Source organism: Carassius carassius, chromosome 19 (assembly GCF_963082965.1).
Source record: "Carassius carassius chromosome 19, fCarCar2.1, whole genome shotgun sequence".
Classification (NCBI taxonomy): domain Eukaryota; kingdom Metazoa; phylum Chordata; class Actinopteri; order Cypriniformes; family Cyprinidae; genus Carassius; species Carassius carassius.
The window spans coordinates 3,475,558-3,547,646 of NC_081773.1; the positions used below are offsets into that span (position 1 = coordinate 3,475,558).

At 40.1% G+C, this 72,089-nt stretch overlaps 2 protein-coding genes and 1 pseudogene across 3 annotated transcripts; all 3 read right to left on the reverse strand.

The window, feature by feature from the left end:
• Window positions 1-7,787: 7,787 nt before the first annotated feature.
• On the reverse strand, window positions 7,788-43,558 carry LOC132094887 (serine/threonine-protein kinase pim-3-like). Of its 2 annotated transcripts, XM_059499536.1 has the most exons (7): window positions 43,325-43,558; window positions 10,762-11,040; window positions 10,521-10,603; window positions 10,356-10,403; window positions 9,909-10,281; window positions 9,577-9,786; window positions 7,789-8,010 (listed from the first exon to the last, which is right to left on the reverse strand). In XM_059499536.1, the coding sequence occupies exons 1-7, from the start codon at window positions 43,347-43,349 to the stop codon at window positions 7,847-7,849; spliced, it is 1,182 nt and encodes a 393-aa protein (XP_059355519.1). In that variant the 5' UTR covers window positions 43,350-43,558; the 3' UTR covers window positions 7,789-7,846. The 2 variants fall into 2 exon arrangements, with proteins under 2 accessions (XP_059355520.1, XP_059355519.1); XM_059499537.1 differs by lacking the exon at window positions 9,577-9,786 and having other exon boundaries at window positions 7,788-8,010.
• On the reverse strand, window positions 39,060-40,061 carry LOC132094642 (serine/threonine-protein kinase pim-3-like). Its single transcript, XM_059499313.1, has 2 exons — window positions 39,691-40,061; window positions 39,060-39,568 (listed from the first exon to the last, which is right to left on the reverse strand). The coding sequence occupies exons 1-2, from the start codon at window positions 40,025-40,027 to the stop codon at window positions 39,219-39,221; spliced, it is 687 nt and encodes a 228-aa protein (XP_059355296.1). The 5' UTR covers window positions 40,028-40,061; the 3' UTR covers window positions 39,060-39,218.
• An 18,563-nt stretch (window positions 43,559-62,121) lies between the features above and the next one.
• On the reverse strand, window positions 62,122-69,323 carry LOC132094888 (serine/threonine-protein kinase pim-3-like; annotated as a pseudogene).
• Between the last annotated feature and the right edge of the window lie 2,766 nt (window positions 69,324-72,089).

Below are 72,089 nucleotides of genomic sequence, written 5' to 3' on the forward strand. Positions count from 1 at the left end.
AGCTAGTATCTTTTGTGTAACTGTTATAAAGTAAGACTTCTGGTCAGGTAATGTTGTTGACTGCTTTATTCTGAGCTTACACCGTTCACAGCAACCCTTGTTTTACTCAAACACTGAGCGTATTTTCCAGATTGAAACGTATAACTCTGCCTTCTCTCTTAATTATTTTAAAATAGTAATAACACACTGTCAGTAACATTTTTTTATCGTCAGTAATGGTAACGGCGTTGCAAAGATGGAAAGAGGAATTTGTTAGAATCCGAAGTGAACATGTTCTTCAAACATTCCAGAAACAAAGAGGAAAGTTCAAACTTAGTTTGTTCAGAGATGAAGAAGAAGACTTTCCAGTCTCCACACACTTTAGTTAAGAGAACCCAGATGTAAGTGTGGTGGTTACAAAAGTACATAAGTAATTGTAAATAAATAAGTAGATAAATAGTAGTAAATAAATATATGATATGTAAGATGTGCAAGAGAATGTATTTCTTAAATGTTTTAGTGGTTATTTCGTTGACGATTAATGTTCCCTGCTCCATCGTTCGATTATTTGATTGCTTTTACCTTTTGGGAGTGTTCGCCTGCTTGAGGACGGGATGCGCGCGCGCTGCTCAAACAAACAGACTCTGATGATAGAAGCAGCAACACAACAGCTCCGTGTCCTGTACTAATATATAAATATATCTCCCCTCATCAGGCATGAATTACATAAAAGCAATAAGAGTATGTGTTTTGACATGTAAGAGGTTAAGAAATGTTAATTAAATCGTTTAAAGGGTTAAAGTTTACTGTTATCACGGACATGTAAAAGTTCGCTTCTATTCACGTATGTGTGCTGCGTCACGCGTGTTAGTTATACATTTCATGCTAATGATGGAAACCATGCGGTCTCAAAGAGAAGGTGCAATGTTAGAGTAAGTCCACAAATGAGATGTTTTTTTTTTAAATAATGCAATGAGTAAGTTGTAAGTGCCAAATGACTTTGAAAATGAGTGTCTGTACTAAAAATGTATCAGAAAGAATAATTCTGGCAAATATGAACACATTTTTAGGATTTATTCACGTGTAAAATGCTATCTATGTTATCAGTGAATATTTCATAGTACATCTGCTTAATCTGTGGACACAGTAGTAAAGGAAAAATACTGTATGTAATTCTGTATATTGTGATTAGCCTACTCTTGAAGTGATGCACTGTCATTTATTGACATAAGAGTGATTGAACTTTTTTACATTGTATGAAAAAAACCCAATACAGACTCTGATGATTGAAGCAGCAACAGCTCTGTGTCTTGTATTAATATATAAATATATCTCCCCTCATCAGGCGGTGAGGGTACTACATAACCACAAAGGTTCACTATATCACAACACAAATCCAAGAAAGTCAGCACCTATCATATGTAATATTCATATTCTGGTTTGCTGATGTTGTGTATTCCTCTCATTTGCTTTTTTGTCAATAGTTCAAAATGAGGAAAAAAGGGACATTGTGTCCGATTTCTGCCCCCAAAAGAAAGATGACAAGGCAAATGTTGAGACAGAGCCAGACAGAGATGCAGAGATGTGTGAGGAGGCTGAGAGAGCTACAGAAAGAGAGCCAGTGAACTTTGGAGAGATTAGCAGGAAGGCCACAGAGCAGGAACAAGAGCAAGATGAAGATCCTAATAGTGAAGACGAGCCTGAGGGAGACATACAAGTAGAGTTTGAGACCCAGACAGATGATCCATGTGCATCAACAAGCACTGCACCATCAGGTTTGTGATGTGGAAAAAGAAAAGCATTTGCATAAAGTGTGTGAGAGAGAGAGATAAAATGATCAATTACATAATTTAATTTTATGTTTAAATCATCTGTTATATGCACATTTCTTTCCCATAATTTTCTTATTTTCTGATTGATTTACTTGCTTTATTTGTAATTTGTACATTTCCTGATTTAACTTCTATTATTGTACAGTATTTGCAAATTTACTGTCATGCCAATAAAGCTTATTGAAATTTAGAGAGAGAGCAGCATTACGAAATGTGCACTTTAATGAATGTTCCGAACATTTACACAATACAGAGGGGATACCCTTTTATAATCATGTGTGGATTAGTATAACAAGTTTACCTTTTATTTTGTGTGTATGTGTTGTGTGAGTGTGTGTGAGAGAGAGTGTGTGTCTTTATAGAATATATATTTACATGTATTGGGTTTGTCTTTCTCCATAGATATCAGCAAATGTAGAGAAGACCCACCGATGCAGCCAAAACTTAAATTGTTCCCAAGAACTTTGATGGGGGACAGAAGGAGGAGCTTCAAGGCAGCCTGGTACCACATCTACCCCTGCAGGGTTTCCGCGGGGCATTAAAAAGCAAAGTCCTTAAATGGATTTTGCAAAAATTAAGGCCTTAAAAGGCATTAAAAAGCATTAAATTTGATTCCTACAGGCATTAATTTTTTTTCATAGTTTTGAAGAGAATTTTATATCAATTTCTTTGAATATAGCCTTCATAATTAATCATTTTATTTGCTTTCGCAAAATGTACGTTAGTGTGATAAACACACGGAACCAGTTTGGTAATTGGTTTCGGCCGGACCAAAATTGCCGTGATACGGAGGTGACGCGGGCGGCGGGTATTTTGTACAGCGGTGGACGAGGTCTGAGGAAAAATGGCAAAGTGCAAATTCCAACTGAAGTAGCTGGAAAACTAAAATTTCAAGACATGGTTGCAGCCTGTTAGTGGTAAAAATGATGAAGGATTTTGCGGTGTTTGCAGAAAAGCATTTAAGTTGGGGACAATGGGAATTGGCGCCGTAAAATCCTATATGCAGTGTGACGGCCACAAATCCGCGGTAAGAGCAAAACAGCAAACCACTATGTCTAGTTACTTTGGCGTGACCGACAAATCTACAAGTAATAACAACTGATGCTGTCACCACTGTTTGTGGAGCAGCTAACATTACCACAGCAAAATCGAGCGACATTCGATCAACGTTTGGCTCGAATGCGACTTTGCAGGCGGAGGTGCTCTGGTGTCTGAACACAGCTGTCCATCACCACTCTTACGCGTCCAATGAAGGTGTTTCTGAGTTGTTTCAGGCAATGTTTCCTGATTCTGAAATCGTCAAATCTTTCTCTTGTGGCAAGGACAAAACCAGCTACATTTTAAAATTTGGACTTGCCCCATACTTCAAAAATCAACTGATTACTGCAGTTAACAATGCAGGACCATTTGTCTTGATGTTTGATGAGAGTTTAAACCACTCAACAAAAAATAAACAACTAGATGTTCATGTTCGATTTTGGGAGGCTGGTTGTGTCCAGTCCCGTTATCTGGGATCACAGTTCATGATGGGACATTCAAAGAGTGAGGATCTACTGCACCATTTCAAAGTAAGTATAATTGTTTTTTTTATTCTTGCATTTGTCATTCTAACTGTACGTTCACAACGCCGCCGACTTGAGCTGCAAAGAAGCTCTGGCCGTCAAGGACGCTTGTCAAAAAGTACGGGGAAGCTTTCAATCATGGGAGAAGAGAAGTGTCACACCATGAAATGTAAACAGAAAAAACAAGCAATGCATTCGGTAATTTAGGATATTGCACAAGATTTGTCAACACAGGAAACATTTCATCCCTGGAGTGTTTTTTTTTTCGACACCATCGTATCAATTGATTTTGATTAATATGCGCGAGGGAGAGAGAGAGCAAGAGTCTTGCATTCAAGTGTCCCTCGCAAAGGAACTACTGCATTCTGTAGCCTCAGCCAGGACCAGATACAGGATCTACCTTGATGAGGAGAGGAGGAAGAGAGAGGGTGCCATGCGTGGACTAAAGAGAAAAGCTTTGGAAGATGAGTTGGAAGAAATGAAAAAGAAAAAGGGGGTGTTGACGGTCGTGTGTGCCAGCCTTCAGAAGGACGCCGATCAACTAGCTGAGCAGGCCGAAAACAAATCGAAAACGCTCATGGCTAAAATGATAACAAAATCTAATACTCTAAGGAGGAGATTCAAGGAAAAGTGCTGTGAATTGAAAAATGTTGAGTCAGAGTTGGAACTAAAATCGACTGAATTAAGTCACATGCCTTAATGAACTTATTTACACAGTAAATGACCTCAAAATGTGCAATTTCTATAGCTCTTGCTTACATCTATGTACTTTGAATACATTAAGTTCCAGCATTTAAAAAGTTGAGCTTATTGAAGAGCTGTTTTTGTGATGATAAAATTATAAATAGAATAATTCTCTTTTTGCTAATTTTGAAATATCTCCAAATAAATTGACAATTAATTAAGCTGCCTCCTGAGCCATTTCTAATTCAGTTCTGAGTTATATAATTTCATGATTGCATCATCATCAAACTGGATGGTTGCAATTAATAATTTGCGACATGTCTATTTAAAATAAAACGATTATATCCGTATATAAAATATCCGTGGTTAGTCATGGGTCGTGTATGGCATTAAAATTTTTTTAAAATGGCATTAAAAAGGCATTAAATTTAATTTGAAGATACCTGCAGAAACCCTGCCCTGGCTTGAGTATTCAAAAAACTCGGACTCTGCGTATTGTTACACATGCAGACATTTTAGCCCTCCTAATAGTCCTGACACAGTCTTTGACTCGCCATCCGGATTCAAAAACTTGAAGAAGGCAACCAATAAAGTCGGGGGGTTTTGCAATGCATGCAAGATCTGAGAGGCACAAACAAGCTATGGTTAGCTGGCGGGATTATCAGAAAGCTGCAGCAGCTAATGCAACACTGGTAAATGTCTTAAATAAGGAACACAACAGACAGATCAGAGAAAACAGGAAATACATAAAAACTATAGGGGAAGGGCTGCTACTTACTGCAACTCCAAACATGGCCCAAAGAGGTCACAATGAGTCTGTAGACTCTGATAACAGAGGGAACTTCATGGCAATTCTAGAGACAATTGGTAACCATGATAAAGCTGTTAAAAAAAGGTTAATATCATTTCATAATGCAAAGTATACAAGCAAAATAATCCAGAATGAGGTTCTAGATTGTTAAGCGGACATGGTTCGAACTGAAATTGCAGAAGAAGTAAAAAGCAGTGAATTCTTCAGCATCATGGCTGACGAAACAAAAGATGTAAAGAATAAGGAACAGATCTATCTGGTGCTGAGATATTACTACAATGGAGCTATCCAGGAAAGTTTTCTCCATTTTGAGTCCACAGAGAAGCTGGATGCAGCAAGTCTTAGTGAGAAAATAATCCACATGCTAGAAAGTCATGGCCTAGAGTAGGCTACAAAAAGAACCTGGTAGGTCAAGCATATGATGGGGCTTCTGTCATGAGTGGTAAGCATTCTGGAGTCCAGGCAAGAATCAAAGAGCAAGCAAAATATGCTTTTTATATCCATTGTAGTGCCCACTGTCTAAACCTCGTTTTAGTAGATACAATCAAAGCTGTCCCGGAGGCTGAGGAGTTTTTCTCTTTACTAGAGAAACTTTACGTGTTCACATCTGGATCAGCTGTTCATCCTAAATGGCTAGCTATACAAAGAGAGATGTATGAAGGGGCACCAAGAGAGCTTCAGCGATTAAGTGACACACGTTGGGCATGCCGATTTATAGCTCCACGTAACATTATGGATCAACTACCTGCCCTCAAGCGGCTCCTGCAAGAGATAGCCCAAGAACATAATGGTGAAAGATCCGTTGAGGCTCGAGGTCTGCCGGCACAGATAGATCTTGAGTTCATAGTGCATCTTGTTACTCTCCGTAACGTGTTTGGAGAAACAAAACTTCTCTCTGATATGCTACAGGCCTCGACTCTTGATATTTCAAAAGCTGTAGATTTAGTTGAAGCTTTAGTTCAGACATTAAAGGATTTCAGGCAGGAATTGTTTTTTGATGATGTTTGGGATGAGGTGTTGAACATTTCTGGACAATGTGATGCAACACAGCCACCGGCAAAACGACAAAAAATGCTAAGCTCTAAACTCGGTGAGCACTGTGTGATGACCACTGTTGGTCAGAGAGAGTCGGAACGAGGTAAAGACGGGTTTCGCACAACCTTCTTCTACCCTATCATTGATCTGATGCTCAGTGAGATTAACAGGCGTTTTTCCAGGACAAACTGTGACATAATGAACAGCATCCAGGCTCTAAACCCTAAAAATGATGCATTTCTAAAAGAGACAGCTCTGTACTCATTTTGCTCGATTGTATGATTCAAGTATTGAGGATTTGGGACATGAACTGCATCAGTTTAGCAGGATCTTGGACAGGAAAATACAGACCGGGATGCAGAGACCCTCCAGTACAGTGGAGCTGGTACAGTTCATTGAGCCATATAGAGAAGTTTTTTTTCTTCTCATCGTGGCTAAGTAGCAGCAGGCGTGCAGGCCGAAGCACGCTGGAACCGCGCTCAAAGAACAGTGATGACTAACAGCATGGCTAAAAGCTAAAGCTAAAAAGCAAAGCTAAAAGCAAACTAAAGTCAGGCATGACTAATAGCAGAAGCTAAACGCATAGCTAAAAACTAAAAGCATACTAAAAGCTGGCATGACTGATAGCAAAAGCAAAGCTAAAACTAAAAGCAAGATTTTATGGTGTCTTAAGTATTTAAACTGGCCTGTTGGCCACACCTCAAATGTTGTCTTGACCAATCAGATATTGCCTTGGCTCAGGGGTATCATAAATCATATGTTATCTTATCAAGCACATGGTCCGAATTTTCCCGCTCTTGCAGGGTCTAATTTTGGACATGATTCCTATAACAAGAATATGATACATTTGACAAATAACTGGTGGTCAGGACTGTTTCAAGCTAACAGATTCAAAAACGTACACACCAAACATGAATATGTATCCTTAAGCTATCCAATAGTTATTAAAAAACATACACAATAAGTGATTAAACATGATAGTCAAATGTGTGGGTTACATATAAATGAATATGGAGTGAAGTGATGGACTGATATTCATTTATAAGTCTTTTTGAGTTCATTTTGGTCCATATATATGTAGAAAAGACAATTTTCTGTGCCATTATCTGACAAAGATTTCTGTGGAGACCAGAGGTTAAAAGGCCCCCCTTTCTTTTCAGAACCAGGAATATCAGTCTGGTTCTGCTAGGTGGGGGAAGTGTTTAAGGATCTTGTGTAGTACTCTCATGGGTTTACATGTGATGTCCGGCGTTGCATCTCAATTTGTTTTCCCAAATTTGACAAACTCTTCTCTGAATTGAAATTGTCAGTAATTGTTCTAGTGGTGTTAATGTTGAAAGCTGTTCTGTGAAAGAGTTGGTTGGTTATCTTGGGACTTGTGGCACAGATGTTTTATGACTTCCTGTTGCCTTTCTGAGGAATTCGGCTCATGTTTCAACCACAGTCCTGATCGACTCTTTAATTTGTCTGATTCGAGTCAGATCCGCTACACAAATGTCTCTTACCCCGGTTAGTGGCACTAGCTCTTCTTAAGTTAAAGTCAAAAGTTGTATTTGTTAACATTAGTTACAGCACTGTGAAGTGAACATGAACAAACAACAAACAGCTGTATTTTTATTAACTAATACTTACAAAGCTTAATAAATAATTTAACAAATGTATTGCTCATAGTTAATGTTAGTTAAGACATCAATGTAAAAAAAACCTTATTGTAAAGTCTTACACTAAAAAACAATGTTCTGTCTGATAGAGAAAAATATATAGTTGACAAAACAAAAAAATTGTCATAAGAGTTTAGTTACCCTCTGTTAAGTGACATTTAGCAAACAGACACAGCTTTATCCACTAAAACATTTATTTAGCTTTTAGTTTCAGTTGCCAATTCAATTCAAGTCAAATAAAATAAATAAATAAATAAACCACTCATTCATTCATTCATTCATTTATGCGGTAGTAGCAGAACAGAAGCCAGCAAACTCTTCGTCTGAACAGAACGCTGTGAAGACCCCCTTTGTTTCATGGCCACAGTATCCAGTGGTGTTTTTGTAGATGCATCTACAGCCATCACACCTCACATCTGGACCGACAGACTTCCAGTCAACGATTCCTACAAAAATAAATAAATAAAACCTCTGAATTAATGCAATAAACTTTCTAAATATCTTTATAAAACCGGTTCAGTTAATAAAAGTGTAAATATACATAATGTCCAGCCAGGTAAAGTGAGCTTTTCTTTGAAAACTGATGCCATAAAACTTTCTGAACACTAATGACAGAGAGAGAAAGGCTCCTTCTCCTTCTTTATAGACAACATCTAGAAGAATGTCTGAGTAGCTCTGATGGTAGCTGAATAATAATAATAATAATATTAATATAAAACATTTTGTATATATATATATATACACACAAAAGTATTTAAAATATGAAATTATGACAAAAATCACACAGAAAAATCAAGTTACAAGAATGTACCTAAAAGAGTACAAATGCCGACCTGCCAACCTTGGAAATTAGTTTAAGTACCATCAGTGTGGCGGGCGGTCATGGGGGGCGGGGGGTGGGGGTAAACAGTTTACTGTTTTATGTAACGGTTTAGTTAGGTTTTGCTATTTTTTCTGACATTTTTAAAAAGAAAGATAAATTAAAAATCCAGTACGGATATGAGCAAGAATTAATATCCCTGTATTTTTTGACTGATTTGTGGTATACTGTATTCTATATATCTCCGTATTTTGTATTTGGATTAAACAAATAAAGTGAATGTAAGCATGTAGGCATTTATTTTGTGCAAAAAAGGGTTAAAATCACAAATCACATTGTAATCTAAAAACAAAAATAATCCTTTTAAAGCAGAAGTTACTAAACTAAAAAAGAAAATAATAAAAAGCAGAGACTAGGGCCTAATTGAGTAAGCTTCCTGCTTGTTTATGTTACTTTGTTAAAATGAGCCAAAGCAAAGTCATCCTTTAACATTTTGTCACAATTTGATTTAATTATATTCAGTGCTTTTGAATTTGTAAAATTTCAACATTTCTATTTCGTAAACATTGTGGGTACTACTTGAATTACTACTTAATTTTTTGGTGATTTAAATTCTGTCTAACACCAAGTGGACTTTCTTCCATGAATACATTATGCTAGTTAACACCCTGCCCCAGACTCTTTCTGATCCTGTTCTGCTTCTTGAAACTTTTCTCCCTTCTCTCGACTGTATTTGTGGAGAAACTACACATATTGATCTGTGGCCCGTCGGGCAGCGTTTTCAGCTGCTGTGTGTTCAGACTCCTCCAGCATCCACACAGAGCCCCTCACAGACTGGAGCAGAGGATCAAAACCCTTCATTGTGTGGGAGCCATTAGTCCATGATCCTCTGCTCTTTCTGTAGGTGATCAGGAAGCTGTTCTCTGCACTTCCTGTGTCACTCCTGCTCACCCTATACAAACAATCAGAAGCATTTATCTAGTCTGATCCTAACAAGACAATCCAGCCATGACTGCTGTGAGTCAGATAAGTGTGTGTCACTGGCCACCTGCTCAGTGTAACCAGGGGTGGCGCTCAATGTCGTCTAAACTGGGCCGATCTGATGCCGCTGCACTGAGGCACCAGCGAATCAGCTGACGGCACTCTGTTACACACAACACAGTGTTCAGGAACACAAAACCACACGCTTCACCTGGATCTGGACCTGATTTCTGTCTCTTGCCTGTCGACAGCTCTCTAGGAAAGAGCAGTCTGCTTTTGGAGGTGACCCTCAATGCGCCTCTGAAGGGGAAACAGCTGCACAGGATGTTGTAGAGCGTCACCCCCACTGACCAAACCGTAGCCGGTCCCGCATGATAACGGTGCTGCCGAAACCACTCAGGAGGGGCGTACTGAAGAGTGCCTGAGAGACCCAACAAGACCTCAAACATCATCTGAAGAGACCCCAGTCCAAACAGATTCCCTTCGCTCGATCATCAAAAGTCCACAAACAAACACAGATCACTGCAGGGAGATCAAACCAACCTGCAAAGTGTTTGTAGGCCGAGTCTTTCAGCAGATCTCCACAGCCGAAGTCCAGCAGCTTGATGTCATGTGAGTCTGTGGAGATCAGCAGGTTCTCTGGTTTGACGTCCCGGTGCAGGACTCCACGGCTCTCGCAGTGTTTCAGCGCCGTGATCAGCTGCAGCAGCACTTTCTTGGCCAGACTCTCCTCCAGGCGTCCGTTCTCCTCACAGAAACTCTCCAGATCTTGGCAAGGAAGCGGGCGCTCCAGGATCATGGTGTAGCGTCTGGGACGGTCAAACCACTCCAGCAGCGTCAGGACGTTGGGGCAGGCAGGAGCCGAATTGACCAGGGTCATCAACGCCACCTCCAGCGGCAGCCGACCCTGACCTTCCTGCAGGACAAACGCTCCGTTATATCCAGCGCTGAATCAGACCAAACAGAGCAACAGATTCACTCTCAACTCACAACTCTCAGTCTCTGTGTTCCTCGTTTAGAGACGTACTTGATGGCAACCTGTAGACAGATGAAGCACAGTAAACCATGCTGACTACTTATCACTCATGGGGGACATTTACTGACATCAACATTTCTAAAAGCTGTTTAACTGCAGGAGGTAAGAAAATGTCTCACTGGCAGTCCATCAGACCTGCGGGTCCCAGCATACACAGAGCCGAATCCTCCTCGCCCCAGCAATGGGCCCTTCACATACGCTTCTGCAACACACAAGATCACAAGAAACGTCTTTAACAGAAAACATGCTGCAGCATCTAAACCTGTTACAGAACGTTACTGTAATTCAACTGAAGAACATTTTCAGTGACAAATCATTGAGTGAGTCTTTAATCAGGTGTTAAATATGAGTGAATCTGACCTCTGCGGGAGCGTTTGGCAGCTCTTCTGTATGAAGGAGACGGATGCTCATCCTCCTGGCTGCCGCTCTGCCACTTCCTCTTCCTGTGAGGCTGATCTGTGGACACAGAAACGGCCAACTCTGAAGGCAGAGGTGCGATGTGTCCAGGCAGCTCTTGGCTCAGCGGCTGGTTTGGGTTTGGCAGCGGTTCCTGAGCGCCGTCACCAGAGCCACGTCTTTCAACCTCCTGATCATCCGTCTGAGAGACAGCAGCACTCCTGGATCTGGAGCGGCCCGGGCCTGCAATGTTACACACATCAAACACTTACAGCCTTTATTAATGACATTTATTAATAATCAACCACCAATGGCACTGCTCACATCCAATTATGTTACTTTACATTTTTATTGTCTTGAATTGCATCTGAGCAGCTCTGTAGTTTGCCAGCGTTATAATTGTGTCAAATAATTAAACACATATTTTACAGATTTTCATACACAGGGACTAAAATACATGTGATCAGTGAGCTGGTAGAAATGTGTGATTAAATGAGTTAACCAGCACACATTTCTTCACATCAATTCATTAAAACAATGTACAACATCATACTATAATAACATACCAATAATTAACAAACTAAATTAAAACACTCACCTCGTATTTCACCCAAATGAGCCATTGACAAACTCCTCCAAACGCCAATCAATACAGGAAATTAATAAAAAAAAAGGTAATTAATTAATCAATTAATTAATTAATTACAGAAAGAAGAAAGTAAGAAAGAAACAAAGAGAGAGAGAAAGCAAGAAAGAAATAAAAATCCGAGATAAGAAGAGAAAAATAGAATAAGTCTTTCCTCAGAAATCCTTCAAATATAAAACTCTACTCAAAGAAAAATCCTCCGATCTGCTAAAATAAAAGTCTCTGCTCTGAACTCCGTCGAAAATCACAATCTCAGCACAGAAAATGTTCTCCAGAAGTCTCTGAAGTCGCCTCGTCTCTCAACCAGCAGATATTGATCAGATCATAACACGCGTCGCTATAGCAACTACAATTCGCGTTCGTGAGTAACGTTACAAGACTATTGAAAACCTTAATAAATTGTAATTCAGTTTAACCAGAGCTCATAATAGCATCTCTGATTATATACATTATGATTATAATGATTTATGCTTTTATTAATAAATCTCACAAGTTAATATTGAAAAGTGCATAAAAACTCAATGTATAAGATAAATGCGTGCACTCGCGCTGTCACGTGAATCGAATTGTAGTTGCTATAGCGACGCGTGTTATGTTTTTATACAGTCTATGGTTATGATGTGATCTCGTCATAAATATTTGTACACATTTTCAACTAAAATTAAACCTTGATATATAACGTAATGTTGTTGTAGAATATTGTTGTGAATAATGCCTAACCATAAAGTGCTCAGAAATGGTGACAAAAAAATAAAAAAAAATAAAAAATATATATATATATATATATATATTTTTTTTTTATTATTATTAAAAAATATTGTCTTTCTACCCCGCACATGACATGCACGAAAAAATAAATAAATTGTGAGCACGGTTTAGTAATTCGTTCGCTCAATGAACTAAAACGTGGCGGGCGTTTGAGGGGGGCGGGGGGTAAACAATTTACTGTTTTATGTAACTGTTTAGTTAGGTTTTGCTATTTTTTCTGACATTTTTAAAAAGAAAGATAAATTAAAAATCCAGTACACTTTATGAAAAACTCCAGTACACGTCTGTATAGGGCTGAGCGTTATGAACAAAAATTAATATCTCTGTATGTTTTGACTGATTTGTGGTATACTGTATTCTATATATCTCCGGATTTTGTATTTGGATTAAACAAATAAAGTGAATGTAAGCATGTAGGCATTTATTATGTGCAAAAAAGGGTTAAAATCACAAATCACATTGTAATCTAAAAACAAAAATAATCCTTTTAAAGCAGAAGTTACTAAACTAAAAAAGAAAATAATAAAAAGCAGAGACTAGGGCCTAATTGAGTAAGCTTCCTGCTTGTTTATGTTACTTTGTTAAAATGAGCCAAAGCAAAGTCATCCTTTAACATTTTGTCACAATTTGATTTAATTATATTCCGTGCTTTTGAATTTGTAAAATTTCAACATTTCTATTTCGTAAACATTGTGGGGACTACTTGAATTACTACTTAATTTTTTTGTGATTTAAATTCTGTCTAACACCAAGTGGACTTTCTTCCATGAATACATTATGCTAGTTAACACCCTGCCCCAGACTCTTTCTGATCCTGTTCTGCTTCTTGACACTTTTCTCCCTTCTCTCGACTGTATTTGTGGAGAAACTACACATATTGATCTGTGGCCCGTCGGGCAGCGTTTTCAGCTGCTGTGTGTTCAGACTCCTCCAGCATCCACACAGAGCCCCTCACAGACTGGAGCAGAGGATCAAAACCCTTCATTGTGTGGGAGCCATTAGTCCATGATCCTCTGCTCTTTCTGTAGGTGATCAGGAAGCTGTTCTCTGCACTTCCTGTGTCACTCCTGCTCACCCTATACAAACAATCAGAAGCATTTATCTAGTCTGATCCTAACAAGACAATCCAGCCATGACTGCTGTGAGTCAGATAAGTGTGTGTCACTGGCCACCTGCTCAGTGTAACCAGGGGTGGCGCTCAATGTCATCTAAACTGGGCCGATCTGATGCCGCTGCACTGAGGCACCAGCGAATCAGCTGACGGCACTCTGTTACACACAACACAGTGTTCAGGAACACAAAACCACACGCTTCACCTGGATCTGGACCTGATTTATGTCTCTTGCCTGTCGACAGCTCTCTAGGAAAGAGCAGTCTGCTTTTGGAGGTGACCCTCAATGCGCCTCTGAAGGGGAAACAGCTGCACAGGATGTTATAGAGCGTCACCCCCACTGACCAAACCGTAGCCGGTCCCGCATGATAACGGTGCTGCCGAAACCACTCAGGAGGGGCGTACTGAAGAGTGCCTGAGAGACCCAACAAGACCTCAAACATCATCTGAAGAGACCCCAGTCCAAACAGATTCCCTTCGCTCGATCATCAAAAGTCCACAAACAAACACAGATCACTGCAGGGAGATCAAACCAACCTGCAAAGTGTTTGTAGGCCGAGTCTTTCAGCAGATCTCCACAGCCGAAGTCCAGCAGCTTGATGTCATGTGAGTCTGTGGAGATCAGCAGGTTCTCTGGTTTGACGTCCCGGTGCAGGACTCCACGGCTCTCGCAGTGTTTCAGCGCCGTGATCAGCTGCAGCAGCACTTTCTTGGCCAGACTCTCCTCCAGGCGTCCGTTCTCCTCACAGAAACTCTCCAGATCTTGGCAAGGAAGCGGGCGCTCCAGGATCATGGTGTAGCGTCTGGGACGGTCAAACCACTCCAGCAGCGTCAGGACGTTGGGGCAGGCAGGAGCCGAATTGACCAGGGTCATCAACGCCACCTCCAGCGGTAGCCGGCCCTGACCTTCCTGCAGGACAAACGCTCCGTTATATCCAGCGCTGAATCAGACCAAACACAGCAACAGATTCACTCTCAACTCACAACTCTCAGTCTCTGTGTTCCTCGTTTAGAGACGTACTTGATGGCAACCTGTAGACAGATGAAGCACAGTAAACCATGCTGACTACTTATCACTCATGGGGGACATTTACTGACATCAACATTTCTAAAAGCTGTTTAACTGCAGGAGGTAAGAAAATGTCTCACTGGCAGTCCATCAGACCTGCGGGTCCCAGCATACACAGAGCCGAATCCTCCTCGCCCCAGCAATGGGCCCTTCACATACGCTTCTGCAACACACAAGATCACAAGAAACGTCTTTAACAGAAAACATGCTGCAGCATCTAAACCTGTTACAGAACGTTACTGTAATTCAGCTGAAGAACATTTTCAGTGACAAATCATTGAGTGAGTCTTTAATCAGGTGTTAAATATGAGTGAATCTGACCTCTGCGGGAGCGTTTGGCAGCTCTTCTGTATGAAGGAGACAGATGCTCATCCTCCTGGCTGCCGCTCTGCCACTTCCTCTTCCTGTGAGGCTGATCTGTGGACACAGAAACGGCCAACTCTGAAGGCAGAGGTGCGATGTGTCCAGGCAGCTCTTGGCTCAGCGGCTGGTTTGGGTTTGGCAGCGGTTCCTGAGCGCCGTCACCAGAGCCACGTCTCTCAACCTCCTGATCATCCGTCTGAGAGACAGCAGCACTCCTGGATCTGGAGCTGCCCGGGCCTGCAATGTTACACACATCAAACACTTACAGCCTTTATTAATGACATTTATTAATAATCAACCACCAATGGCACTTCTCACATCCAATTATGTTACTTTACATTTTTATTGTCTTGAATTGCAACTGAGCAGCTCTGTAGTTTGCCAGCGTTATAATTGTGTCAAATAATTAAACACATATTTTACTGATTTTCATACACAGGGACTAAAATACATGTGATCAGTGAGCTGGTAGAAATGTGTGATTAAATGAGTTAACCAGCACACATTTCTTCACATCAATTCATTAAAACAATGTACAACATCATACTATAATAACATACCATTAATTAACAAACTAAATTAAAACACTCACATTTCACCCAAATGAGCCATTGACAAACTCCTCCAAACGCCAATCAATACAGGAAATTAATAAAAAAAGGTAATTAATTAATCAATTAATTAATTAATTACAGAAAGAAGAAAGTAAGAAAGAAACAAAGAGAGAGAGAAAGCAAGAAAGAAATAAAAATCCGAGATAAGAAGAGAAAAATAGAATAAGTCTTTCCTCAGAAATCCTTCAAATATAAAACTCTACTCAAAGAAAAATCCTCCGATCTGCTAAAATAAAAGTCTCTGCTCTGAACTCCGTCGAAAATCACAATCTCAGCACAGAAAATGTTCTCCAGAAGTCTCTGAAGTCGCCTCGTCTCTCAACCAGCAGATATTGATCAGATCATAACACGCGTCGCTATAGCAACTACAATTCGCGTTCGTGAGTAACGTTACAAGACTATTGAAAACCTTAATAAATTGTAATTCAGTTTAACCAGAGCTCATAATAGCATCTCTGATTATATACATTATGATTATAATGATTTATGTTTTTATTAATAAATCTCACAAGTTAATATTGAAAAGTGCATAAAAATTCAATGTATAAGATAAATGCGTGCACTCGCGCTGTCACGTGAATCGAATTGTAGTTGCTGTGATGTATGGGAATTGTAGTATTATTCCTTACCTGAGGGTGGCGCTCTCCTTCTTAAGAAATGGTGGGTGTACCTTGTAAAAGGGGGGAATAAGAAAGTTCAGTAAAATATACCAGTCGCATGAAACCTGTGTCTCCGTGTGTCTTTGTAAAACGTGAATCCAAGAAACATCACAAACATCACATGGTGTCAGAAGAAAACTATGGATCAGTTAAAGCCTCCTAACAGTTTGGATTTTGAAGGAAATCTGGCGGAAAACTGGCGAACGTGGATTCAAAAGTTTGATCTGTATCTCATTGCAACTGGCATTGCAGAAAAGAGTGACAAGGTAAAAAGTGCGACATTTCTTCACGTGGCGGGAGATGATGCCATAAAGGTATTTAATACCATGGACTTTGATGATGATGTGGATGATTTTGAAATGCTCAAAGAGAAGTTTAGAGAATACTGTGAGCCAAGAAAGAATATTACATATCTGAGGCATATGTTTTTCACGAGAGCACAGGGACCGAACGAAACCATTGATGCATACGTGACAGACTTGAAAAATAAGGCAAAAGATTGTGAATTTGGAAGATTAAATGATGACTTGATTAAAGATCGCATTGTCTGTGGAGTTAACAATGACACTGTGAGAGCTAGGCTTCTCAGAGAAACAGATCTGAACCTAGCAAAGGCTGTGGATATCTGTCGTGCAAACGAAATAACACAAAGCCATCTGAAAGTGCTGCATGAAGAAGCAGAAGTGGCAGTGAACAAAATCACGAAGACAAAGTCGACCAGACAAACGAATTTCAAGCACACAGGGAAAGAGAAAGATGAGTGCACAAGATGTGGGTATGTTCATGAGCCAAGGAAGTGTCCAGCTTATGGAAAAATTTGTAATGAGTGCTCGAGGAAGAATCACTTTAGCCACATGTGCAAAACACCACAGCAAAAGGGCAAACAAAAAAGATTTGAGAAAAAAGTCCATGAGATAGAACAACAAGATGCTGAATTATTTATTGGTACCATTGAAATTGAACAAAGTGAGAAAAAAGCTAGCAAATGGCTGCCACAAATGAATACAGTCTCTACAATGGAAAGTGAAACCAAGAAATGGACACAAGAATTCAGCATAAACAACAGTCTACTTACCTTTAAGCTAGATACAGGAGCAGAGTGCAACGTGTTGTCATTTAAAGATTTTGAGAAAACTTCTAACAAGACAACAACTTTAAAGAAGTCAAACTGCACTTTAGTTACTTATTCTGGCCACACGATGGAGACAAAGGGTAAGGTATGGCTTAAGTGTGGGTACAAAGACACTGAGTTTGATCTGGAATTCCAAGTTGTAGATGAAGATTCACCAGCAATTCTGGGAAGAGAAGCATGCTCAAAACTTGGACTGATTAAAAGAGTGTACAAAGTAGAGAACAAAGACCAAACTGACATTCTGAGTGAATATCAAGACGTGTTTACTGGTTTAGGATGTGTACCAGGACTGCATCACATACAGCTAAACCCAGATGTTGCTCCAGTCATTCACGCACCAAGAAAAGTACCCATAGCGTTAAAGGACAGGGTCAAAATGGAGTTGAAACGAATGGAAGATCTTGGAGTCATTGTGAAGCAAACTGAGCCCACTGATTGGGTTAATAGTATGGTCACAGTAGTTTAACCAGAGACACTCAGGATCTGCATCGATCCACAAGATCTTAACAAAGCCATCAAGAGAGAACATTATCCGTTGCGTACAATTGAAGAAATTGTAGCGGAGATGCCAAATGCTAAAGTCTTCTCAGTGCTTGATGCCAATCATGGATTTTGGCAAGTACAGTTGGATGATGAGAGCTCCAAACTATGTACTTTCAACACTCCTTTTGGAAGATACCGTTTTTTGAGACTTCCATTTGGCATTGTGTCAGCTCCAGAAGTGTTTCAAAAGTGCATTGCACAAAGACTGGAAGGCTAAGATGGAGTCATGAACATAGTGGATGATATTCTGGTGTGGGGTGAAGACATGGAACAACACGACAAGAGACTAAGAAAGCTGTTGGACAGAATCAGAGACATTAATCTAAAGTTGAACAAAACCAAGTGCAAGATCAGGATGACTGAAGTCAGCTATGTTGGACACATTCTGACTGCAGAAGGTTTGAAGCCAGACAAAGGAAAAGTCAGAGCGATACAGAACATGCCAGAACCAGAGGACAAAGCTGCACTGATGAGGTTCTTAGGTCTGCTTCAGTACCTGTCCAAGTTCGTTCCAAACATGTCAGACATAAGTGCGCCATTGAGGAAACTGCTAGAGGGAGATGTAGCATGGCATTGGGAGTCAGAACAACAGAAGAGCTTTGAAAGACTGAAGTCACTTGTGAGTAACGCCCCAGTGTTAAAGTATTTTGATGATACTTAATACTTAACAAAGAGATAATGCTGTCAGTGGACGCAAGCGCTGAAGGTCTGGGAGCAGTGTTACTGCAAGAAGGACATCCGGTAGCATTCGGCTCAAGGTCTCTTACTGAGTGTCAGAAAAGATACGCTCAAATAGAAAAAGAGCTCTTGGCAATTGTCTATGGCTGCGAGAAGTTCCATCAGTATGTCTATGGAAAAACAGTACATGTGGAGACGGATCATAAGCCCTTGGAGACCGTTTTCAAAAAATCTCTCCAAAAAGCTCCACCGAGACTGCAGAGAATGCTGATGAGATTGCAGCTATATGATCTACGTGTCAGCTACAAGCCTGGAAAGGAATTGTACATCGCAGACACTCTGAGTCGAGCGTACCTAAAAGAACAAATGGAACCACTACTGGAAGATGAGTTACAAGTTCATACTTTGTCAGTTTGTCTGCCAATCTCAAAGGAAAAGCAGAAAATGTTCAAAACAGAAACAGCAGAAGATGAAGAGCTGCAAAAAGTCGTGGAATTAGTTCAGACAGGATGGCCTGCTGACATAAGACACGTTCCAGCAGACATAAGGAAGTACTGGACTTACAGAGAAGAACTTACCTGTTCCGATGGGCTACTCTTCAAGAACTGGAGAATAGTAGTTCCACAAAGCTTGAGAGCAGACATGCTTAAAAGAGTTCATGAGTCACATCTGGGTATTGTCAAATGCAAAGAGAGGGCAAGAGATGTGATGTTTTGGCCCAGCATGGCAAAGCAAATTGAGGACGTCGTGTTGGAGTGTGCTATCTGTAATACTTTCAGACGGAGTAACACCAAAGAGCCACTCATCTGCCATGACATTCCAGACAGAGCATGGGCGAAAGTCGGTGTTGACTTGTTCCACTTCAACCAAGGTGAATACTTGATGTGTGTGGATTACTTTTCAAAGTTTCCGGAGATTGCTAAACTCACACAGACAACGAGCAAACATGTGGTGACAGCTCTTAAGTCAATCTTTGCGAGACATGGAATCCCGGATGAAGTGGTGTCGGATAATGGGCCACAATTTTCGAGTGCAGAATTCAGAGCATTCACAGAAAGCTGGGAGTTTGGACACACCACATCTAGTCCTGGATTTCCTCAGGCAAATGGACAAAGGGAAAGAGCAATCCAGACAGTCAAGAACCTGTTAAAGAAAGCACAAGAGAGCCAGCGAGATCCTTATACTGCACTATTGGAGTACAGAAATGCTCCTTTGGATGGTGTGAAACTATCTCCTGCACAGATGCTTATGGGTAGAAGACTGAAAACAAAATTGCCTACATCAACAAAGCTGTTGAGACCACAACTGTACAGAAATGTACATAAAGACATCACGGACAGACAGGTCAAACAGAAAAGTTACTTTGACTGTGGAGCAAAACAGTTACCACCTATTACAACTGGAGAGAACGTGAGAGTGAAAGTCAAAAACAACTGGCAACCAGCAATTGTATTGAGGAATCATGAAAAACCGAGATCATATGTGATTCAAAGGCCTGACGGAAACATCTTCAGAAGAAATCGACGAGACCTGCTGAAAACCCGAGAAATGACATTTCCGAAACCAAGCTCTATCGAGTTGGATGAATGTTCTTCAGCAAACAGAGAGCTTGCAGAGAGTAATACTCCGGTGCAATCACCTGCACTGTCACCAGTGAAAAGACCTGTGACACCAATTAGGGGCATGGAAGAACAGTTCAAAAGGTCAAGATGGGGAAGACTGATTAGACCTCCAAAGCTCTATTCTCCATGAAAACATTAAAGAGGAGTTAAAAGAAGAAAGAGATGTTTATAGTTAATGGGTTATGACAGCAAGATTGATTTAAGTTGTAGTGGGTAATTGAGAAAATAATTATAATAGTAAATGTGTAGTTACTATTCCTTAAGGGAATTTATTTCTTAAGAGGGGAGATGTGATGTATGGGAATTGTAGTATTATTCCTTACCTGAGGGTGGCGCTCTCCTTCTTAAGAAATGGTGGGTGTACCTTGTAAAAGGGGGGAATAAGAAAGTTCAGTAAAATATACCAGTCGCATGAAACCTGTGTCTCCGTGTGTCTTTGTAAAACGTGAATCCAAGAAACATCACAAACATCACAGTTGCTATAGCGACGCGTGTTATGTTTTTATACAGTCTATGGTTATGATGTGATCTCGTCATAAATATTTGTACACATTTTCAACTAAAATTAAACCTTGATATATAACGTAATGTTGTTGTAGAATATTGTTGTGAATAATGCCTAACCATAAAGTGCTCAGAAATGGTGACAAAAAAAAAAATATATATATATATATATTATTATTATTATTATTATTAAAAAATATTGTCTTTCTACCCCGCACGTGACATGCACGAAAAAATAAATAAATTGTGAGCACAGTTTAGTAATTCATTCGCTCAATGAACTAAAACGTGCACACGATTACTATTGCATTCCCTCAATTTGCTAAATCGTGCGCTCTATTTATAAATCGAGTGAAAGAAATAGTAAATCGAGGGAACGCAATGGTGTGCACGTTTTAGTACATTGAGGGAACGAATTAATAAATCATGCACACGATTTAGCCTACTATTTTTTTTCCTGCATGTCGTGTGTGGGGCTCCAACTTTCTCTTTAGCCTTCATTGAAATAAATATTTGAATATTCATGTTTTAATAGCCTAAATATTTGAATAAAATATTTAAAAAAAATGTTAATCTAGTTTTATGAGGGATTGAGTTGGTCGCCTCCGCTCTCATTTGATCACAACCATTCATCCTCTTTTATTACAGTACTGTTTCCTATACTTTCTTTTTATCAAAGTGACATCAATAGTCCATGGGTTGACCATTTGGAGCCAGCCATAATTTTGTTGTAAAATTATCTCTATTTTAGTAAATGTGTATGCAGAAGAAGATATTTATGTCACTCTGTACTCTTTACTTAACCGTGTAAACTCATTATTAAACAGTGTAAAGCACCAGTCCCAGATTGTGTTACACCAGTCTGTCTGAAATCCTGTGCTGACCAGCTGGCCCCTTCTTCACACAGATCTTCAGCAGATCACTGGAGATATGCGAAGTCCCTTCATGCTTCAAACGCTCCACCATCATCCCCATCCCAAAGAAATCCAAAAATTACAGGACTAAATGACTACAGGCCTGTGGCTTTAACGTCTGTGGTTTTGAAATCATTTGGGAAACTGGTGCTGGCCCACCTGAAGGACATCACTGGACCCTTACAGAATCTTCTTCAGTTTGCCTACAGAGCAAACAGATTTGTGGACGATGCAGTCAACATTGGACTGCATTATGTTCTGCAACATCTAGATAGACCGGGAACTTACGTGAGGATCCTGTTTGTGGACTTCAGCCTGGCCTTTAACACTATCATCCTAAACCTCCTCCTGCCCAAACTAACTCAGCTCTCCGTGCCTACCTCCAATTGTCAGTGGATTAACAGCTTCCTGACAGACAGGCAGCAGCTAGTGATTATGGGAGAATCCACATCCAGCACCCGTACAATCAGCACTGGAGCTCCTCAGGGCTGCGTTCTCTCCCCACTGCTCTTCTCCCTGTACACCAATGACTGCACATCTAAAGACCCCTCTGTCAAGCTCCTGAAGTTTGCAGACGGCACCACAGTCGTCGGCCTCATTCAGGATGGTGACGAGTCTGCTTACAGACAGGGGGTTAAAGAGCTGGCTGTCTGGTGCGCTCTCAACAACATGGAGTTTAACACACTCAAAACATTGAAGATGATCGTGGACTTCAGCAGAAACCCCTTGCTCTCCCCTGACTCACCATCAACAGTGCTGTGACTGCAGTGGAGTCTTTCAGGTTCCTGGGAACCACCATCTCTCAGGACCTGAAGTGGGACATTGACATTGACTCCATTGTGAAAAAGGCCCCACAGAGGTTGTACTTCCTTCGCCAGCTGAAGAATTTCAACCTGCCACAGGAGCTGCTGAAACAGTTCTACTCCACCATAATTGAATCCGTCCTCTACACTTAAGTAACTGTTTGGTTCAGCTCAGCTACCAAATCTGACCTCATAAGACTACAGAGGATAGTTCGGACTGCTGAGCGAATCATTGGTACAACCCTCCCTTCTATTCAAGAACTCTACTTATCCAGAGTGAGCAAAAGGGCTGGCAAAATCACTCTGGACCCCTCACATCCAGCACACTCCCTCTTTGAACTGTTGCCATCTGGTCGACGCTACAGAGCTCTGAGCACCAGAATGACCAGACACAGGTGAAGTTTCTTCCCTAATGCAATCCATCTCATGAACACTTGACAATAACTGTGGAACACACAACACTATTTATACACTCATACACTTATTATCTGACACTTACCTAGTCTAAACTTCAAATTTTCACATAATATACCCTTTGCTCCACATACTACTGAAGCCTTATTGAATCACGCCAGTGAAACTGGCCAATGGCGTTTAAGGGTGCAAAATATGAGGGGCTCCCACTCTATAGGCTGCAGCTAGGAGCAATGGGCGTGCCAAAAGGTAGGGGGCGTTCTAAAAGGTTTCTCATTGGTGAAACGAAAAGTAGGGGACTTTCCAAAAGGTTTCTCATTGATGAAACATAAGGTGGGGGGTGTGCCAAAAGGATTCTCATTGGTGAAACGAAACAAAGGGGGTGTGCCAAAGGTTTCTCATTGGTGAAATGAAAGGTAGGGGGCCTTCCAAAAGGTTTCTCATTAGTGAAACGAAAGGTAGGGGGAGTTCCAAAAGGTTTCTCATTTGTGAAACGAAAGCTGGGGGATGTGCCAAGAAGGGGGCATGACAAAAGGTTTATCATTGGTGAAACGAAAGGAAGGAGACGTGCCAAAAGGTTTCTCATTAGTGAAACGAAAGGTAGGGGCGTGCCAAAAGGTTTCTTATTGGTGAAACGAAAGGAAGGCAACATTACAAAAGGTTTCTCATTGGTGAAACGAAAGATAGGAAGCATTCCAAAAGGTTTCTCATTGTGAACCGAAAGCTGGGGGGCGTGCCAAAAGGTTTCTTATTGGTAAAACGAAAGGAGGTGTCCCAAAAGGTTTCTCATTTGTGAAACGAAAGCTAGGGGGCATGCCAAAAGGTTTCTCATTGGTGAAATGAAAGGGGGCGTGCCAAAGGGTTTCTCATTGGTGAAATGAAAGGGGGCGTGCCAAAAGGTTTATCATTGGTGAAACGAAAGCTAAGGGGCATGCCAAAAGGTTTCTCATTGGTGAAATGAAAGGGGGCGTGCCAAAAGGTTTATCATTGGTGAAACGAAAGATGGGGGCGTGCCAAAAGGTTTCTAATATGTGGAACGAAAGGAAGGCAAAATGCTAAAAGGTTTCTCATTGTGTAACGAAAAGTGGGGGGGCGTGCCAAAAGGTTTTGCATTGTTGAACCGAAAGTAAGGGGCATGCCAAAAAGTTTATTATTGGTGAAAGGTTAGTTGGGGGCGTGCCAAAAGGTTTCTCATTGGTGAAACAAAAGGTGGTGGACGTGCCAAAAGGTTTTGCGAAAGCTGGCTGTTCCGCTTAAAGACGAGTCATTAATCTCTATAGGTTTACAACTTAAAAGGAAGCAATAACTTTAACAGTCCTATGCAACCAAATTTAATTCTTCCAAGGTAAAAACAGCATTAAAAATATTAAGAATATTATTTTAAATAACTTTCGAAAGTACTTTCGGAAATTCTGCATGGCGCGGGTTACTGACGTAATCACCACTGCAAGTCATCAATAAACAAAAACAAATTATAATTTTTTTTTTGAGGATACAAATGTAAGGAAAACAGGTCAATTTAGCTCAAAGGGAATCATTTAAGATTTTAAAGGGAATGTGAACAGAATCACTGTTTCACGGCTGATCACTGAGACGCCCTGCGATTCACTGAACGAGCCGTTAAACATCAAATCTGCGCTGGATATTAATATCCAAAGTATAGTGAAAACACTATCAATTAGCACAGTAACTAGATCGGCAGTTTAAGACATTAACTTGTAAGCACAAAACACAAGATACTTCTACTTTCAATATGAATAAGGCTTTATTAGATAAATCTAAGACATATAAACTAATTTAACATATAAACGCACGCACTCATACATTCACACAAGTTGCAGGAAGATCGAAAGTTAGGGAAGAATGAGTTTAAGAGAATGGTAATGTGGAATCCCAAGTTTACAGCAATACGTTAAATTGCATAGACATGAACAACCATCAATCACTTAATTAGCCCCCGCATTGAGTTCCTCAATGAGGTTAAAATTATATTATACACCAGTAAAGGTGTCTGAAGGTACATTGCCTGTGTTCCCTTTGTTGTCATTGAAAGGGGGTTTCCCGATGTCGCTGATTGGCTGGAAGTTCAGTAGTCGCTGAAGTGGTCTTGGGAAGCCCGTGGTTGGGCGTTGGCTGAAGACGCAGAGTTGTGTGGCTGGTTGAAGTTGAACGGGCAGTCGAGGTCAGACGTCAGAGACTCGACGTTACAAAACTTAACTCAGAACACAAAACTCTCAAACGGAAAAGAAAAGAAGTAAAGTTTGGCGAGACTAGGTGGTGTGTCTTCTCATCGTGGCTAAGTAGCAGCAGGCGTGCAGGCCGAAGCACGCTGGAACCGCGCTCAAAGAACAGTGATGACTAACAGCATGGCTAAAATCTAAAGCTAAAAAGCAAAGCTAAAAGCAAACTAAAGTCAGGCATGACTAATAGCAGAAGCTAAACGCATAGCTAAAAACTAAAAGCATACTAAAAGCTGGCATGACTGATAGCAAAAGCAAAGCTAAAACTAAAAGCAAGATTTTATGGTGTCTTAAGTATTTAAACTGGCCTGTTGGCCACACCTCAAATGTTGTCTTGACCAATCAGATATTGTCTTGGCTCGGGGGTATCATAAATCATATGTTATCTTATCAAGCACATGGTCCGAATTTTCCCACTCTTGCAGGGTCTAATTTTGGACATGATTCCTATAACAAGAATATTTGACAAATAACTGATGGTCAGGACTGTTTCAAGCTAACAGATTCAACATGTGATGTCCGGCGTTGGATCTCAATTTGTTTCCCTAAATTTGACAATCTCTTCTCCGAATTGAAATTGTCAGTAATTGTTCTAGTGGTGTTAATGTTGAAAGCTGTTCTGTGAAAGGGTTGGTTGGTTATCTTGCTTGGGACTTGTTTTATGACTTCCTGTTGCCTTTCTACAGTCCTGATCGACTCTTTAATTTGTCTGATTCGAGTCAGATCCGCTACACAAATGTCTCTTACCCCGGTTAGTGGCACTAGCTCTTCTTAAGTTAAAGTCAAAAGTTGTATTTGTTAACATTAGTTACAGCACTGTGAAGTGAACATGAACAAACAGCTGTATTTTTATTAACTAATACTTACAAAGCTTAATAAATAATTTAACAAATGTATTTCTCATAGTTAATGTTAGTTAAGACATCAATGTTAAAAAAAACCTTATTGTAAAATGTTACACTAAAAAACAATGTTCTGCTTGATAGATAAAAATAAATAGTTGACAAAACAAAAAAATTGTCATAAGAGTTTAGTTACCCTCTGTTAAGTGACATTTAACAAACAGACACAGCTTTATCCACTAAAACATTTATTTAGCTTTTAGTTTCAGTTGCCAATTCAAGTCAAATAAAATAAATAAATAAATAAACCACTCATTCATTCATTCATTTATGCGGTAGTAGCAGAACAGAAGCCAGCAAACTCTTCGTCTGAACAGAACGCTGTGAAGACCCCCTTTGTTTCATGGCCACAGTATCCAGTGGTGTTTTTGTAGATGCATCTACAGCCATCACACCTCACATCTGGACCGACAGACTTCCAGTCAACGATTCCTACAAAAATAAATAAATAAAATCTCTGAATTAATGCAATAAACTTTTTAATATCTTTAAAAACTTGTTCAGTTAATAAAATTGTAAATATACATAATGTCCAGCCAGTTAAAGTGAGCTTTTCTTTGAAAACTGATGCCATAAAACTTTCTGCACACTAATGACAGAGAGAGAAAGGCTCCTTCTCCTTCTTTATAGACAACATCTAGAAGAATGTCTGAGTAGCTCTGATGGTAGCTGAATAATAATAATAATAATAATAATATTAATATACAATATTATATATATATATATATATATATATATATATATATATATATATATATATATATACAAAAGTATTTAAAATATGAAATTATGACAAAAATACACACAGAAAAATCAAGTTACAAGAATGTACCTAAAAGAGTACAAATGCCGACCTGCCAACCTTGGAAATTAGTTCAAGTACCATCAGTGTGGCGGGCGGTCGAGGGGGACGTATTTTTACGTCATTTTTAAAAAGAAAGAAAATAAAAAATCCAAGACACTTTAATAAAAACTCTGTATGTTTTGACTGATTTGTGGTATACTGTATTCTATATATCTCCGTATTTTGTATTTGGATTAAACAAATAAAGTGAATGTAAGCATGTAGGCATTTATTATGTGCAAAAAACTGGTTAAAATCACAAATCACATTGTTATCTAAAAACATAAAAAATAATCCTTGTAAAGCAGAAGTTAAAGTTACTAAACTAAAAATGAAAATAATAAAAAGCAGAGACTAGGGCCTAATTGAGTAAGCTTCCTGCTTGTTTATGTTACTTTGTTAAAATGAGCCAAAGCAAAGTCATCCTTTAACATTTTGTCACAATTTGATTTAATTATATTCAGTGCTTTTGAATTTGTAAAATTTCAACATTTCTATTTCGTAAACATTGTGGGGACTACTTGAATTACTACTTAATTTTTTGGTGATTTAAATTCTGTCTAACACCAAGTGGACTTTCTTCCATGAATACATTATGCTAGTTAACACTCTGCCCCAGACTCTTTCTGATCCTGTTCTGCTTCTTGACACTTTTCTCCCTTCTCTCGACTGTATTTGTGGAGAAACTACACATATTGATCTGTGGCCCGTCGGGCTGCGTTTTCAGCTGCTGTGTGTTCAGACTCCTCCAGCATCCACACAGAGCCCCTCACAGACTGGAGCAGAGGATCAAAACCCTTCAATGTGTGGGAGCCATTAGTCCATGATCCTCTGCTCTTTCTGTAGGTGATCAGGAAGCTGTTCTCTGCACTTCCTGTGTCACTCCTGCTCACCCTATACAAACAATCAGAAGCATTTATCTAGTCTGATCCTAACAAGACAATCCAGCCATGACTGCTGTGAGTCAGATAAGTGTGTGTCACTGGCCACCTGCTCAGTGTAACCATCTGAAGAGGCCCCAGTCCAAACAGATTCCCATCGCTCGATCATCAAAAGTCCACGAACAAACACAGATCACTGCAGGGAGATCAAACCAACCTGCAAAGTGTTTGTAGGCCGAGTCTTTCAGCAGATCTCCACAGCCGAAGTCCAGCAGCTTGATGTCATGTGAGTCTGTGGAGATCAGCAGGTTCTCTGGTTTGACGTCCCGGTGCAGGACTCCACGGCTCTCGCAGTGTTTCAGCGCCGTGATCAGCTGCAGCAGCACTTTCTTGGCCAGACTCTCCTCCAGGCGTCCGTTTTCCTCACAGAAACTCATCAGATCTTGGCAAGGAAGCGGGCGCTCCAGGATCATGGTGTAGCGTCTGGGACGGTCAAACCACTCCAGCAGCGTCAGGACGTTGGGGCAGGCAGGAGCCGAATTGACCAGGGTCATCAACGCCACCTCCAGCGGCAGCCGACCCTGACCTTCCTGCAGGACAAACGCTCCGTTATATCCAGCGCTGAATCAGACCAAACACAGCAACAGATTCACTCTCAACTCACAACTCTCAGTCTCTGTGTTCCTCGTTTAGAGACGTACTTGATGGCAACCTGTAGACAGATGAAGCACAGTAAACCATGCTGACTACTTATCACTCATGGGGGACATTTACTGACATCAACATTTCTAAAAGCTGTTTAACTGCAGGAGGTAAGAAAATGTCTCACTGGCAGTCCATCAGACCAGCGGGTCCCAGCATACACAGAGCCGAATCCTCCTCGCCCCAGCAATGGGCCCTTCACATACGCTTCTGCAACACACAAGATCACAAGAAACGTCTTTAACAGAAAACATGCTGCAGCATCTAAACCGGTTACAGAACGTTACTGTAATTCAGCTGAAGAACATTTTCAGTGACAAATCATTGAGTGAGTCTTTAATCAGGTGTTAAATATGAGTGAATCTGACCTCTGCGGGAGCGTTTGGCAGCTCTTCTGTATGAAGGAGACGGATGCTCATCCTCCTGGCTGCCGCTCTACCACTTCCTCTTCCTGTGAGGCTGATCTGTGGACACAGAAACGGCCAACTCTGAAGGCAGAGGTGCGATGTGTCCAGGCAGCTCTTGGCTCAGCGGCTGGTTTGGGTTTGTCAGCGGTTCCTGAGCGCCGTCACCAGAGCCACGTCTCTCAACCTCCTGATCATCCGTCTGAGAGACAGCAGCACTCCTGGATCTGGAGAGGCCCGAGCCTGCAATGTTACACACAGTTATTATTTATTAATAATCAACCACCAATGACACTGCTCACATCCAATTAGGTTACTTTACATTTTTATTGTCTTGAATTGCATTTGAGCGGTTCTGTAGTTTGCCAGCGTTATAATTGTCAAATAATTAAACACATATTTCACTGATTTCCACTGATCCAGCACTTCTGGATCTGGAGCGGCCGAGCCTGCAATGTTACACACATCAAACACTTACAGCCTTTATTAAATTAAAAAATAAATTAAAATTATGCATTTTCTCTTTTCTCAGACTCTTTTATCCAAAGCGACTTACAGTGCATTCAGGCTATCAATTTTTACCTATCATTTGTTCCCAGGGAAACGAACCTCCAACCTTGTTAACACAATGCTCTACCACTCGAGCTACAGGAACACTATCATTTTATTACATTAAACAATAAAATGAACACTAACCCTTTTTTAGGGACATTTATTAATAATTAACCACCAATGGCACTGCTCACATCCAATTATGTTACTTTACATTTTTATTGTCTTGAATTGCATCTGAGCAGCTCTGTAGTTTGCCAGCGTTATAATTGTGTCAAATAATTAAACACATATTTTACTGATTTTCATACACAGGGACTAAAATACATGTGATCAGTGAGCTGGTAGAAATGTGTGATTAAATGAGTTAACCAGCACACATTTCTTCACATCAATTCATTAAAACAATGTACAACATCATACTATAATAACATACCAATAATAAACAAACTAAATTAAAACACACCTCGGCCCTGTCCCAAATGGCACACTCCGGACTTGTGGACTTCCTCAGAGTCCACACTTCGGTGACGTCATGTAGTGCAGACCTATAGGGCCCTTAGCGCGAGTCCGCGAGGGTGCATTGAGAGGTATTTTGGGACAGACTCGATCGTCACGCCGGAAACAGGAAGAAGGTCTGGTTGACTTATCCCTCTCCATACGGAGCTGAATAAACTTAAAGGTCATCTCATCAGTGCCTTTATTAGAAAAATATCACAAATATCATTAAACAAATTACAGTCTTTAGCATAGAGAACAGGATTAATTTTAATTTCCCAAATAATATGTCCATGTGAAATACACAGCCTGCTTTTACAGTTCTATAATTGTAAATGCCACCTGGGCATTAGAATAGATGTCATGGTTATTTAAATGATAAATACATTTGTACATAATAATACATAATGTTAAATTTTAACACAAAATTAAAATGAGTTTAAGAAAAATGTATAGGTTTCAATATTCATACTACGTTTATATGACTCATAAAGCCATGACATTCGGTTCTATTTATGTAATGAATCATAATGCGATCGTATTATTTAACGCGCTATTATTATGTTTGAGATATCAACTGGTCGATAATGTTTGTATAACTGTAAGTAACAACTGGTAAAATGTACGCCTATGTCATAAAAAACATTGATACTTTTACACTTAAATATTCTCTTCTCAGCCATGTTTACAGTCCGTGAGCGAAATATCCTCCCATCTGTTGTCTGATTGGTCTTTCGCAAGGATTCCTGGGTAGTTGAAGTGCGTGGAGCCTGCTTCTATGCGGGCTTCGCGGAAGACCGCTTCAAGGGTACAAAGGGGGCGCTGCTGAGCACACTTCGGAGCGTTAAAATGCTGAATGGGACGGCCTACGGACTCGTAGACTCGGCGAGCACGCGCATTTCAAGTCCACGAGACCGAAAGTCCACATGAAGTGCGCGATTTGGGACAGGGCCCTTGTCTTTCACCCAAATGAGCCATTGACAAACTCCTCCAAACTCCAATCAAAACAAGAAATTAATAAAAAAGGTAATTAATTAATCAATTAATTAATTACAGAAAGAAAGAAAGAAACAAAGAGAGAGATAAAGCAAGAAAGAAAGAAAATTCCGAGATAAGAAGAGAAAAATAGAATAAGTCTTTCCTCAGAAATCCTTCAAATATAAAACTCTATTTAAAGAAAAATCCTCCGATCTGCTAAAAGTCTCTGCTCTGAACTCCGTCGAAAATCACAATCTCAGCACAGAAAATGTTCTCCAGAAGTCTCTGAAGTCGCCTCGTCTCTCAACCAGCAGATATTGATCAGATCATAACACGCGTCGCTATAGCAACTACAATTCGCGTTCGTGAGTACAAGACTATTGAAAACCTTAATAAACTCTAATTCAGTTTAACCAGAGCTCATAATAGCATCTCTGATTATATACATTATGATTATAATGATTTATGCTTTTATTAATAAATCTCACAAGTTAATATTGAAAAGTGCATAAAAATTCAATGTATAAGATAAATGCGTGCACTCGCGCTGTCACGTGAATCGAATTGTAGTTGCTATAGCGACGCGTGTTATGATATGATCTCGTCATAAATATTTGTACACATTTTCAACTAAGATTAAATCTTGATATATAACGTAATGTTGTTGTAGAATATTGTTGTGAATAATGCCTAACCATAAAGTGCTCAGAAATGGTGACAAAAAAAAAATAAAAAAAAATAATATATATATATATATATATATATATATATATATATATATATATATATATATATATATATATATATATATATATATATATATATATATATATAATTATTATTATTAAAAAATATTGTCTTTCTACCCCGCACATGACATGCAGGAAAAAATAAATAAATTGTGAGCACGGTTTAGTAATTTGTTCGCTTAATTAACTAAAACGTGCACACGATTACTATTGCATTTCCTCAATTTGCTAAATCGTGCGCTCAATTTATAAATCGAGTGAAAGAAATAGTAAATCGAGGGAACGCAATGGTGTGCACGTTTTAGTACATTGAGGGAACGAATTAGTAATCATGCACATGATTTAGCCTACTATTTTTTTTCCTGCATGTCATGTGTGGGGCTCCAACTTTCTCTTTAGCCTTCATTGAAATAAATATTTGAATATTCATTTTTTAATAGCCTAAATATTTGAATAAAATATTTTAAAAAAATGTTCATCTAGTTTTATGAGGGATTGAGTTGGTCGCCTCCGCTCTCATTTGATCACAACCATTCATCCTCTTTTATTACAGTACTGTTTCATATACTTTCTTTTTATCAAAGTGACATCAATAGTCAATGGGTTGACCATTTGGAGCCAGCCAGAATTTTGTTGTAAAATTATCTCTATTTTAGTACATATGTATGCAGAAGAAGATATTTATGTCACTCTGTACTCTTTACTTAACAGTGTAAAACTCATTATTAAACAGTGTAAAGCACCAGTCCCAGATTGTGTTACACCAGTCTGTCTGAAATCCTGTGCTGACCAGCTGGCCCCTTCTTCACACAGATCTTCAGCAGATCACTGGAGCTATGCGAAGTCCCTTCATGCTTCAAACGCTCCACCATCATCCCCATCCCAAAGAAATCCCAAAATTACAGGACTAAATGACTACAGGCCTGAGGCTTTAACGTCTGTGGTTTTGAAATCATTTGGGAAACTGGTACTGGCCCACCTGAAGGACATCACTGGACCCTTACAGAATCTTCTTCAGTTTGCCTACAGAGCAAACAGATTTGTGGACGATGCAGTCAACATTGGACTGCATTATGTTCTGCAACATCTAGATAGACCGGGAACTTACGTGAGGATCCTGTTTGTGGACTTCAGCCCGGCCTTTAACACTATCATCCTAAACCTCCACCTGCCCAAACTAACTCAGCTCTCCGTGCCTACCTCCAATTGTCAGTGGATTAACAGCTTCCTGACAGACAGGCAGCAGCTAGTGATTCTGGGAGAATCCACATCCAGCACCCGTACGATCAGCACTGGAGCTCCTCAGGGCTGCGTTCTCTCCCCACTGCTCTTCTCCCTGTACACCAATGACTGCACATCTAGAGACCCCTCTGTCAAGCTCCTGAAGTTTGCAGGCGGCACCACAGTCGTCAGACAGGGAATTAAAGAGCTGGCTGTCTGGTGCGCTCTCAACAACATGGAGCTTAACACACTCAAAACAGTGAAGATGATCGTGGACTTCAGGAGAAACCGCTTGCTCTCCCCTGACTCACCATCAACAGTGCTGTGACTGCAGTGGAGTCGTTCAGGTTCCATCTCTCCATCTGTCAGAACCTGAAGTGGGACATTGACATTGACTCCATTGTGAAAAAGGCCCCACAGAGGTTGTACTTCCTTCGCCAGCTGAAGAAATTCAACCTGCCACAGGAGCTGCTGAAACAGTTCTACTCCACCATAATTGAATCCGTCCTCTGCACTTAAGTAACTGTTTGGTTCAGCTCAGCTACCAAATCTGACCTCAGAAGACTACAGAGGATAGTTCGGACTGCTGAGCGAATCATTGGTACAACCCTCCCTTCTATTCAAGAACTCTACTTATCCAGAGTGAGCAAAAGGGCTGGCAAAATCACTCTGGACCCCTCACATCCAGCACACTCCCTCTTTGAACTGTTGCCATCTGGTCGACGCTACAGAGCTCTGAGCACCAGAATGACCAGACACAGGTGAAATTTCTTCCCTAAGGCAAACCATCTCATGAACACTTGACAATAACTGTGGAACACACAACACTATTTATACACTCATACACTTATTATCTGACACTTACCTAGTCTAAACTTCAAATTTTCACATAATATACCCTTTGCTCCACATACTACTGAAGCCTTATTGAATCACGCCAGTGAAACTGGCCAATGGCGTTTAAGGGTGCAAAATATGAGGGGCTCCCACTCTATAGGCTGCAGCTAGGAGCAATGGGTGTGCCAAAAGGTAGGGGGCGTTCTAAAAGGTTTCTCATTTGTGAAATGAAAGCTGGGGGATGTGCCAAGAGGTCTCTCATTTGTGGAACGAAAGCTGGGGGGTGTGCCAAAAGGTTTCTCATTGTGAAACGAAAGTAAGGGGGCATGACAAAAGGTTTATCATTGGTGAAACGAAAGGAAGGAGACGTGCCAAAAGGTTTCTCATTAGTGAAACGAAAGGTAGGGGCGTGCCAAAAGGTTTCTTATTGGTGAAACGAAAGGAAGGCAACATTACAAAAGGTTTCTCATTGGTGAAACAAAAGGTAGGGGGCATTCCAAAAGGTTTCTCATTGTGAACCGAAAGCTGGGGGGCGTGCCTAAAGGTTTCTTATTGGTGAAACGAAAGGAGGTGAGCCAAAAGGTTTCTCATTTGTGAAACGAAAGCTAGGGGGCGTGCCAAAAGGTTTATCATTGGTGAAACGATAGATGGGGGTGTGCCAAAAGGTTTCTAATATGTGGAACGAAAGGAAGGCAAAATGCCAAAAGGTTTCTCATTGTGTAACGAAAAGTGGGGGGGCGTGCCAAAAGGTTTTGCGTTGTTGAAACGAAAGTAAGGGGCATGCCAAAAAGTTTATTATTGGTGAAACGAAAGGTGGGGGCATGCCAAAAGGTTTCTCATTGGTGAAAGGTTAGTTGGGGGCATGCCAAAAGATTTCTCATTGGTGAAACAAAAGGTGGTGGACGTGCCAAAAGGTTTCCGCTTAAAGAGTAACTAAACCCTGAACCAACTTTTTTAGTTAATGATCTATAAGAATGAGGCTTTATTAGTGCTGTTCATTGATTCGAGTAACTTTTTTGACATTTGAGTATAAAGTGTTTTAATTCTACAACATATGGTGTAAAAACGTGTGAGTGCTGCCTTCTTCAGGTTGAACGGTGGCTACTACAGTTGATTTTTCCTATTGGATGTTGCGGTGGCAAGTGACGTAAGCGGTGGCAGGTGACGTAAGCAGTTTCCAGCTCACCACGCCCTTGGCAGTATAAAACCATCAAAATCACTGTAGTGAGTCAGGAGCTGGAATTGCGAGTATTGGTAACGACCAGGATAGACTAATATAGCATCTCTTTAGCATAGCAATTATATTATTATTAGTTATTTAGATCTTCAAGTTAGCGTAGATTTATCTGTATTTAGTACAGTGGTCAGGATGGTACGGAAGTGTTTTGCTAGTTGCGACAGCACTGCTGGACTGCATAGTTTACCAGCACACTTTAAAATTAGGAGCCAGTGGTTGCATGCACTTGGCCTGGAAGACCGCAAGTTCCCGCCTAGAGCTCGAGTGTGCAAACTGCATTTTACACGGGATTGCTTCTCCAACGCAAATGGAGGTGGAAATGGGCTTCTCCACACATTGAAAAGCGATGCGGTGCGGGAGTTAAGAACGCAGTTTGAGCCAGCGGCTCGAATTGATATGAACAGACACCTCGACATCCTCCACTTCAGGTGAAAGTGGGGGAGAAAAGTCCTCTACTTCAAATGATCGATCTGTTGCAAAGCTACTTACGTCACTACAGTCACTCTCAATTTTAGCGTCTCTGACAGCAGCTGTCAATCAATCCGTCACTGCGGGTCTCAGGATCACGCCGCACCCGCTCAGCCCCGCCCTAGGTTCATCCCCTCTATCTCCGCTGTGATCTGCCCACTTTTCAGCATTTTTCAAATATTGTCAGTGGGTGGAGTCTGGCTCTGAGCAGGGGTTTAGTTACACTTTAAAGACGAGTCATTAATCTATATAGGTTTACAACTTAAAAGGAAGCAATAACTTTAACAGTCCTATGCAACCAAATTTAATTCTTCCAAGGTAAAAACAGCATTAAAAATATTAAGAATATTATTTTAAATAACTTTCGAAAGTACTTTCGGAAATTCTGCATGGCGCGGGTTACTGACGTAATCACCACCGCAAGTCATCAATAAACAAAAACAAATTATAATTATTTTTTTGAGGATACAAATGTAAGGAAAACAGGTCAATTTAGCTCAAAGGGAATCATTTAAGATTTTAAAGGGAATGTGAACAGAATCACTGTTTCACGGCTGATCACTGAGACGCCCTGCGATTCACTGAACGAGCCGTTTAACATCAAATCTGCGCTGGATATTAATATCCAAAGTATAGTGAAAACACTATCAATTTGCACAGTAACTAGATCGGCAGTTTAAGACATTAACTTGTAAGCACAAAACACAAGATACTTCTAGTTTCAATATGAATAAGGCTTTATTAGATAAATCTAAGACATATAAACTAATTTAACATATAAACGCACGCACTCACACATTCACACAAGTTGCAGAAAGATCGAAAGTTAGGGAAGAATGAGTTTAAGAGAATGGTAATGTGGAATCCCAAGTTTACAGCAATACGTTAAATTGCATAGACATGAACAACCATCAATCACTTAATTAGCCCCCGCATTGAGTTCCTCAATGAGGTTAAAATTATATTATACACCAATAAAGGTGTCTGAAGGTACATTGCCTGTGTTCCCTTTGTTGTCATTGAAAGGGGGTTTCCCGATGTCGCTGATTGGCTGGAAGTTCAGTAGTCGCTGAAGTGACGTCTTGGGAAGCCCGTGGTTGGGCGTTGGCTGAAGACGCAGAGTTGTGTGGCTGGTTGAAGTTGAACGGGCAGTCGAGGTCAGACGTCAGAGACTCGACGTTACAAAACATAACTCCGAACACAAAACTCTCAAACGGAAAAGGAAAGAAGTAAAGTTTGGCGAGACTAGGTGGTGTTTCTTCTCATCGTGGCTAAGTAGCAGCAGGCGTGCAGGCCGAAGCACGCTGGAACCGCGCTCAAAGAACAGTGATGACTAACAGCATGGCTAAAATCTAAAGCTAAAAAGCAAAGCTAAAAACAAACTAAAGGCAGGCATGACTAATAGCAGAAGCTAAACCCATTGCTAAAAACTAAAAGCATACTAAAAGCTGGCATGACTGATAGCAAAAGCAAAGCTAAAACTAAAAGCAAGATTTTATGGTGTCCTAAGTATTTAAACTGGCCTGTTGGCCACACCTCAAATGTTGTCTTGACCAATCAGATATTGTCTTGGCTCGGGGGTATCATAAATCATATATTATCTTATCAAGCACATGGTCCGAATTTTCCCGCTCTTGCAGGGTCTAATTTTGGACATGATTCCTATAACAAGAATATGATACATTTGACAAATAACTGATGGTCAGGACTGTTTCAAGCTAACAGATTCAACATGTGATGTCCGGCGTTGCATCTCAATTTGTTTCCCCAAATTTGACAAACTCTTCTCTGAATTGAAATTGTCAGTAATTGTTCTAGTGGTGTTAATGTTGAAAGCTGTTCTGTGAAAGAGTTGGTTGGTTATCTTGGGACTTGTGGCACAGAATGTTTTATGACTTCCTGTTGCCTTTCTGAGGAATTCGGCTCATGTTTCAACCACAGTCCTGATCGACTCTTTAATTTGTCTGATTCGAGTCAGATCCGCTACACAAATGTCTCTTACCCCGGTTAGTGGCACTAGCTCTTCTTAAGTTAAAGTCAAAAGTGGTATTTGTTAACATTAGTTACAGCACTGTGAAGTGAACATGAACAAACAACAAACAGCTGTATTTTTATTAACTAATACTTACAAAGCTTAATAAATAATTTAACAAATGTATTTCTCATAGTTAATGTTAGTTAAGACATCAATGTTAAAAAAAACCTTATTGTAAAATGTTACACCAAAAAACAATGTTCAGCTTGATAGATAAAAATAAATTGTTGACAAAACAAAAAAAAAATTGTCATAAGAGTTTAGTTACCCTCTGTTAAGTGACATTTAGCAAACAGACACAGCTTTATCCACTAAAACATTTATTTAGCTTTTAGTTTCAGTTGCCAATTCAAGTCAAATAAAATAAATAAATAAATAAATAAACAAACCACTCATTCATTCATTCATTTATGCGGTATTAGCAGAACAGAAGCCAGCAAACTCTTCGTCTGAACAGAACGCTGTGAAGACCCCCTTTGTTTCATGGCCACAGTATCCAGTGGTGTTTTTGTAGATGCATCTACAGCCATCACACCTCACATCTGGACCGACAGACTTCCAGTCAACGATTCCTACAAAAATAAATAAATAAAATCTCTGAATTAATGCAATAAACTTTGTAAATATCTTTATAAAACCGTTTCAGTTCATAAAAGTGTAAATATACATAATGTCCAGCCAGGTAAAGTGAGCTTTTCTTTGAAAACTGATGCCATAAAACTTTCTGCACACTAATGACAGAGAGAGAAAGGCTCCTTCTCCTTCTTTATAGACAACATCTAGAAGAATGTCTGAGTAGCTCTGATGGTAGCTGAATAATAATAATAATTATAATATTAATATATAATATTTTGTATATATATATATATATATATATATATATATATAAAAGTATTTAAAATATGAAATTATGACAAGAATACACACAGAAAAATCAAGTTACAAGAAATGTACCTAAAAGAGTACAAATGCCGACCTGCCAACCTTGGAAATTTGTTTTAAGTACCATCAGTGTGGCGGGCGGTCGAGGGGGGCGGGGGGTAAACAATTTACTGTTTTATGTAACGGTTTAGTTCGGTTTTGCTATTTTTTCTGACATTTTTAAAAAGAAAGAAAATAAAAAATCCAGTACACTTTATGAAAAACTCCAGTACACGTCTGTATAGGGCTGAGCGTTATGAACAAAAATTAATATCTCTGTATGTTTTGACTGATTTGTGGTATACTGTATTCTATATATCTCCGTATTTTGTATTTGGATTAAACAAATAAAGTGAATGTAAGCATGTAGGCATTTATTATGTGCAAAAAAGGGTTAAAATCACAAATCACATTGTAATCTAAAAACAAAAATAATCCTTTTAAAGCAGAAGTTACTAAACTAAAAATGAAAATAATAAAAAGCAGAGACTAGGGCCTAATTGAGTAAGCTTCCTGCTTGTTTATGTTCCTTTGTTAAAATGAGCCAAAGCAAAGTCATCCTTTAACATTTTGTCACAATTTGCTTTTGAATTTGTAAAATTTCAACATTTCTATTTCGTAAACATTGTGGGGACTACTTGAATTACTACTTAATTTTTTGGTGACTTAAATTCTGTCTAACACCAAGTGGACTTTCTTCCATGAATACATTATGCTAGTTAACACTCTGCCCCAGACTCTTTCTGATCCTGTTTTGCTTCTTTGAAACTTTTCTCCCTTCTCTCGACTGTATTTGTGGAGAAACTACACATATTGATCTGTGGCCCGTCGGGCAGCGTTTTCAGCTGCTGTGTGTTCAGACTCCTCCAGCATCCACACAGAGCCCCTCACAGACTGGAGCAGAGGATCAAAACCCTTCATTGTGTGGGATCCATTAGTCCATAATCCTCTGCTCTTTCTGTAGGTGATCAGGAAGCTGTTCTCTGCACTTCCTGTGTCACTCCTGCTCACCCTATACAAACAATCAGAAGCATTTATCTAGTCTGATCCTAACAAGACAATCCAGCCATGACTGCTGTGAGTCAGATAAGTGTGTGTCATTGGCCACCTGCTCAGTGTAACCAGGGGTGGCGCTCAATGTCGTCTAAACTGGGCCGATCTGATGCCGCTGCACTGAGGCACCAGCGAATCAGCTGACGGCACTCTGTTACACACAACACAGTGTTCAGGAACACAAAACCACACGCTTCACCTGGATCTGGACCTGATTTCTGTCTCTTGCCTGTCGACAGCTCTCTAGGAAAGAGCAGTCTGCTTTTGGAGGTGACCCTCAATGCGCCTCTAAAGGGAAAACAGCTGCACAGGATGTTGTAGAGCGTCACCCCCACTGACCAAACCGTAGCCGGTCCCGCATGATAACGGTGCTGCCGAAACCACTCAGGAGGGGCGTACTGAAGAGTGCCTGAGAGACCCAACAAGACCTCAAACATCTTCTGAAGAGACCCCAGTCCAAACAGATTCCCATCGCTCGATCATCAAAAGTCCACAAACAAACACAGATCACTGCAGGGAGATCAAACCAACCTGCAAAGTGTTTGTAGGCCGAGTCTTTCAGCAGATCTCCACAGCCGAAGTCCAGCAGCTTGATGTCATGTGAGTCTGTGGAGATCAGCAGGTTCTCTGGTTTGACGTCCCGGTGCAGGACTCCACGGCTCTCGCAGTGTTTCAGCGCCGTGATCAGCTGCAGCAGCACTTTCTTGGCCAGACTCTCCTCCAGGCGTCCGTTCTCCTCACAGAAACTCTCCAGATCTTGGCAAGGAAGCGGGCGCTCCAGGATCATGGTGTAGCGTCTGGGACGGTCAAACCACTCCAGCAGCGTCAGGACGTTGGGGTAGGCAGGAGCCGAATTGACCAGGGTCATCAACGCCACCTCCAGCGGCAGCCGACCCTGACCTTCCTGCAGGACAAACGCTCCGTTATATCCAGCGCTGAATCAGACCAAACAGAGCAACAGATTCACTCTCAACTCACAACTCTCAGTCTAATAATTAAACACATATTTCACTGATTTTCATACACAGGGAATAAAATACATGTGATCAGTGAGCTGGTAGAAATGTGTGATTAAATGAGTTAAACTGCACATATTTCTACACATCAATTCATTAAAACAATGTACAACATCATACTAAAATCTCATACCAATAATAAACAAACTAACGTAAATTAAAACACTCACCTTGTCTTTTACCCAAATGAGCCATTGACAAACTCCTCCAAACTCCAATCAAAACATGAAATTAATAAAAAAAAGCTAATTAGGGTGACGTCATGGTTGGAACAACAGGTTAGAGACAAGGCTCCGTCAGAAAAAAGTTAGAAAACAGTGGCAACTGCAAATATATAAAGCTTTAAAGGTGTAAAATAGCCTGTGAACAAGATGACTACCACATCGAAAACGAGAGGACAAGGAAAACCAGGACATTCGAAAGAAATTGACAATAAACCACCGAGCACGAACAGCGCTAGCTTAGATGCTACTAGCCGCGAGGAACAGATAGCAAGTGAGGGCGAAGTATCTTTGTTACAAGAAATGAGAAAACTCCGCGAAGAAAACAGCCAGGGACATAAACAAACAACAAAGACTCTTGAACGCTTGGAAAAGACTGTGACAGATATCAAGGAGCAGCTCGGTGACCATCAGCAGAGGATCGGTGAGCTGGAAGGGAGAGTGAGCGATGTGGAAGATGCGGGCGCAGGGCAGTTTCGTGTGATACGGTACCTGTTTCAACGCGAAAAACAACTCACAGCTGTTTGTGATGATTTACAAAACAGGCTGAGGAGAAACAACCTCCGAATATTTCAAATACTGGAGGAGAGTGAACATGGATATTTGGTTGCATTTATGAAAGCCCTGCTCCCCAATGTACTGACGTTACCACCTAATTTGGACATTAAAATTGAAAGAGCGCACCGCTCACTTCAGTCCAAACCAACAGATCCAGCGGCTCCCCCCAGATCAATCATTGTGAGATTCCTTGACGCAGCGGTGAAAGATATCGTTTTGCAGCAAGCATGGAGCCAAGGAAAGGTGTTGTTTCAAGACAAGAGGATTTTCTTCGATCAAGATCATTCTCCTGAGCTACAAAAGAAGAAGGTTCACGCAGTCGTCAAGCAGCTAAAGCAGAAGGGCATTCAGGCAAAGTGTCTGTATCCAGCACGACTGAAAGTCAAGATGGACTCGGGAGAAAAAACTTTTCCCTCGCTGACAAACGCCGCGGATACTTTGAGAGAGATGGGTGTAGAGGTGCAGTGCGGAGAGAAAGAGCGCATCGAGAAGAAACTAACTGGAGGATGGAACATCAGCGCGAAGAGGAGGAGAACCAACATGCTGGCGATAGCTGTCTTGAAGGCTATGATTTAAGAGGAAGATGATTAGTCGGAGGTATAACACTTGAAATTAATTTCAGTTTGATTAAAAACTAGGGCTGACACATAATGTTGAGTGTGTATGAACAATGCATAGACTGAAAGCAATAACAGCATAATACAAAATAAAAAAGTAATGTTGTCACAAAGGGTTAAAAAAAAAAAAAAAAAAAGGAAAAAGTGGTTCACACTCATCAAGACCTTTCTTACATGCAGAGGTGAGTAGAGTACCCAAAAACTGTACTCAAGTAAAAGTAAAAGTACTTCTAGAAATATTTACTCAAGTAAAAGTAAAAGTACTAGTCTTGAATAGTTAGAGTAAAAGAGTATGGGATAAAAAATCTACTCAAGTAGTTAGTTACTAGTTACTTTGGGTCATATATACTGAGCCTATTTTTATTTAGATATATAGATAAAATGTATGTAATGTATGTGTTCGTGTATAAATGTATATATTTCATCAGCCTTTACTCCAATTTATGTAATTTATTATAAAACCCTGTCTGTTTACTTAAGTAACAGATATGTGTCATGCCATAACATATTTTTAATACGACTGACTTTATATTAAATGTGAATTTAACATTGAAAGTTAATGTGATATAAATATTGCTACTAATCTTTCATTGTTCAGAAAGAGAGCAAATAACATTTACATTATTAAAGATCATTTTCACTGACAGTCTAGATTTCAATCACTCTCAGAAACTCCCATTAAAATCACTGAAACTGTTAACACTGTGAGATCAATATCTTAATTAACGATTCGTACACACATCTGTACTTTGTTGTTTCTGACGAGAGAATTCGCCAGAGGTATTCAGTCAGCGAGCAAGTGAAGGAAGCACCGGCATTTCAGCGAAGACTCATCGGAACACCTCTGATTGGCCAATGCTTTAATAAGCTCAAAAGAATCATGTGTGATTGGTTATAAAGCGCAGTGCTGTAAAACACATCTATCTCTGGCTCAGCGCCAGCAAGCAATCACAGATCTGAATTTAGCAGCTGATGATATGACTCGCTGATCGCTCTCACGCCGGTGTGATTGTATTAAAATTAATAAAATCTTAATCGGCTATTTTTTGTCTTTTGGAAGCTGCATTCAACTTGACTCCCCTCTGTTATAAGCCACACGTACAACAAACTAATGTCACAGTGGTATCGTGTACTGTAATCGAATGTAGCCCAAGTTATTACCTGTTAAACAGTAGACAGCACACGCGGTGTTCATCTAATAAGGATCTCCATCGCTAGCAAATAATAGCCTTTGCAGATTTGCTTTCAATTCAATGCAGTTCCAGCCACGTTTTCAATGCTGCTGATGTTCTTAAACGTTACAACTCTGAGTGAACCACTTCAGACGCTCAGCGCATGCGGCAGGGAACTGAACGACTCATTCAAACTGATTCATGAACCAATTCACTCGTTTGCCAATTGGTTTGATCAAGCCTTTGAACAGAATTGACTCAAAAGAATGAATCATTCGCGAATGGGCATCGCTCATTGCCCAGAGAAAAGTAGATGGCGCGTTTGGAATAAACTGAAGCATTATAACATTTATTGCATTAAGATAAAGTAACGAGAGGAGCGTAACACACAGTAACGAAGTAAAAGTACAGATTTTTCCCCAAAAATTTACTCAAGTAAGAGTATAAAGTACCCATCTGTAAATATACTCCGAAAAGTATTCGTTACCCCAAAAAATTACTCAAGTAAATGTAACGAAGTAAATGTAACTCGTTACTACTCACCTCTGCCAATAATAAACAAATTAAATTAAAACACTCACCTCGTCTTTCACCCAAATGAGCCATTGACAAACTCCTCCAAACTCCAATAAAAACATGAAATTAATCAACAAAAAGGTAATTAATTAATCAATTAATTAATTACAGAAAGAAAGAAAGAAAGAACGAAAGAAAGAAACAAAGAAAGAAAGAAAAAGAGAAAGAAAAATCCGAAATAAGAAGAGAAAAATAGAATAAGTCTTTCCTCAGAAATAATCTGCAATCCTTCAAAAATAAAACTCCTCCGATCTGCTAAAATAAGTCTCTGCTCTGAACTCAGAAAATGCTCAGAAATCTCAGCACAGAAAATGTTCTCCTGGGGCCGGTTGCATGAATCTATTTAAGACTAGTCTTGCAAGTTAGTCGTCTAATTTTTTTCTTTAAGACTGGTATTTACTTTTTAAGTCAGTTGCATAACATTTTAGACTGGTCTAATTTAAGACAAAAAAGTAAGACTGGTTCCCCCTTGGCTAACTTTCCTTTACAATCTATGTTGCCATGGAAACGAATGTGCTCTAGATGCTCTAGATTCACAAATGTGGCCTGACTTTGTCTTGCGGTATGGCACATTTTAATATTTGCTTTTATGAAAGGGCAATAAGAAGAGAAAGAGTTTTCAAAGACCGTTCAAACCCATTAGAAGTCCTTTCTGAAAAGGAACTGCTGGAGAAGCTAAGGTTTCCTAGACATGCAATACAAGAACTAGCAATTGACTTGGAGGAGCATTTGAGGCCTGAAACTTCAAGAAATTTCAGCATCTCTCCACTGCTACAAGTATGTCTCGCTCTACGCTTCTTTGCCACAGGATGTTTTATAAACACAGCTGCAGACTTAATTGGGGTAAACAAGTCTACAGCATCAAGAATTATTCATCGGGTTGCCTGTGCACTGTCAGGAAGACTTTATCCACTTTATCCAACTGATGTCTCTACCTTGAACAAGGTGAAGGCAGATTTTTTCAACATTGCAGGATTTCCAAATGTAGTTGGAGCCATTGATGGAACACACATTAGGATTCAAGCACCTTCAACTCATGAGCCATTGTTCGTTAATAGGAAAGGCTATCACAGTATTAACGTGCAGGCTATTTTTGATGCCAAACTAAGAGTGCTCAACTGTGTTGCTCGTTGGCCAGGATCAACCAATGACTCTAGAATTTTAGTGAATTCCCAAATTCATGATGCATTTGAGAGAGGAGAATTGCAGGGTGTGCTCTTGGGTGACTCTGGTTATCCACTAAAACCCTGGCTACTCACACCTTTCTTAAATCCAGTCAGTGTGCCTCAAGCTCGGTACAACACAGCCCATACCAAAACAAGAAATTTTTATTGAAAGGTGTTTTGGAGTCCTAAAACAAAGATTTCATTGTCTGCATGCAGAGCTCAAAATGGAACCAGAAAAAGTCTGCAACATTATCTGTGCATGTGTTGTTTTGCACAACATGGCAAGGTAATAAATATGTTTTTAGCTGTAATTAAAACTCCTAGCTACATATTCCCCAATGATTTTAAATTAAATGAGTAAAATATCACTTTCCATTTAATAGAGATCTTGCACTCCCAGACTTGGAGGATGACCAAATTTGTGAAGAACCCACTTTGGAGATTACGCAGGCAGGAGGGGAATATGGATCTGAGCATTACATTCGACAGATGATTGTAGAAAACATTTTCTCAGTTTGACTGAGAAAAATGAAAGAATTTATACTTTCGAATTAAGTGGACATATTATAATTTATTCATTGAGACAATACTTACAAAATATTTGATGCATAGTATCAGTACAATCAGCTGAAATATGATATAATCTTCAAATCACTACACATTAACTTACACTAAAATTCTTCAAATCTCTTAAATATATCTAAAGATTCTGTATGTAAACATTACATATGTAAATTCAAAATTAAATACCAGTAATTATTAAATCGACAATTGTTTGATTAGTTATTGGACAATGGTCGATGAGATCTATAGTTCATGTCCAAGTTTTTGTAGCTCTAACTTTAGCTTAGTTTTCTCTAATTCTAGTTTTTTTATTTCTAATTTTAGTTTAGTCTCTTCCAGTGTTAATATTTTATATTGTTTTTCAAGTATATCATTCATGGTTATCTTGCTTGGAGTATCTTTCTGTGTCTCGGTGTCTGAGCCACTTCCCACAGGTGCCATTTGGGTGCTGTCCAAATCGTCATCTTTAAAAATAAATTAAAAAAAGAACATGAACAACATTAGCAAAATTAGAAAAGTGACAGGCACGGTATATTTTGTTGACATTGTTTTCTGATAAAATGCACTACATGCTACTTCACCCTTTTGTAGTTCATTCATTTTAGACAAAAACACACACAAAACAATTACTTAGCTATGTAAACGGGAACACTGCATAGACTTCTAGTTTTTTGTGTGTCACAGGCTATGTGAACACACAAAAAATTAGTGAAACATTGAACAGGTTAAATGGTCTTTATAGATAAAAGTAGTCTGATTATATATAATCTGAAAACGTCCTGCAGCAACTAGCCTAGTGATTGCACAGCACTACATGGTATTACAAGTGATTTCCCCTAACCTGTATCCACTTATTGTATTTTATAATATTTGTATTTTGTTGTAACCGTTTTAAGCAATAAAGTAGCCTACTCGATGCTAGTCGCGTCGTGCCTTCAGCCGTGACTCACAATAGGCTACAGCACAGCCGCTTGTACGTTATTGCGTACTTAAACACTGTTAATCTGTTTTAAACTAAAAACATTGTTGTGAGGAATAGTAGAGGGCTGAAAGATTGAAAGCATAGCTTACCTTCACTTTGTGTTGTTTGGTCATCCTGGCTTGTAACAGGAGCTTCGTCATTTTGAGAGACCAATGTCAGTGTCACCTCGCAGTCAACTAGAAGATAATAAGTGTTACTCAATCTAAAACAGAGCAGTACCCTACAGTGTTTAAAATGAAGCAAAAACAATCACCATTGAAACATTATTACTCACGAGACTGTCCAAGCGGGGTTGATGTGACAGCGGTATGAGACTGTGTATCTTCCCCCGCTGTGGGTAACGTCCGCCCAGATACTCCGCTCTCCCTCCCCCCGGGGATTCCCCAAAACATCGGAGATTCGTCTCCGTATATTTCAATGATCATTTCCATTGTCCTTTTCAATTTAGGAGATGGTCCTCCCCCCGTTGCTGGGTTTTTGCGCTTAAAAATTTCCTTTTTTGCCTCTTGAACCATATTTGTAAACCGTTTTTGAACATCTTTGACGGATCGTGAGACAGATGGGTTGACACTGTTAACTCTTTCCGTAATTGTGGTCCAAGCTTTGTGTTTTTTGCTATTGCTGTTGTAATCGTTAAATTTGTTAATTAAAGTCGATTTAGCAGCATTGTATTCCTCTAATATACAAATATTTTCCGCAAAGGAAAACTGTGAAGAGCGCGTACTGTCGGCCATTTTGTTTAAGTTGTTCAGCGTCTTATTTTTCCCACAAATCACTGCGATTTAGACTGTCTTAATAAAGATAGGTATGAGCTTATTTTATGCAATGGTCTTTCTTCAGTGACTTTAGTTAGTCAGACTATTTCTTAGACACAGTCTTAAGATAATGACTATGTTTATGCAACCGGCCCCAGAAGTCTCTGAAGTCGCCTCGTCTCTCAACCAGCAGATATTGATCAGATCATAACACGCGTAGCTATAGCAACTAACGTTACAATTCACGTGCCTGAGTACAAGACTATTGAAAACCTTAATCAACTCTAATTCAGTTTAAAGCCCATCTTTCAAGTTGAAGATCCCTGTGAATGAACGTGTAGATAAATAGTGTAGGAACTCGACTTGCGTGAAGAAATTAATCATAAATGTGCATTATAACAGTTTTTTAAAAGAAATTGTGAGTAAAATTACTTCCGTTGTGAAAAACGCTCTGATCGGAAGTGATGCAACGGCCGGTAAACATCGTCTCTTCGTAATGGAGTCAGACAGTGAAGAGGTTGTAGTAGGGATAAATGTCAACTCTTACGATGGGCCATTGCCGTATAATTACGAGCTGCCTAGGCGAGAGAGGGGTCAGGCAGAGTTAAGGGGAAGGGTAAATGGACAGAGGAGAGAGATAGAGTTGTGGTGTGAGGAGAATCGGTTGAGAATTGGGCAGGTGTCTTGGTGAGTGACCACAGGCGATAGCTAATTGTGGCTAACGTTGTCTCCATGTTTATCACATTGCAGTATCTTTAATAAATCATATTTAGCAATATTACTGTCGACTTTGTTGTTTTTCAAGCATCCATGTAGATCTATGCCAGCAACATGTGTCTTAAAATAATTAATTTAGATCCCAGATTTTAAATGAATATTGTAGGATGTAGGCTATAGCTTACATCTGTGACGGTCAGCTAGTCTGGATAGGGATATAAATTCTGTGCATTTCTACACAACATAGTTTATCATGAAATTTTGTAGAAATTGCTAGCTGATTTTTAATCAGTAACGGCTTTCAGACCTAGGTGTCCGCATGTTCTGCTTCTGCAGATGTCAAGCATTTGGGCCGTATATCTGAACAACATAACCGGACAGCTGGAATTCCGAACTTAGTCGGCTGTTATACTACTTACCTCAGTATTTCCGACGGACATTATGTAAAAGAGCTCACATGTACTGTGGAGTACGTGTATGAATTACTCTTCCGGCTAGGACGATTAGAAGATTATGTTTTGTATGAAACCCCGTCCATAGATGTACAATTAGGCCCAAAGACTCTGACTACAAAATTGCTATGTGCTCCATTAAATACAGGTGCAATTCTAGGCATGGATCTACTCAGACAAGTACATCTGACTTTAGACATGTCCTCAGAATCTGCTAGCATAAAAATTTCATCAGCACAAGTTTCTACCAATAATGTAATAACTCCTGAGTATGCTTTCCTACAGAATCATCCAATTTGGGCTAAAGACAAAGATGATTGTGGGTTTTTGACAGGTGTAGAACCAGTCAAATTGACAGGAACGCCACCTCCTGTTACCAAACAATATCCTATCAGTAAGGAAGCTATACAGGGGATAAATCCTATTGTGGAAAAATTGCTGAAGCAAGGAGTGCTAGTTAAAAAAAACAGTCCCTGTAACTCACACATATGGCCCATCAAGAAATCTAATGGGACATGGAGACTCACCATAGACTACAGAGTAGCCAATAAACATTGATAAAATTGATAAAATGATTGATAAAATCACCCCCCTAGTGGCAGATCCATCTACAATTTGTAATGGTTTACCATTAGATTGTAAGGTTTTTTCTGTAATTGATATGTCTAATGGATTCTTTTCTGTACCCTTGCACTCTGACAGCCAGACATGGTTAGCTTTTACAGTTGACTATGAACAATATCAGTGGACACGTTTGCCCCAGGGATTTCAGAATTCCCCAACTTTATACCTTCAGGCTGTCAGATGTGATTTGTGTGACCCAGAATGTCCAGTAAAACAGTCCACTATGATTCAATATGTCGATGATATTTTGGTAGCCTCTACAGATCACGAGGTACATCAAACTGAATTGGCAGCATTGTTGGACTATTTGCAGAAAAGAGGACACAAATGTAGCTTTCACAAAGCTCAAATTGCTAAAAACCAAGTCACATTTCTGGGTCAAACAATTGGTGCAGGAAATAGATCTATTATCTATTAGGATCGAGCCGCTTCAGTCAAAGCCATACCTCCACCTACGACCATTAAAACACTCAGATCATTTTTAGGAACAGCAGGTTACTGTAGACCTTGGATTGAAGAATATGCCTCAATTGCTCAGCCTCTCTATGACTTGTTGAAAGGCCAGGTTAATGATTCTGATACTGTTTGTATGGAAGAAATTCACCTCATAGCTTTCAATGATTTAAAGAGAGCACTATGTCAAGCACCAGCATTAGGAATTGCACAATCTAATAAACCCTTTGTGCTTTATGTACATGAACACTGGCAGTTTACGCCCAATTCATTACTATTCATGTAAACTTGACATAGTTGCTCAAGGCATGGGCCCATGTCTTAGAGCAGTGCAGGCAGTTCATCTAGCTCTTCAGGTTTCAACAGGAATGGTGCTAGGACAGACTATAAATGTAAGATGTCCTCATGCAGTGTCCGCACTAATGAATCAAGCAAAAGTCACTTCTGTCACCTCCTCTCGCTGGGGAAATTGGTTAACGACCCTCACAGCCCCGAACATTGTTTTACAACGTGCACAAGTAACAAACCCATCCTCATGTATGATGTCTGCAATGACTGAAGTTTTTTAGAGGATGAAGGAGAAATAACTCACGATTGTGTTACGCTTACATACGCAGCTATGAGTGACATAAAAGAAACTCCCTTAGAGAATGCAGAATTGGAGTTGTTTGTTGATGGTTCAGCTCAAGTCATTGAGGGAAACAGACGAGCAGGTTATGCAGTAACTTCCACCACTGAAGTTGTAGCTTCAGGCCGTCTTCCAGATCATTTTTCAGCTCAAGCTGCAGAACTAGTAGCCTTAACTAGAGCATGCACGCTAGCTTCAGGATCGATTGCAAATATCTACACTGATTCCAGATATGCTTTTGGGGTGGTTCATGATTTTGGTGTCATTTGGCAAACTAGACAGTTTCTAACTTCTGCTGGATCCCCCATCAAGCATGCTGGATTAGTAAAAGATTTATTGTTTTCCATGAAACTTCCAAAGAAATTAGCGGTAATCAAAGTGAAAGCACATCTCACAACTAACACTGCAGAAGCTAAAGGTAATACTCTTGCTGATGTAGCTGCTAAACAGGCTTGTTCCTATGCAACTGTACAAGTGTGTTCAGATAGTATAGCACAGAAGACAATTCTGCCTCCTAAATCAATTATTGATCTGTACAAAGATGCTCCTCTATATGAAGCATAGACATGGTTAGACAAAGGGGCTACAGTGGATTCATCTGGATGCTGGACCAAAGAGGGGAAGTATGTCGCTCCCGAATCACTGCTGCCATATTTGGCTCAACAAATACACAATTTGGGTCACAGTGGTCCAGCAACGATGAATCACAGGTTCTCAAATCAATGGTGGAATCCAAAATTCAGAAATGTAGCAACCGAAACAGTCAAGAGATGTGTTACATGTCAAAAAAATAGTGATGTGCCAGCAGCAGCTACAGCAGCAACGCATACTCCAGCTCCACCAGGACCATTTCGTCACCTGCAAGTTGATTACATATAATTGCCTCCTTGTAAGGGAAAAACTGATGTTTTAGTAGTATTGGACAAGTATGCAAAATGCACCAGGAAGGAGTACCATGGGTCGAGCCACTGCCAGCGGTATTGTGTAGTATGAGAGCGTCACCTAACAGATCAGTAGGACTGAGCCCTCATGAGATTATTACAGGACGCCCAATGCAGATGCCAGGTGTGATTGATCTTAGAAATGCTGATGTACACAGCCTCAGATGCCCTGATCACTTACTGTGAAAACCTCACAAAGGCAGTACAGAGTGCCAGAGAGAGAGTTGAGTCGTGTTGGCAGACTCCACCAGAAGGGGGACACACAATCATCCCAGGTCAGTGGGTCATGATAAAGTCATTCAGAAACAAGCCATTAGAACCTAAGTGGCACGGACCACATCAAGTGATGTTGATTACAGCAGCTGCAGTGTTTTGTCAGGGAAGGAAAACATGGACTCATGTTACACACTGTAAAGTTGTTCCTCCACCTACAGGGATAGGATAGGACACATGGACCAGTGAGGAGCCCAGGAAAGAACCGAATGCAACAGGCTTCGGGGGCCAATCCTGCGGTGAAGATTCCCTCTTAGGCATTCCCCCACCTACTAGTCCATCCTTAGCTCACTGTTCTTTAGGTGTCACAGTAATTAAGAAATAGGGAAAGAAAGGAACAACAATAGCAGACTCAAATCGACCAGAGGATACAACCCTAGTGTTTACAGTTTTTTTTTTTTTTACAACAAATGCTGCTCTGTCGTTGTTTGTTTTCTTTCTTACTCTGTGCAGATACCACTTGATGGCTGTCCCAAAGCCCATACACACCAACCTCCTCACTTGTGTATGACGACACCACTTTTAAAAGACAACCAGACCCACAACCGAGCCAACTGTCACGGAAGAAAAAAATAAATTAATTAAATACACAACGCAGAGAATCATACACGGGAACTTCAGTCATCCATCAACATGATCAAGATTGCCGTACTAGTAATCATGATGGACATCGCACAAAGTATAGACTCCAGAAACAACATATTCTTAGAGCTGATGAATATGTCAAGAACAAAATTCAACAAGACATTCTTGAACTTTCATCAAAATTACACCAGATGACTGAAGACAATTCGTCATGGTTCGGAAACCTGTTAGGTAAACCCTGGCTGTGGATCAAGGAAATAGCAATTCTGCTGTTGTTCTTACTACTGGTGTACTATCTATGCGTCCACAGTATCAAGTGTTTTATTCAACAACTTACTCATGCCCATCACGAGGAAATGACAATTCCGACCAGAAAAGATTATTACCCATAAGAACTAGACAGACCCTAGCTGCATGTTTGTTTCTGTGTCAACATGCCATTCGTCACTACAGACAATCAACACAGAGCAAGTGCTATGTGCCTGTAACGATCACAGGTTACAAGAATGAACTTTTAAATGTTTAAATTTTTATTATGTGAGAGTTATTAGAACTCTCAACGGGAGGACTGTGGGATTACAAATTTATAAAATGTTAAATATAGGTTCCAATATAATAGTAGGTAATAAAGCTGACATATCCAAGAAGATCAAATCAAGAAAATCAAGAGTCTGAGATAATGACCTTTTGTCTTTGTGCTCTTCCTCACCAGTCTTGCCAGACTGATTGAATTAGCACCTATGCATTTGAATGACACTGTTATGCTGATGAGATCAAGGCTGGGAAAATTGTGTCTGGCATTTTCCTGATTGCATTTGCATGCTTTGTTCAAAGTGTCTCCACCTCTACCGAATGGATCCCTCCCACTTGAATGTATATAATCTACAATGTCTTCAAGACAAGTTAGACTTTTGATGACTGCAGCGCCACGCAGAGCGTTCTCAATAAAGAATCCTGCTGAAGATTTCCCAAGAGTCTCCTGGTATTCGTTTCTGAGTTCCCAACAGACGGGAAAATGCTGTTCATGTAAATATAGTCATTGTTACAAGGATCTTTTATTGTCACGTGGAGGGATACTGGTTGTAAGGCATGCAGATAAATGCATCTAATTGACAGCCTATACTGTACAGGGGGTGTGTCTTTTTACAGTGCATATTTACCTAAGTTTTAGGAAGTAAGTAGTCTACATGTCGTTTCTTACAAGGTCTTACACCAACCACTAGAGCTACAAGGACGGAAGGAGAGTGAGTTTATCTTAGCACATTTGTTTAACAGGTGCTTGTGTGGTAGATGTGAGGCTATGCCATCAGCAGTGGAGAGTGTGTGCTGTAGGGAGGTCGACGCCTATTGGTCCCTTGTCCAAAGACATTACCTGCCTCACACTCCATCCAGGGTTTGAAGCATCCTGTCTGAATCCTTTTGTGCTGCAGATAGCATACATGAACTTCAGACAGGAGCATGGCCCTCTTCAAGCCAGCAGACCAGAGTAGGTTTTGAGCAAAAATTATTTCACACTGCAATTCAAAGAAACAGCTTTTCTACACCAAAATAGTAAATCCTGTTAAGCAGGTTTTTAAACTCAGTTGTTTCCATATACTTACTATAAAAACAACTTTGGTGTTGTGTAGTACAGTAGAATATCATCCAACAGGACATGCAATATTTACCATTGGAATTGTTTACTATGAAAACATGGTATGATCAAAATGTAATTATGTCCCAATCTACACCACAGGCAGTTCCGATACACAGCATACAGGCAGGTTGTCCGCTGGGCGTACGGAATAATAGGCAGGAACATTAGGAAAGCCATACCTTCATGTGTTGTGTCAGCAATAAGGAGGCAGTTTGCAGAGGAGGGACAAACATTTCCAGTGGAAACCTTTGTATGTTTAATAAATCCATAGTGCGATTAATAAATCCATAGTACAATTAATAAATCCATAGTGAAACAAACTGTACTGGTAAAACTGATCTTTTATTACATGTTAAAACGTGAGTGTCGTGCGAGATGGAGGCTGACTGCCTCATCCATGGCAACCTTATGGAGGAAAGAGGTGGGGGGGGGGGCGGTGCAGCAGAGAACAAGACGGCACTGCTTTCTTGTAGGGCCTGTGGTGACTTGCAGTATTCCTGCAAGAGAGACCATTAGATTTGTTGCGTATCCTTGAGGAGAGAAATGTTTAGAAAACATTTAGTAACATGGTTGACTCACATAAAAAAAAGAGATTCACACAAAAAAGATATTGAAAAACTTAGTGAAACTACTAACCGTAAGATGGTTTCTCCTTGATGGGGTGGACTACCCAGCCACCTTTCCGAAACCGTGGGTAGCGAACAGCGTAGCGGCCCTCACCCTCACTAGTTCGCGCTACATCTCTGTTGCCATTACTATTGAAATGTAGGGCTGCCAAGAGAAGTCTGTACGAGATAAGTAGATAGAACATTAGGTCTCCAAAGCTAACCCAATGCAGTGAAATGCAACAGAAATATATGACATTAATGTTTTCAGTTCAAATGGGTATAAGACAATGACTCATCTTTGCAATTATTTTTTTGCAAACAATATGTAATGCTGTTATCAATCTACAACATTTTGGTCTGCTATACAAGACTGCATTAGTTTTTAGCCATATTTATTTTGTCAACATTTCCTGAAATTGAAAAAAAAAAACACTTTTATTAGTATCGATACTTTTAAGTGATAACACTACCTGCTGTACATCCCAAGAAAAGAAAAGCCAGTGTGTTTGGGAGCAAAGTACAGAATAAGGGAATGGTAGGCCTCCAGGGAGAATGTCTGATGCTGAGGTGACAATTGTCAAATATCCTTTACCAGTGCTTTCCTGGCAGCTTCACTCTCCAGTTTAGTGGCTGCTGGTGATCCTGAATAAAACGTATTCTGTCATATAATCTCTCGCATTTCATAACACAAGTAATTATTAGTACACATGGGGTTACGTATTGATGAAAACCAAACTAAAATTTACAAGCACTGAAAAAAGTTTAGCCTCAAAACATTTGACATCTTTTAACATAGGCTATTATGTTGTACATGGTTCCAGCCACTCCTTGTTTCTTGCCTCTCCTTCCAACGGTGGATGTGCGCAGCTGGAAAATGCAGGAGTGCTGTGTTCATGTATGCCCTGTACATGATTTATCATACTCTGCCATTTTGCCTGCATCTCATCTGGATGTCCTGTAGGGGTGGAAGCTGCGGTCCAGTAGAGATGGTTGATAATGGCTGGCCTCCACAGCTTCAGATCCTCACAGTCCCTCTCTTTTGCAGCAGCATCCAGTGCTTTCTGTACACCTGTTCCAGAGCAGACAAGCAGAGCAAGTTAATTATTAGGAAAGTGAATTTAACTACAAAAAACAAGTCTGTTATATAGAACTACAAACATCACAATACATACTTTTCCCAATATGCCAGATGTCAACAGTTTCCATTAATAAAAAGGTTTTTACTTTGGGTCACTCAGAGATTCCAGCTCTTCTGGTTCCTCCTCAGAGGACTCTCTCAACATCTCCTCGTCTGGACTCCATGACATATCACCAGAATGGTTGATGATATCAGAAAATGACCATTCATCATCACTTTGTTCAGGACTGGCCAGTGGAGTTGATCTGCGATCTTTCGGTTTGAGTCCCCACATCCACCATCTGAGGCTTTACCTGAACCTTAGATGAAAGAGATTCATCTTAATAATTGTTCACCATTGTACATTCATTGGTAACAACACATGCACTATCTAATGCAACCCAGTAAAACATTTATTTTTCTAACATTATGAAGTTCTTAATTTTTAATGTTTACTGTCTGAAAAGTGGAAATGACAAAATAGTAACCATGGAGATCATGAATTTTTTTTACTTAATCCTTATTTGTGATTGTATATGGCATGTATGGTGAATGCTAGATATAAGCTAACTACCTAATGAACGATGTAAACATCTTATGTTGCACTGTGATCCACGATGGACCACTTCTGGCTCAGGGTCCATTGCAGAGATGTCTCCATCTCCATCATCTTCAGGATCAGAAGTGGCAGTTGCACCCGCCCAGTCTTTGCTCGCAGCACTCTCTCCCAAAATCTGAAAACAGACCGAAATCACAACTTTTGAACTTTAAAAAATGTATGTAGTCCTTTCATGAAAATCCCCATTCATGCATTATTTAAAAGACTGTTAATCTTTTCAAAATCTTTTTAAAGTAGTCCCGAGCTGAATTCCCTCGCATGTGCCTTGTTGATACCAGCTTCGATTAGTCAAAGAAAACCAAGGCAACTCCGATTTAACTAAGAAAACTAATATTGTAAAGAATGAACGTTACTTGGATGCGTTTTGGAAACGGTGAAAAGTGCGCGCTCGTTCTTTCAGTTAAACATGCTCCTTTTCACAAGGGCAGCAGTTCATCTACATTACTCACCGATCAAATAAGACTTTGGCGGGACAAAAAAAATCAATTTGGCGGGCGCTTAAGCACGTTAAATGCAGGAAAATTCATGCGTGAATTTAACCGAGTAGTAATATGCGAATACGACCACATAAAATTTTAATAAAAAAAAAAAAAAGAATTCTGGAACCCTGTCTCAATAGCTCAATAAAAAAAGTGTCAGGAGGCTCATGTGCAGCCTAACGGGGTGTAACAAGAGTAAGCTGACGGCAGCTAGGTAGGCTTTCGTGCCATGCCAAGACTAATCCATTATAACGTCAAGAAAAATACATTTGCAGAAATTACATGCAGAGCTACATTTCGATGCAACAATTTGTATATGGTATTATAACCCTTGTGGATTGTTCAAATTCACAAATTTATCAGATTCATATTTTTTTCCATTTTTTTTGGCATAAATCTGTTAATCAACCTCGGTCCTGATCAAAACTACCAAATGTTTTTAAAAAATCCAAGATTATAACTCTTTAATTGCCAAGTTCATAAATGATGTCACTGATTTGGGGGAAAAAACACACAAAATGACTTATTTTCAATATAAAAGTAATTGTGGCTGGATTTTTTTTTTTACTTTTTATAACAGTCTTGGGCATGTCAAAGATTAGTAGCAACATTGGCTTTATATGGTGTCATGGCTTTGCAATCAAAAAATGTCGTTATAATGGAAGTCAATGGGGCAAAAACAGCCACCAACATCAAATTAGGGATAAAAAATTTTAATCTAATGCTGCACACAAACTAACAATGCATCAAAGCCAATCTTGTTACTAATCTTTGACATGCCCAAGACTGTGATAAAAGGTAAAAAATTCCAGTCCACAATCACTTTTTATATTGAAAATATGTAATTTTGTGTGTTTTTTTTCCCCCCAAATCAGTGACATCATTTATGAACTTGGTAATTAAAAAGTTAAAATCTTGGAATTTTTTTAAACATTTGGTAGTTTTGATCAGGACTGAGGTTGATTAATAGATTTATGCAAAAAAATTTGAATATTCAATATTTATCTGATACATTTTTACAGCAGTTTAATTAAGTGGATGTTTTCATCCACGAACATCCCGAAAGGGTAGTGAATTTGCCCAGAGTGTACCGTTGAGTTTTTGAAAAATTTCAAAGCATTTTCCCAAAATATGGGTCAAAATAAGATTTGTCACCAAAAATCATTCCATTAGCTCAAACACAGAGAAAGTTGTGGCCAAAATAAGACTCAACTTTACCCCCTAGTGGACGAAAACGTCCCCAACAACGTACAAGGGTTAATTAAGACTTACTGTGCAAAGCTCCCGTTTTCGACGCGCAGATTCTCTGCTAGTGTTAACATTAACGTTAGACTCTTCACTCCCGCCAGATTTTGCAGGTGGACTTGCATGCACCGATGGCACAGCTCCATTTGCCAGCCTAACCCACTCTTTTCGTCGAAATCCCATGCGAAATTCCATAAGATCTCCTTGGTTGTAGCTGTCCGGTGTGAAGTGTTTTTCACATACCACCGTGTGTCTTGTCAACGAGGAGGCAGCGAAATTGCTTCTCTTTGCCTGGACGAAACGTATCCAAGCACGGAAATCTTTGTGTTTCTTGTATGGAAATCGGTGGACCCGATGGCCAGACAAGTTGGAGTTGTTGCATCTAAAACAAAAACAAGAATTCACCATTGTGACAACTCAAACCTACTATAACTATAATAATGATAACGACAATCTCTATTTTCTGTTTCCACCTCTCAGACTACGTAAACCCACACTGAGAACCAGGGCTGCAGCGCCTATGTTTGCCTGTCGTTACGTCATATGACGCGTTCTCTGGGAAAAGGCGGTTTTTTGGAGCATAGCTTAGAATAGGCACTTTTTTTTCTTAATTTCTGCCCGTGGGTGTTGTAAAACATATGTATTCTTATGCATGTCTTTTTAAATTTACATTTTCATTCAATATTCTGTATAAATTAAGTTATAAAATTAAATTGAAAGATGGCCTTTAACCAGAGCTCACAATAGCATCTCTGATTTATACTGATTTATGCCTTTATTAATAAACCTCACAAGTTAATATAAAAAAAGTATATAAAAATTCAATGTATAAGATAAATGTGTGCGCTCGCGCGTTCACGCACGCGACGTCACGAATTGTAGTTGCTATAGCGATGCGTGTTATGATATGATTTCGGCATAAATATTTTTACACGTTTTAAACTAAAAGAAAACCTTGAGATATAACGTAATGTTGTTGTAGAATATTGTTGTGAATAATGCTTAACCATAAAGTTCTCAGAAATGGTGGCCAAAAAATATATTATTAAAAATATTGTCTTTCTACAGAGCCCCACACATGACGTGCAAGAAAATAAATAAATTGTGCCCACGATTTACTAATTCGTTCCCTCAATGAACTAAAACGTGCACACGATTACTATTGCGTTCCCTCGATTTGCTAAATCGTGCACACGTTACTATTATTTTCCTGCATGTCATGTGCGTAGGTCCGTATCTTTCTATTTAAACTTATTTTTAATAAACAACTATTCAAATAATAATTTTATAATAGCCTAAATATTTGAATACAATATAAAAAAAAAAAAAAAACCCAATCATCTAGTTTTATGAGGGATTGAGTTGGCCGGCTCCACTCTTCATTTGATCACAGTCATCCTCTTTTATTACTTTGTCAAAGTGCCATCAATAGTTCCTGGGTTGACCATTTGGAGCCAGCCAAAATTTTGTTGTAAAATTATATCTATTTTAGTAAACATGTATGAAGAAGAAGATATTTATGTCACTCTGTACTCTTTACTTAACAGTGTAAAACTCATTATTAAACAGTGTAAAGCACCAGTCCCAGATTGTGTTACACCAGTCTGTCTGAAATCCTGTGCTGACCAGCTGGCCCCATCTTCACACAGATCTTCAACAGCAGGGGCGTGTCTAGAGCATTTTCAGTGGGGGGGGGTGGGGTGGGGGGGATGGGGCATGCTGGGGCACTGCCTCCAAATGGGGTGGCCGCCAGTGACCAAAAAAAAAAAGAAGCTAAATTCTACATTATATTACGTAAATCCTATTGATTTTATTATTTTTTAACTTGAATAAAGTTACTTGTAAACAAATGCAGTAATAAAGCACATTTTTTTTTATTAATTTAGTTTTTTGTCATCCCTGTATATATCCATTAAGTTAAATTTGAGAATAAACATATTTTTTATTTTTTTATTTGAAAGAAACTCCCTATATCTTTACTTCTTTTCATGGCTTGGCACTGCTCTCTTCCCTGCCTTGAAAAGAAACACTTATGTGTGTCTGTTATTCTCAATCTCAAAAAAAAAAAAAAAATTCAAATTGTGAATGAAATGCATAGAATGCATCCATGTAATTTCACGTGTAAACTGAATATCTACCGACTTACTCTTATGCATTAACAAGTAACGTGTCACCAGACAATTATTATTATGGAACATTCTGTGCATATTGTCATTTGGTGCAATCTTGCTATGTGGTCACTGTCACAAAATAAACTGATACAAAATATGCAAATCAACATGACTGTTTATTGTTTGATAGCGCCCAGTCTATTTTACTTTTATTGTATTTTATTAAACGTTGACTGAACATTCGATTGAAATAAACCACGACCAATGCGAGCAGAGCCTGACAGGGTAAAAACATCCTAAACCTCCTCCTGCCCAAACTAACTCAGCTCTCCGTGCCTACCTCCGTCTGTTAGTGGATTAACAGCTTCCTGACAGACAGGCAGCAGCTAGTGATTCTGGAAGAATCCACATCCAGCACCCGTAGAATCAGCACTGGAGCTCCTCGGCTCTGCGTTCTCTCCACACTGCTCTTCTCCCTGTACACCAATGACTGCACATCTAAAGACCCCTCTGTCAAGCTCCTGAAGTTAGCAGACGACAGCAGAGTCGTCAGCCTCATTCAGGATGGTGATGAGTCTGCTTACAGATAGGAGTTTAAAGAGCTGGCTGTCTGGTGCACTCTCAACAACCTGGAGCTTAACACACTGAAAACAGTGGAGATGATCGTTGACTCGTAGAGGATCGTTCAGGTTCCTGGGCACCACTATCTCTCAGGACCTGAAGTGGGACATTCACATTGAATCCACTGTGAAAAAGGCCCCACAGAGGTTGTACTTCCTTCACCAGCTGAGGAAATTCAACCTGCCACAGGAGCTGCTGAAACAGTTCTACTCCACTATAATTGAATGGTGCCGTCCTCTGCACTTCAGTAACTGTTTGGTTTGGTTGTAAATTTGTTTTATTGACCAACAAAAATGCTCTCATTTACTCACATAACCTCGGTTCCCTGACATGAGGGAACGAGACATTTTGCTATGGGAATTACCCTTTGCTCCACATACTACTGAAGCCTTATTGAATCGCGCCAGTGAAACCGGCCAATATATGAGTGGGCTTCCCTTATCTCAGGGAACCGAGGTTACGTGAGTAACTCAAAGTGTTCCCTTATGATTCGGTCACTCTACATTGCTATGGGAACGTATAAAATCCTGCTGTATCACAGTGATAGAGCCTGGCTCAACGTATGTCAAGTTTCTCATATGGAACTGTAATGAGTGCGGCAATGATATTGGCACTCTTGTTAAACACAGCTCAGGACCTAGTCGAAACCATGTAAAAGTAAAGGGGGGGGGGGGCTGCAGCTAGGAGCATTGGGCATTCTAAAAGGTTTATCTTTGGTGAAACGAAAGGTAGGGGACTTTCTAAAAGGTTTCTCATTGGTGAAACAAAAGGTGGGGGGCATGCCAAAAGGTTTCTCATTGGTGAAACAAAAGGAAGGGGAATTTCCAAAAGGTATCCCATTTGTGAAACAAAAGGTGGGGGGCGTGCCAAAAAGGTTTTTCATTGATGAAACGGAAGGTAGGGGACCTTCCAAAAGGTTTCTCATTAGTGAAACGAAAGGTAGGGGGGATTCCAAACAGTTTCTTATTTGTGAAACAAAAGGGGGCACGCCAAAAGGTTTATCATTGGTAAAAAGAAAGGTGGGGGCATGCCAAAAGGTTTCTCATTGGTGAAACGAAAGGAAGGCAACATGCCAAAAGGTTTCTCATTGGTGAAACAAAAGGTGGGGGACGTGCCAAAAGGTTTCTCATTAGTGAAACGAAAGGTGGGGGGCGTGCCAAAAGGTTTCGCATTGTTGGAACTCATATGGAACTGTAAAGAGAGCGGCAATGTTATTGGCACTCTTGTTAAACACAGCTCAGGAACTAGTCGAAACCATGTAAAAGTAAAGGGGGGGGGGGGGAGATTTGCAGCCAGGAGCAATGGGCGTGCCAAATGGTAAGGGGTGCTCTAAAAGGTTTCTCATTGGTGAAATGAAAGGAAGGGGGCATGCCAAAAGGTTTCTCATTGGTGAAACAAAAGGTGGGGGCATGCCAAAAGGTTTCCCATTAGTGAAACAAAAGGAAGGGGACTTTCCAAAAGGTGGGGGCTTGCCAAAATGTTTCTTATTGGTGAAACGAAAGGAAGGCAACATGCAACAGGTTTCTCATTGGTGAAACGAAAGGTGGGGGACATGCCAAAAGGTTTCTCATTATTGAAATGAAAGGTGGGGGGGCGTGCCAAAAGGTTTTGCATTGTTGAAAGGTAAGGTGGGGGACATGCCAAAAGGTTTTGCGAAAGCTGGCTGTTCCGTTTAAAGGCGAGTCATTAATCTCTATAGGTTTACAACTTAAAAGGAAGCAATAACTTTAACAATCCTATACAACCAAATTGAATTCTTCCAAGGTAAAAACAACATTAATGATATTAAGAATATTATTTTAAATAACTTTCGAAAGTACCTTCGGAAATTCTGCATGACGCGGGTTACTGACGTAATCACCACTGCAAGTCATCAATAAACAAAAACAAATTACAATTATTTATTTAGGGTTACCGGTTAGTAGCACTAGCTCTACTTAAGTTAAAGTCAAAAGTTGTATCTGTTAACATTAGTTACAGCACTGTGAAGTGAACATGAACAAACAGCTGTATTTTTATTAACTAATACTTACAAAGCTTAATAAATAATTTAACAAATGTATTGCTCATAGTAAATGTTAGTTAAGACATCAATGTAAAAAAAACCTTATTGTAAAGTGTTACATTAAAAAACAATATTCTGCCTGATAGAGAAAAATATATAGTTGACAAAACAAAAAAATTGTCATAAGAGTTTAGTTACCCTCTGTTAAGTGACATTTAACAAACAGACACAGCTTTATCCACTAAAACATATATTTAGCTTTTAGTTTCAGTTGCCAATTCAAGACAAATAAAATAAATAAATAAATAAACCACTCATTCATTCATTCATTCATTTATTTATGCGGAAGTAGCAGTCTATAGAAAAGAAGCCAGCAAACTCTTCGTCTGAACAGAACGCTGTGAAGACCCCCTTTGTTTCATGGCCACAGTATCCAGTGGTGTTTTTGTAGATGCATCTACAGCCATCACACCTCACATCTGGACCGACAGACTTCCAGTCAACGATTCCTACGAAAATAAATAAATAAAACCTCTGAATTAATGCAATAAGCTTTCTAAATATCTTTATAAAACTTGTTCAGTTAATAAAATTGTAAATATATATAATGTCCAGCCAGGTAAAGTGATGCCATAAAACTTTCTGCACACTAATGACAGAGAGAGAAAGGCTCCTTCTCCTTCTTTATAGACAACATCTAGAAGAATGTCTGAGTAGCTCTGATGGTAGCTGAATAATAACAATATATATATATATATATATGTATATATATATATATATATATATATATATATATATATATATATATATATATATATATATACAAAACTATTTAAAATATGAAATTACTACAAAAATACACACAGAAAAATCAAGTTACAAGAATGTACCTAAAAGAGTACAAATGCCGACCTGCCAACCTTGGAAATTTGTTTTAAGTACCATCAGTGTGGCGGGCGGTCGAGGGGGGCAGGGGGTAAAAAGTTTACTCTTTTATGTAACTGTTTAGTTAGGTTTAGCTATATATTTATGACATTTTTAAAAAGAAAGAAAATAAAAAATCCAGTACACTTTATGAAAAACTCCAGTACACGTCTGTATAGGGCTGAGCGTTATGAACAAAACTTAATATCTCTGTATGTTTTGACTGATTTGTGGTATACTGTATTCTATATATCTCAGTATTTTGTATTTGGATTAAACAAATAAAGTGAATGTAAGCATGCAGGCATTTATTATGTGCAAAAAACTGGTTAAAATCACAAATCACATTGTTATCTAAAAACAAAAATAATCCTTGTAAAGCAGAAGTTAAAGTTACTAAACTAAAAATGAAAATAATAAAAAGCAGAGACTAGGGCCTAATTGATTAAGCTTCCTGCTTGTTTATGTTAATTTGTTAAAATGAGCCAAAGCAAAGTCATCCTTTAACATTTTGTCACAATTTGATTTAATTATATTCAGTGCTTTTGAATGTTTAAAATTTCAACATTTCTGTTTCGTAAACATTGTGGGGACTACTTGAATTACTACTTAATTTTTTGGTCACTTAAATTCTGTCTAACACCAAGTGGACTTTTTTCCATGAATACATTATGCTAGTTAACACTCTGCCCCAGACTCAGGGGCGTAGCAAGCTTTTCAAAAGTGTGGGGGATGGATGTGGTTTGTTTATAAACAATAAAAACGATGAATACAGTGACAGAGGGGTACAAAATGCAGGGCACTGTGCCGGATTTCCGGCTTGCAGCGTTTGGCTGGGAAAAAAATAATCCTACATTAAAAAAAAAAATAAGAAAAGGGGAGAAAAAAAATGCCCACACAAAGCTTTTTCTCTGTTGGTATAAATAATGTAACAATTTACTGTTTTTAAACATTAAAATAATATACACTTTTCTTTCATAGTTCTTCAACAGGTATGCAAACAATGTCATCATTTCTCACTTTTTTCTCCTCAACAGGTAACGTTACAATCAAACACAACAGGTAAGTATCCACAAAAGTATTCAGCTAATCAACAAACAATGCTCAAAATATCATAATCAGTTGCACTGGCAATGAACCCATAAATACACTGCTTAACAATGGCAGTTTCTTCTTCATCACAGTTATGTTATACATTGCATGCCACATAACGTGTCATAACCGAATTTAGCTAGCTGCTGAACAATATCCCAATAATATCAATTAGTATTAGTCTAAAAAACGAAATACCGACAACACTCGACATGTCAACAAAACGATAACAGAACATCTTTCCAAACACATATCAAGCTTATTTTAAAACCTCGAAAGCATAAACACTAATTTATCAGCCGGTCACACTCGAGTGCAGACACCGAGCGGCCAGAGAAACGGAGGAGCGTCTGTAGTAAGGCGTTTGTGCAAAACTGCGGAAAAACTGCAGAAATCGTGCTGGTGTTGAACCCTCTCCCCGGGAAAAGTGTGGGTGTTAAAACAACCACATCCCCCATGGGTGCGACGCCCCTGCCCAGCCTCTTTCTGATCCTGTTCTGCTTCTTGACACTTTTCTCCCTTCTCTCGACTGTATTTGTGGAGAAACTACACATATTGATCTGTGGCCCGTCGGGCAGCGTTTTCAGCTGCTGTGTGTTCAGACTCCTCCAGCATCCACACAGAGCCCCTCACAGACTGGAGCAGAGGATCAAAACCCTTCATTGTGTGGGAGCCATTAGTCCATAATCCTCTGCTCTTTCTGTAGGTGATCAGGAAGCTGTTCTCTGCACTTCCTGTGTCACTCCTGCTCACCCTATACAAACAATCAGAAGCATTTATCTAGTCTGATCCTAACAAGACAATCCAGCCATGACTGCTGTGAGTCAGATAAGTGTGTGTCACTGGCCACCTGCTCAGTGTAACCAGGGGTGGCGCTCAATGTCGTCTAAACTGGGCCGATCTGATGCAGCTGACGGCACTCTGTTACACACAACACAGTGTTCAGCAACACAAAACCACACGCTTCACCTGGATCTGGACCTGATTTCTGTCTCTTGCCTGTCGACAGCTCTCTAGGAAAGAGCAGTCTGCTTTTGGAGGTGACCCTCAATGCGCCTCTTAAGGGGAAACAGCTGCACAGGATGTTGTAGAGCGTCACCCCCAGTCACCAAACCGTAGCCGGTCCCGCATGATAACGGTGCTGCCGAAACCACTCAGGAGGGGCATACTGAAGAGTGCCTGAGAGACCCAACAAGACCTCAAACATCATCTGAAGAGACCCCAGTCCAAACAGATTCCCTTCGCTCGATCATCAAAAGTCCACAAGCAAACACAGATCACTGCAGGGAGATCAAACCAACCTGCAAAGTGTTTGTAGGCCGAGTCTTTCAGCAGATCTCCACAGCCGAAGTCCAGCAGCTTGATGTCATGTGAGTCTGTGGAGATCAGCAGGTTCTCTGGTTTGACGTCCCGGTGCAGGACTCCACGGCTCTCGCAGTGTTTCAGCGCCGTGATCAGCTGCAGCAGCACTTTCTTGGCCAGACTCTCCTCCAGGCGTCAGTTCTCCTCACAGAAACTCAGAATCAGAATCAGAATCAGAATGAGCTTTATTGCCAGGTATGTTCACACATACGAGGAATTTGTTTTCGTGACAGAAGCTCCGCAGTGCAACATAACAGCGACAGAACAAAAAACACAATAAGGAATAAAAAATACAAAAAAATACAAATAGGTGGGTAAGGAATGACAATATACAAATTGACAATGTATGGCAGGTATATTACAATGAGCATTTATGTATGTACATGTATATTATGTGCAAAAGATTTAAGTGTATGCTAAGTATGTGTGTTGGATAAATAAGTGTATGTGTATATAAATATAAAGTGTAGTGTGTTCCACAGTTATTATCAATTGTTCATTAGATGGATTGCCTGAGGGAAGAAACTGTTCCTGTGTCTGGTCGTTCTGGTGCTCAGTGCTCTGTAGCGTCGACCAGATGGCAACAGTTCAAAGAGGGAGTGTGCTGGATGTGAGGGGTCCAGAGTGATTTTAACAGCCCTTTTGCACACTCTGGATAAGTACAGTTCTTGAATAGATGGGAGGGTTGTACCGATGATTCGCTCAGCAGTCCGGACTACCCTCTGTAGTCTTCCGAGGTCAGATTTAGAAGCTGAGCTGAACCAGACAGTTACTTAAGTGCAGAGGATGGATTCGATGATGGTGGAGTAGAACTGTTTCGGCAGCTCCTGTGGCAGGTTAAACTTCCTCAGCTGGCGAAGGAAGTACAACCTCTGCTGGGCCTTTTTCACAATGGAGTCAATGTGAATGTCCCACTTCAGGTCCTGAGAGATAGTGGTGCCCAGGAACCTGAATGACTACACTGCAGTCACAGTGCTGTTCATGATTGTGAGTTGGGGGAGTGCAGGGGGGTTTCTCCACTGTTTTGAGCGTGTTAAGCTCCAGGTTGTTGAGAGTGCACCAGACAGCCAGCTCTTTAACCTCCTGTCTGTAAGCAGACTCGTCACCATCCTGAATGAGGCCGATGAGTGTGGTGTCATCTGCAAACTTCAGGAGCTTGACAGAGGGGTCCTTAGATGTGCAATCGTTAGTGTACAGGGAGAAGAGCAGTGGGGAGAGAACACAGCCCTGGGGAGCTCCGGTGCTGATTGTACGGGTGCTGGATGTGTATTTTCCCAGCCTCACTAGCTGCTGCCTGTCTGTCAGGAAGCTGTTGATCCACTGACAGACGGAGGTGGGCACGGAGAGCTGAGTTAGTTTGGGCAAGAGGAGGTTTGGGATGATCGTGTTGAAGGCAGAGCTGAAGTCCACAAACAGGATCCTCACATAAGTCCCCGGTCTGTCTAGGTGTTGCAGAACATAATGCAGTCTGATGTTTACTGCATCGTCCATAGACCTGTTTGCTCTGTAGGCAAACTGAAGAGGATCTAGCAAGGGTCCAGTGATGTCTTTCAGGTGGGCCAGCACCAGTTTTTCAAATGACTTCATGACTACAGACGTTAGAGCCACAGGCCTGTAGTCACTTAGTCCTGTAATTTTGGATTTCTTTGGGATGGGGATGATGGTGGAGCATTTGAAGCATGAAGGGACTTCGCACAGTTCTAGCGATCTGTTGAAGATCTGTGTGAAGATGGGGGCCAGCTGGTCAGCACAGGATTTCAGACAGGCTGGTGTAACACAATCTGGGCCTGGTGCTTTTTTCCTTTTCTGCTTCCGGAAGACCTGGCGCACCGCATCCTCGCTTATCTGAATTGCAGGTGTGGGGGAGATGGGGGATGCTGGAGGTGTGAATGGTGAGAGCGCTTGATTGGAGAGGTGTTCAGGGCGGGTTGCAGGAGTTGTGAGTGGTGTGAACGGTTGTTTGGAGAGGCATTCAGGGTTGGTTGCAGGAGTTGTGAATGGTAAGAGCGGTTGATTGGAGAGGTGATCAGGATGGGTTGCAGGAGTTGTGAATGGTGTGAATGACTGTGTGGAGAGGTGTTCAGGGCAGGTGATGGGTGTTCTTTCAAACCTGCAGTAAAACTCGTTCAGATCGTCTGCCAGTCGTTGATTCTCCACAGTGCTGGGGGGTGGTGTCTTGTAATTGGTGATCTTCTTTAGACTTTTCCACACTGATGCGGAGTCGTTCGAAGTGAACTGAGTCCTTATTTTTTCAGAATAATTCCTCTTTGCCACTTTGATCTTTTCCATTGTGTATTTAGCCTGTTTATACAGGACATTGTCCCCCTTCATGTAAGCATCTTCTTTGGCCTGACGGAGCTGTCTGAGTTTTGCAGTGAACCACGGTTTATCATTGTTGTAATTTAGTTGAGTCTTTGTAGGAATACACATATCCTCACAGAAACTGATATATGATGTTACGGTCTCTGTGAGTTCATCCAGATCGGTGGCAGCAGCTTCAAAAACACTCCAATCAGTGAGGTCAAAACAAGATTGTAAATCCTGCTCTGCTTCATTAGTCCATCTTTTTACAGTCCTTAATACAGGTTTAGCTAATTTTAGTTTCTGCCTGTAGGTCGGTATAAGATGAACCAGAAGGTGATCAGAACGTCCCAAAGCTGCTCGTGGAACAGAGTGAAATGCATCCTTTATTGTTGTGTAACAGTGATCCAATATATTACTGTCTCTTGTGGGACAAGTAACATGCTGTCAGTACTTTGGCAGTTCACGGGTGAGATTGGCTTTATTAAAGTCCCCAAGAATGATTAAAACAGAGTCTGGGTGTTGTTGTTCTGTCTCTGTGATCTGCTCAGCGAGTTTTTGTAAAGCTGAGCTCACGTGCGCTTGAGGAGGGATGTAAACACTAACCAGAATGAACGAGTGAAACTCCCGCGGCGAATAGAACGGCTTGCAGTTAATGAAGAGCATTTTGAGATTTGAGCAGCACGTCTTCTTTAACACAGTTACATCTGTACACCACCGTTCATTGATGTAAAAGCATGTCCCGCCGCCGCGCGATTTCCCCGTTGATTCTGCGTCGCGGTCCGCTCTGAACAGCTGAAAGTACGGCAGATGGAGCGCGCTATCCGGTATGGTGTCATTCAGCCAAGTTTCCGTGAAACACAGAGCAGCAGAGTGAGAGAAGTCCTTATTTGTCCGAGAGAGCAGAAGCAGTTCGTCTGTTTTGTTGGGTAGAGAGCGGAGATTTGCCAGATGGATGCTAGGCAACGGCATTCGAAATCCGCGTTTTCTGAGTCTCCCGAGTGCGCCAGCTCTTTTTCCCCGTCTGCGCGTCCTCTTGAAGCGTGTGATCAGCACAGCCGCTCCGCCGACAAGAATGTCCAGCAAAACATCAGAATAGTCGAAAACCGGTGATATATCGGGAGATGTGTGTTGCCGAATGTCCAGCAATTCGTCCCTGGTGAAACTGATTGCAGGAATATAACTAAAGACAGGACAAACTAACAAAAATACAAAAACAACTGCAGAGCACGTCACGGAGGCGGCCATCCTTTATCGGCGCCACTCGAGCATTCAGATCTTGGCAAGGAAGCGGGCGCTCCAGGATCATGGTGTAGCGTCTGGGACGGTCAAACCACTCCAGCAGCTGCAGGACGTTGGGGCAGGCAGGAGCCGAATTGACCAGGGTCATCAACGCCACCTCCAGCGGCAGCCGACCCTGACCTTCCTGCAGGACAAACGCTCCGTTATATCCAGCGCTGAATCAGACCAAACACAGCAACAGATTCACTCTCAACTCACAACTCTCAGTCTCTGTGTTCCTCGTTTAGAGACGTACTTGATGGCAACCTGTAGACAGATGAAGCACAGTAAACCATGCTGACTACTTATCACTCATGGGGGACATTTACTGACATCAACATTTCTAAAAGCTGTTTAAATGCAGGAGGTAAGAAAATGTCTCACTGGCAGTCCATCAGACCTGCGGGTCCCAGCATACACAGAGCCGAATCCTCCTCGCCCCAGCAATGGGCCCTTCACATACGCTTCTGCAACACACAAGATCACAAGAAACGTCTTTAACAGAAAACATGCTGCAGCATCTAAACCGGTTACAGAACGTTAATGTAATTCAGCTGAAGAACATTTTCAGTGATTAATCAATGAGTGAGTCTTTAATCAGGTGTTTAATATGAGTGTATCTGACCTCTTCGGGAGCGTTTGGCAGCTCTTCTGTATGAAGGAGACGGATGCTCATCCTCCTGGCTGCCGCTCTGCCACTTCCTCTTCCTGTGAGGCTGATCTATGGACACAGAAACGGCCGAATCTGAAGGCAGAGGTGCGATGTGTCCAGGCAGCTCTTGGCTCAGCGGCTGGTTTGGGTTTGGCAGTGGTTCCTGAGCGCCGTCACCAGAGCCACGTCTCTTAACCTCCTGATCATCCGTCTGAGAGACAGCAGCACTCCTGGAGCGGCCCGAGCCTGCAATATTACACACATCAAACACTTACAGCCTTTATTAGTGACATTTATTAATATTCAACCACCAATGACACTGCTCACATCCAATTAGGTCACTTTACATTTTTATTGTCTTGAATTGCATTTGTGCAGCTCTGTAGTTTGCCAGCGTTATAATTGTGTCAAATAATTAAACACATATTTTACTCTGATTTTCATACACAAGGAATAAAATACATGTGATCAGTGAGCTGGTAGAAATGTGTGATTAAATAAGTTAACCTGCACACATTTCTACACATCAATTCATTCAAACAATGAACAACATCATATTCAGGGGTGTGATTCTTCCGGAAAAATTCGGGTATTGGTAAACATAATGACCGCTCACCGCTGTCAGCGTTTTTTGTGCCTCCGATTCATGTGGTCGTGTCACTCCGCAAGTAGTCCAATAATTTGTCACGATTGAAGTTCAAAGTGTACGAATGCGCACATACCCAACCATCTAATCACGTGAACAGCTTCAGTTGACTGATGAAGACAGTGAACACGGATGATTCATGTAAGCAAATCCAATATATTGTCTTTCATTTTTATATGCAGGTCTAGTAAAATGTAACCAAAAATTTACCCCAAAATAAACAAGAGTTAAATGAAAGAAAAAAAAGATCCTTCGGCAGAGTTGCGAAGCCTCCGTAAAACAACCTACCACCACGCAAACACACTCAGAATGAGGCTCTGGAATGCTCCGGAAAAAAACCAGCGCTCCAGCGCTAGAGAGGGCCGGGCTTTAGGGGTGATAGCAGCATCAAATAGATTTAAATGTTACAATAATTAAACTAAGTAGTTTTTAATAAATAGACATCAGTCCTTAATTAGTGAAAACTTTATATCCGTTTAAACATATGGTCAATTTTTACTTTTTAAATGATGTAGGCCTATACGATTTTTATTTACTTTTAGGCTAGTCTTAAAAAATAAAAAAAATAAAAAAACATCGTTGAAAAAAACGTTATTTGTTTTTAATGTGTTAAGTTAATTACTTTAATGTAGGACTAGTCTAAATCTAGACTATCTCCGTCGATAGATCTTTTATTTTTGTCAAGCTTAATTTCTCAAGCTATGTCAATTAACACACACACACAAATACACTTTCCTTCTGGCAAGTTTGTGTCGTGTTATCTAGTAAATAAACCAGACATATGTAATTAAAAGTACTCGGTTTAACAATATAGCAGGGAAGAGATGTCATATCAACCATCGGAACGTGACCGTGTCCGGCGTCTGGTGTCTGTGTGATTACAGGCGCCTGCATATCAGTTAGACATCAAGCGGTTGTAAAAACATCTAACGGGTTTTGAAATGCTTGCAACTGGCTTGTGAAACTAACTAATTTCAGAGGGTGTTTTATATATATATATAGGATTTTTATTTTAATTACATTTATTATTTTTATTCACAAGGTGATTTTTAAACGCAAATGCAAGCATCAATGCAAACAGGTCATACAAACACGCGTAGCCTACTTTGATTTTTTCAAGTCTCAATACACACACACACACACACACACACACACACACACGCACACACACACACACGCACACACACACGCACACACACACACACACATGCACACACAAATATACAAAAAGTATAAATACACGTAAATATAACCAAACATACAAATACAAACACATGTACAAACAAGCCTGTAGAATATGACTTACAAACAATCTCTCTCTCTCTCACACACACACACATACTTTCCTTCTCCCGCGCTTATTCTGTGAAACATTTCTATAGCCACATCTTTATTTAACAAAATCTAAAATGAGATCTGATTTATTGCTATATTAAGTGCTTCTGTAAGTTGTAATCTTTCGTTGTCATATCTTTTACATTTTATTAAAATAGGTTAAACTGTTTCAGAAGATCACATTTAACACAAAGTCCAGACACATGTTTTTCATCTTATAAATAATGACTGATTAAGTGCAATGTGTCCAATTCTATGGCGAGATCTTCTCTTCTATTCCCAAAAATTCTCCTTTCATCTCCAACTGTTATTTGAATATTATATAAATGCCGCCCTTTAGTCTAACCAACCCATTTAATTTGACACGTATCTTTTTATTTTTTATTTATTTTTTAATTAGACCTTTTATTTCTAATTTATTCATTGGAGTATTAAATACGATGTCTGACATTTTAATTCTTTTATCTGGTCCACTACTTTCATTACCTTCATTACCTATATGTGTGGGTATCCATATAAAAATAAATATTTGTTTTGCTTGTATTCTGAACAAACTCTGTAAAATGACTGACAAAATGTCTTGTCTAGTAGAAGCT

What these genes read in the sequence shown, in the direction of transcription:
- LOC132094642 (XM_059499313.1), bottom strand. Translation starts at nt 40,027, where the DNA reads ATGACCCTGGTCAATTCGGCTCCTGCCTACCCCAACGTCCTGACGCTG. An exon ending in GGCCTACAAACACTTTGCAG is followed by an intron (nt 39,569 to 39,690) that starts GTTGGTTTGATC and finishes TGGGTCTCTCAG; the next exon opens with GCACTCTTCAGTACGCCCCT.
- LOC132094887 (XM_059499536.1), bottom strand. Translation starts at nt 43,349, where the DNA reads ATGGCTCATTTGGGTGAAAGACGAG. An exon ending in TCATTTGGGTGAAAGACGAG is followed by an intron (nt 11,041 to 43,324) that starts GTGAGTGTTTTA and finishes GTAACATTGCAG; the next exon opens with GCCCGGGCCGCTCCAGATCC. An exon ending in GAACACAGAGACTGAGAGTT is followed by an intron (nt 10,282 to 10,355) that starts GTGAGTTGAGAG and finishes TTTGTCCTGCAG; the next exon opens with GAAGGTCAGGGTCGGCTGCC.